Source organism: Oncorhynchus mykiss, chromosome 5 (assembly GCF_057628025.1).
Source record: "Oncorhynchus mykiss isolate SJ-2025 chromosome 5, ASM5762802v1, whole genome shotgun sequence".
In the NCBI taxonomy this organism is placed as follows: domain Eukaryota; kingdom Metazoa; phylum Chordata; class Actinopteri; order Salmoniformes; family Salmonidae; genus Oncorhynchus; species Oncorhynchus mykiss.
The window spans coordinates 57,464,454-57,525,401 of record NC_143026.1 but is presented as its reverse complement, the minus strand read 5'-3'; the positions used below and the strand labels follow the sequence as shown (position 1 = coordinate 57,525,401).

Genomic DNA, 60,948 nt, shown 5'->3' with positions numbered 1-60,948 from the left:
CTCACAGGTAACGCACTCACTAAACAACGTCTCTCCCACTGGATAGTGGAGGTTATTTCTTTGGCCTACACAAGTAAGGGTCTTCAGTCTCCTGCTGGCCTACCGGCCTATTCCACTAGATCAGTGGTTCCAAAACCCCTTCAAACATTCAACCACCAGCTGCATACCCCTTCTAGCAGCAGGATCAGCACATTCTCAAATGTTTTTTTACCATCATTGCAATCCTGCCACACACACACTATACGATGCATTTATTATTAACTTCTTATGGCTGCAGGGGCAGTATTGAGTAGCTTGGATGAAAAGGTGCCCATTGTAAACCGCCAGCTCCCCAGTCTCAGTTGCTAATAAATGCATATTATTATTAGTATTGGATAGAAAACACTCTAAAGTTTCCAAAACTGTCAAAATATTGTCTGTGAGTATAACAGAACTGATATTGCAGGCAAAACCCTGAGGAAAATCAAAACAGGAAGTGGCTTCTATTTTGAAAACTCCATGTTCCATAGCCTCCCTTTGCTCCATTTAAAGGGATATCAACCAGATTCCTTTTCCTATCGCTTCCTCAAGGTGTCAACAGTCTTCAGAGATAGTTTCAGGCTTTTATTTTGAAAAATGAGCCAGAACGATAACATCGCGTCAAGTGGTCACATGAGATTTGCTTGCACAACTGAGTTTGGACAGCCATTGCTTTTCCCTCTCCTACTGAACAAGACATTTGCGGTTGATATATTATTGATTATATATTTTAAAAACAACCTGAGGATTGATTATAAAAAACTTTTGACATGTTTCTGTGGACATTATGGAAACTATTTGGAATTTTCGTCTGCGTTGTCGTGACCGCTCTTTCCTGTGGATTTCTGAACATAACGCGCCAAACAAACGGAGGTATTTTGGATGTAAAAATTATCTTTATGGAACAAAAGGAACATTTGTTGTGTAACTGGGAGTCTTGTGAGTGAAAACATCCGAAGATCATCAAAGGTAAACAATTAATTTGATTGCTTTTCTGATTTTCGTGACCAAGCTACCTGATGCTAAGTGTACTTAATGTTTTGTCGTGCGATCGATAAACTTACACAAACGCTTGGATTGCTTTCGCTGTAAAGCATAATTTCAAAATCTGACACGACAGTTGGATTAACATAAGGCTAAACTGTGTTTTCCTATATTGCACTTGTGATTTCTTGAATATAAATATTTTTAGCAATATTCATTGAATGTAGCGTTATGCTATTCAGTGGTTGTTGATGACAATTAATCCCGTTAATGGGATTGCAGCCATAACAAGTTTTAAACATAAGAATGAGTGAGTGAGTTTTTGTCACAACCCGGCTCGTGGGAAGTGACAAAGAGCTCTTATAGGACCAGGTCACAAATAATCAATAATATATAATAATCAATAATTTTGCTCTTTATTTAGCCATCTTACATATAAAACCTTATTTGTTCATCAAAAATAACTCTGCAACGTTGGGTTGTATTGGAGAGAGTCTGTCTTAAATAATTTTCCGCACACAGTCTGTGCCTGTATTTAGTTATCATGCTAGTGAGGGCCAAGAATACACTCTCACATAGGTAGGTGGTTGCAAAGGGCATCAGTGTCTTAACAGCGCGATTTGCCAAGGCAAGAAACTCAGAGGGCAGCCCTATCCAGAAATCTGTCAGTGGCTTCTGATTAAATTCAAATTTCACAGAACCCCTTGTTATAATTTTGATGATGCTCTCTTGTTCAGATATCTATCGGTAAGTGGACTGGAGGCAGAGCATGAAAGGGATAACAAATCCAGTTGTTTGTGTTGTCCGTTTCGGGAAAGTACCTGCGTAATTGCGCACCCAGCTCTATCACGTTTGACATTGTCCGTAAGCTTAAGCTTAAGCTCATTTGCACACAAAAAAATCATACAATGATGGAAAGACCTGTGGGTTGTCCTTGTTAATGCAGACAAAAAAGACCTCCAACTTCTGAATCATAGCTTCAATGTTGTCCAGCACATTGAATATAGTTGCGGAGAGTCCCTGTAATCCTAGATTCAGATCATTCGGGCGAGAAAAAACATCACCCAGATAGGCCAGTCGTGTGAGAAACTCGTCATCATGCAAGCGGTCAGAGAAGTGAAAATTATGGTCAGTAAAGAAAACTTTGAGCTCGTCTCTCAATTTTAAAAAACGTGTCAATACTTTGCCCCTTGCCCCTTTTGCCCCTTTTTGTATGTTGTAAAAGCGTTACATGGTCGCTGCCCATATGCAGAAAAAAAACAATAATTCAGGGGCCTTGCTTTAACAAAGTTAACCATTTTCACTGTAGTGTCCAAAATGTTTTTCAAGCCGTCAGGCATTCCCTTGGCAGCAAGAGCCTCTCCGTGGATGCTGCATTGTACCCAAGTGGCGTCGGGAGCAACTGCTTGCACGCGCGTTACCACTCCACCTGGTCTCTCTGTCATGGCTTTTGCGTCATCAGTACAGATACCAACACATCTTGACCACCAAAGTCCATTTGATGTCACAAAGCTGTCCAGTACTTTAAAAATATTATCTCAGGTTGCCCTGGTTTCCAGTGGTTTGCAGAAGAGGATGTCTTCCTTAATTGATCCCCCAGAAACGTAACAGACATATACCAGGAGCTGTGCCAGGCCCACCACGTCTGTTGGCTCATCCAGCTGTAACACATAGAATTCACTGGCTTGTATGCGAAGCAGTAATTGTTTCAAAACATCTCCTGCCATGTCGCTGATGTGTTGTGAAACAGTGTTTGATGAAGTCATTGTCTGTACAGTTTTTTGGCCTTTTCCCCCAGCATTGTACCAGCCATATCCGTGGCAGCAGGACGAATTAAGTCCTCCACAATAGTATGGGGCTTGCCTGTCCTAGCCACTCGGTAGCTCACCATATAAGACACTTCTAGCTCCTTATTATTAATGGTATCTGTTGCTTTTATATGTCTTACTACTTGAAAGTTGTCTTTATTCTCGCTCAAAAAGCTCCCGTGGCTTATTTTTCAAGATGTCATGTTTCGTTTCTAAATGTCTGCGCAAGAGTGAAGGTTTCCTGCAAGAGAGTAATGGTTAATGTGATTGGATGTTAATTATTTGGCTAGGCTACCTGTGTTTGACATTGTGTTGTTATATAGCTGAACACTAGATGGTTTAACTTTATTTTTGGCGGTGAAACGAGGCTACTCAGGCGAGAAAGAACCTCACCCAAATGTATAGCCCCGTTGGAAAATATAAATGCACTGTCCACCAAAGAAAGCACTGAGCTAGGCTGAAATGCCTGCATTTTGGTGCTGCCTTAAGAAAGAAAAGAAAAAAAGAGACCATGTTTGTATGCGGCTTTATTAATTAATTATTTTTACATTGTTTACAAACTGATATTTTACAAGTATTATTGCCAAAATCACATGCAAAACAGGCAACCCCCCCCCAAAAAAAATGTTTTGCTAAAAAGAAAATACCAAAAAATGTGTGGCTCTGCCCCACCTGCCCTGAATGACATGTCACCACTGGATATACTTCCTTCATTGACATTTTTGTTTGGCTAAATATGAAGACAAAAGGGAGGAATATGCTCCAGACCACTGCAATACATTGTACTATTGGTAAGTTGGATGTCACCTATATGGGCTTGATTGAGCTGTTTGACTTTTAGCAGGCCATGTGTATGTGTTCTAAGTGAAGTTTTATAGGCATGTGCACTAATTAGTACAATGAAATGTCTTTCTTGCTTTCTTTCCCAACAATGCAGTAACAGTAGTACAAGAAAAATATTTGAAAAAGTTGAACAAAAAACACACAAACAGCAATTAGAAGTACATGAGAAAGTAGGTGAGAAAGTAAATGAGAAAGTAACTTTATACAGGGTGCCAGTTCCAGGGTCAGTGCCAATACCATAATTACAATGTGTGTGTGTGTGTGTGTGTGTACAAAATACAGACAAAGGCATTTCAAGCAGTTATAAATCTTTAATTGTCAAATATAGCATCCTGTTGTTTAAGCATTTTCTAAAAATCCATTTTTTAATGAATAACCTTAACCAGCAGAAATTAAGAATGAAAATGTGTCCTTATGGGGCATGTAATTCTGTAGATATTCTCAATTCAAATGTATTGTCTAATTCATGGTCTTTGTTTTGGATTGAAAAGGCCAGATTTAAAGAAGCTTTTGAACAGACACACAACTTTCACCCCTTTTTAAGGAGCAAATAAACACCAGAAACAACACACAACTGTTTTTTTTTTTTAAATTTTACGGCCAATCATTTTATAACAGCTTCCCTTTCAATCTACCACCTAGTCAGATGAGGCTGGTGGGAGGAGCTAAAAGAGGATGAGCTCATTGTAATGCCTAGAATGGGATCTATGGAACGGAATCAAACATATGGAAATCACGTTTGACTCCGTTCCATTCATTCCATTCATTAGAATGAGCCCATCCCCCCCATAGCTACTCCCCACCAACCTCCTCTGCTTTTAGTATGTTTTCAATATTTATTCCTTCATTCAATGTTTGACAAAAATACAGGTACAATACTTGCACGGGTGTAGGGACCTAATACCAAGGCGGCTTACATTGGGATTGTTGTATCTAATGAGTATTGCTGTTGTCACATGCATGATAGGGCATTTCTGCTGAAAGCAGAACTAGTAAATGTGGTCGGTTTTAGAAAAAAAAATATAGCAAAATTAATATCACCACTATCATAAATGTCCTTTTTTTGCTTTGCTGTTTCAACCAATCAAATTGACACATTTTTTTCACTCTAAAACATAAAAAGACACCAACGAGGGCAAAATAATAATACACATGGCCAGCAATATTGTCTAATATGAGTTTAAAATGAGTGCCATATAATAATATAAATAGGCTAATAATTGTCTTTTGTTACCAATTACCATAGATATTTTATTTCACAAGTTGAAAGAAACACTAAAATGTGTAAAGACATGGACGTTTACAGTTCATAGAATCAACACTCAGGGGATCTGAAGTGTGGACACAAAATGGCACAAACTACATCTAAATTATACCAGACTTGCACGTCCCAATTAAAAAATACATTGTGGCCGAATCCCAAAAGTCATCAGCCAGTCAATCAAGGAGACAAACAAATAATTATAAATGCCTTCAATGCATTTGGTAATATATACATTTCCAAGTTGTTGCATCACTGTCAATAAAGACAAATACAATATGATCATTTGAACCGTACCGTAGCTTCAGTGCTCTGAGCAAAGAGTGGTAGCCTAACTCAATGACATGGGTACAGAGACAAACGGACAAATCATCACTAACTGAAATTCTGCATCCCCCACTGACAAAATGCCACTGTCCTTACATTAAAACTATCTTTCAAACTGCAATATTTGAGTCGTAATATTATGGAATCAAATTCCATGGTCTCAAAAGTCGGCGTGGTACATACATCTTTCAATAACAGAAGACAACAAACAATAATCTTTCAATAGTTCCAGTTACATATGACAAACATTTTTGAAAAAGAAAAACATACACAATTGACAGCTGCATTGTTAGGCTTTTCTCCCCAACCGTTTCAGGTTTGATTGTGAAAGAGCTTGCATAGAGAAAGCTCTGAAGTAGTTACTGCCTCTTTGTATTTTCTGTGTTACTCTTAGGAGACTTGATTGTTCATCTTCTTCTGATTACCATCACTCAAAGTTAGCAGTTAGCTTTCATTTGTCTCTATTGGCAGATACAAGGAAATGACAAAGAGTAGGTGCAGGTGAAACCACAATACAGATAGCCCTCAAACAGTGAAGATTGGAATCCCACACTACCTTGCCAGACAGTGGATAGGTCTTGGTCTTGTCCCCTTAGTCAATTAAACACAAAGGGATGATCTCTGCCTCTGTATTACAGGAGCCTAAGGGGGTTTAAACAACAACAAACATAGCTACCTCCATTTAAATAAATAAAAACAGTACTGTTGGAGTCTACCCGAATCCAGCTGGAAGCTAGCTGACAGTGTAGGGAGAGAGAGAGAACCAGCTGGAAGCTAGCTGACAGTGTAGGGAGAGAGAGAGAACCAGGAAGTGTTTGACCAGATCAAGTGGTCAATGCTCCATGTTGTCTCTCAATGCTACTTTTCCATAATCTTCTCTGTAGCGGTCAGCAGAGAGAGACAGTGGCTACAAGTGGCCATCCTCATAAAAATATGGTAATTTACCAGTTTATTTTATCCAAAACGAAAATGAACAAATATTCTGTGTACAGAATCAAACCCACAACACCAGAGTTGGAAGCAGCGCGCTCCAACCAACTGAGCCACCAGGACCCCATACGAAGTGGGTCACACCTCTGTACTTATAGCGCGAGTGTTGGTATAGAAGTCCGGTGCTGGGTTGCTGCGATGCTGGCCGGTGCTCAGCAGGGAGCCGTGCAGGGAGGGCAGGTCGAGACCCAGCGCTGGGTTCTCATAGTGCGTGGGCATGTAGGTGATGCGCTCGCCACCGTTGCGCATCTCATCGGTGGTGCGGATGTAGAAGGGTGATTCGTAGGGCGAGCAGGTGGGGCAGTAGTTGCGGGGAGGCCCTGAGGCGTGGGGGTCAGTGGGCTCCGGGAAGAGAGGGGTGACGGCCGCCCCATCCACCCCGGGTGCACTGCACGCATTGCAGGCAAAATGAGGCTGCGTGATGGAGCCGGTGTCCCCTTCTGACCCATTCTTCTTACAGCAGTAATACTGACGGAGAGGGGCGGGGAGAGAGAGGTTGTGATTTGTGACAATTAATTAGTGAATAGAGACTGTAGTGAGTCTAAGTAGATCTCTCATACACAGACACACACTGCACACACCTACCTGGAGTCTACAGTAACAGAGCACTGCTATGATAACCAAGAGAATCACCGTGGCGAGAATTCCTCCGGTTATGACAACAGTTCCAGCTGTCATCCGACCAGCTCTCCATCAAACTCTGGAGGCACAGGAAGTGACGTCATCATCACAAGGCCACTGGGCTAACAGAAACCCGGGTTGTTTTCAATAGGACACAATGTAGGGGGAACTGGGAATGTGTGTTCAAATTGGACATATTCAGGTAGGTTTCATTCCTTTTCAAAATATTTTCTGACAACAAAACATGGCCCAGAAGCACTATAACATAGGACATTAATACATTGTTTTAGTGAAAAAAATGGAACTCACGTTCAGCAAAGTGTGCTCTAACACCTGCAAGAGAGAAGACCATGGGCAGTACAATGAACTGCGCAGTTCTGGATGGATTAACCACTTACATTGATCCAAATTACTATATTTACAATTAGGGCTTCAATCATTTTCATGTTCAAAGCAATTTCCTCATAGATGATTAGTATACTGTTATATGCTATGAAATTGTGTGGTCTTCTGACAACTTTCTCACTGCGATGAACTCTGTCTGTTTGGCCTGACAGCTCAAGACATCTAATTTGATACAATAATGTGGGGGAGAATAAGAAGTAGTGAAAGAGTGACCCCTGTAAGTAGGCTACTCACATCAGAAGAGTGTTCGGAGGGCAGGAGAGGAAAGCCCAGGTCACAGGTGGGAGGAGACGCTGGTGGACAGATACACAGCCTCGTCGTTCTCTGACCAAACAAGATAGACAGAATCCAATATCATGTCATTCCATGTAATATGCTCTATGTAAAACATACAATACCAGTCAAAAGTGTGAACAGACGTACTCATTCCGGGGGGGGGGGTTGTAATTTTTTACTAATTTATACACTGTAGAATAATAGTTAAGACATCAAAACTATGAAATAACAGATATGGAATCGTGTAGTAACCAAATAAGTGTTAAACAAATCCAAATATATTTTATATTTTAGATTCTTCAAAGTAGCCACCCTTTGCCTTGATGACAGCGTTGCATACTCTTGGCATTCTCTCAACCAGCTTCGTGAGGAATGCTTTTCCAACAGTCTTGAAGGAGTTCTCACATATGCTGAGCACTTGTTGGCTGCTTTCCATTCACTTTGAGGTCCAACTCATCCCAAACCATCTCAATTGGGTTTAGGTCAGGTGATTGTGGGGCCAGGTCACATGATGCAGCACCGTCACTTTCCTTCTTGGTCATATAGCCCTTACACAGCCTGGAGGTGTGTTTTGGGTCATTGTCCTGTTGAAAAACAAAATATAGCCCCACTAAGCGCAAACCAGATTGGATGGTGTGTCGCTGTAGAATGTTTAACACATTATTGGTTACTACATGATTCCAAATGTGTTATTTCATAGTTTTGATGTCTTCACTATTATTCTACAATGTAGAAAATAGTACAAATAAAGAAAAACTCTTGAATGAGTAGGTGTATTCAAACTTTTGACTGGAAATACATACATACACATACATATATATATATATATATACACATATATACATACATACATACATACATACATACATACATACATACATACATACATACATACATACATACGTTACTGTATCCTGGCTACACTTCCTCTTGAACTACACATCCTTGCCACAAGATGGAGCTACAGAATTAAAAACTGGAGAGGGGAAAAAAGCATCAGCATGCTGGTAATTCCCCCCCCCCCCCCCCCAAAAAAAAAAAATAATATGTTGTTTACATCATTACACAATTTTTGAAAGTGCAAATGCACACATATATACCCTGAAGGTGGTTTAGACCCGAGAGAGGCTGTACATTACTATCTTCTTCTAGAAGTTTCCTGAATTATCTTGACAAATTCAGCCAATTGACCAAATCACATCCCTTAACGATGAGCTTTCACTCTTGAGTAATGCTTTGTCATTTCCTTTAACCAACACTAAACTCAAGTCCAAACAACTCAGATTATTTCTATCATAATGTCATGGTGAACCAGACATCACACACCAAGCATTACTCACACTACAATCCTGAAACAAGGGGGGACTGGATGTAGAATAAAAATAAGGGTGTGTAAACACGCACACACACAAGCCAAGCTAGAATTGCAAACATTAGGACAATGTCTCAACAGCCATGCAGTGTCTATGACCATGGTCTATCTGGCAGGTCTATAATACAGAGTGGGGCTTTAAAAGTGATTTAGTGGTCCGTCTCACGGGTGCATTTCACAGCAGCACTGACTTTTAATCAGAGGGATGAAAGGAGCAGAGATATACCTAGGGATCAACCTATCCATGTGATATCAGGTTGAACGCACACACACACACACACACACAATAGCCTGACAGACTGTCACAGGGGCAAACATAGATCAAACACACAGGCTAATAAAGCAGCACAGCAAAGTGCAGACTAGCACAGTCTGACTGACATACTGCAAGCTGACACACACACAAGTACTTAAAGGCAAGATGAAATGCACAGCCAGGCATGCGGGGACACAGCCCTTCGAAAGGCGAAAATACAGACACACCCATGCGATTTAAAAAATAATAATTATGATACAGAATATTTAAAATTGGCCAAATAATGTATTTTAAAAATATATATTACAGATTGTATTTAAAATGTAGTTACTGAAAATACATTCTGAAATACATTACAGAATTGTAACAATGAAACTTTAGTGCTCTCTGGTATCACGTACATCTATGTCAATATCATTAAGACTGCAGCACTGGCAGTGTACAAGCTTAAAATGGAATCACAGAACAGAAGATAAATTAACTAACTGGCATGACAATCAGCCTCATGGGATGCCACAAAGCCACGCCCCCAACAAGCCACGCCTCCAAATGTTTTAATAGACTGCCGCCACTACAATGTACAAAAATACAAAAGCAACTTCAAGGATTTTATTGAGTTACAGTCAAGGTTGGGTAGGTTACTTTCTAAATGTAATATGTTCCAGTTACTAGTTACCTGTCCAAAATTGTAATCAGTAACGCAACTTTTGGATTACCCAAACTCAGTCGTCATCTGATTACATTCAGTAACTTTTAGATGACTTTCCCCTTAAGAGGCATTAGAAGAAGACAAAAATGGATGTTACCAATTGAACAACGTCTTTTGCAGGATAAATCACTGTTAAAGTTTACGTAGAGGGCCATACATGGATGTTACATTTTTATTTATGGGTGGGTTATGTAGGCTTCTTCTAACCCATCACTTTCTACTACATGTAATAATACCATTAAATGATATCTTTACATTAATATATATCATTTATAAGTCCAAAAATGGATGTAGCAACTACAGATTGCCCCTCATCAAAAGTGTGCGAGTTTGAGCATGTTTCCATTAGTCCTATGGATAAAAAAAAAAATTATCCGCATGAATTAGATTGAGAAATAAAAGCACTACTTGTATTCCATAGGCTGGGCTCTGTACTATGTAGCTGTTGCAAGAGAGCATTTTTTACTGGCTGTCCATTGGTTTCAAAAACAATGATTGATAGGCAGCTTAAACTTCTTGAATTCAACCATTATTGGGTTCAAATTTAGATTTGTGAACAGCCATCCACAACAACCACAATCAATAATGCGCAAATACGTAGCTAAATGAGAGAGCAGCAGTGTGATTCACAGCAAAGCACTATGTAGACATCAATAATAAGTGACATCCGTATCACCGTAGTCTACACCACTGCTGTCATCCTTACCTCCAAGCATTTATTCAAATTGGATCATCTTTGGATGCTGACAGCAGTCGTACCATTGGAAGACATAGCTTGGACTGTAGCCTACAAAAGCATATTCCTGATATTTTCTCGCGATCCATCAAACACATTTGGTGTCTCATCATAGTGGTCTCTGACTTGTGGTCAGACTCGCTCATGTGGCACAAACTTAAACTTGCGCCTTTTTTCAAATGTTGATTTGAATGTCATTGAGAAAACAGAGATGTTTCAAAGATCTGAATTTAAAATGAATCTAGTGTTTCAAAAGTATCTGTAATCGAATTACAATATATTTGCCTGTAATGTAACGGATTACAGTTACCGTTTTTTTTGTAATCCCTTACATGTATTGGATTACATGTAATCCGTTACTCTCCAACCCTGGTTACAGTTCATATAAGGAAGTCAGGTCAATTGAAATAAATTCATTAGGCCCTAATCTATGGATTTCACATGACTAGGCCAGGGTGCAGCCATGGGTGGGTCTGGGAGGGTAAAGCACACCCACTTGGCAGCCAGGCCCACCCAATCAGAATTTGTTTTTCAACACAAAAGGGCTTTATTACAGACAGAAACACTTCTCAGCACCCAACCCCCCTAAAACAATCCCACAGGTGAAGAAGCCGGATGTGGAGATCCTGGGCTGGCATGGTCACATGTGGTCTGCGGTTGTGAGGCCGGTTGGACATACTGCCAAATTCTCTAAAACAACGTTGGAGGCAGCTTATGGTAGAGAAATGAACATTCAATTCTCTGGCAACAGCTCTGGTGGACATTCCTGCAGTCAGTGTGCCAATTGCACACTCCCTCAAAACTTGAGACATCTGCGTCATTGTTTTGTGTGACAAAACTGCACATTTTCGAGCTGACTTTTATTGTCCCCCAGCACCTGTGTAATGATCATGCTGTTTAATCAGATTCCTTGATATGTCACACCCGTCGTGGGCAGACACAAACACACTGTCTGATGAACTCTTAACGGGCCACAGACTAACATGGGGACTTTGACAGACAAGATAGCCTTGCACGGAAGCTGACGTGCATTGCATGGAGCACAAGCTGATGAATGTACTCACACACTGACATAGGCGGAGTATCGAAGACTCCGACCCACAGTGTGACATAAACAACATGTCACACAATCGGACAGACACAGCGTGACACACACACACACACACACACGTACGTTCTCTCACAGCCTGTCACATGTATAACACACACTCGCGCACACATTTTCTCACAACCTATCACACACTCACTTACTGAATCTCTCAAACGCACAATCCAGCTCACGCAAAGTCTGACACACTGCTCATACTTCCACACACGGTCACTCTTCCAGTGTGTGTGTGTGTGTGCGTGCGTGCATGCAGTGAGTGCCAATAGAGGAAGTGTGTCAGCCAGACAGAATTGAGTTTGAGCAGCAGGGCAGATTCGATTAAGGGAGTCAGTCTAATGAGATGTAATTAGGCGGCAGCAGGTGGAAGCTGCGCCGCCACAGCCGAGGTCCTAGGCTCCGTGGGGCGCAACCACTTCCTGTCAGAGGCAGGAACAGGAAGTGCCCAGTCATGTCTGTTTTTGTCCACCTGCATCTTTCTCATAGTCTTTCAAGCTATGAGTCGTTCAGATGGTGATGCAACGTCTTTTTTTGTGTCTGTGTCTAACAGTTGGCTAATTGAAGCAAAAAAAAGTGATGTCAGTCATCTTTTTAATATGCCTCCTTAATATAACTCTATTAAGGATATTCATCCATTTAGTTAGCTCCTATGCATGCCGTCATATCACTTTCTTTCCTTTCAAATAAAAAGAAGACGGGGTACCAGTACCAAGTCGATGTGCAGGGGTACGAGGTAATTGAGGTAGATATGTACATATAGGTAGGGGTAAAGTGACTAGGCAACAGGATAGACAATAAGCAGCAGCAGCGGTGTATGTGGAGTCAAAAGAGAGAGTGCAAAGGGAGGTCAATGCAGATAACCAAACATAGCTACCCGGACTAACTATTTAGCAGTCTTATGGCTCGGGGGTACATTGGTACAAATCAGTGGTGATGAACGACCTCAGACAAGGATATTAGACTATTTGAGAGAGTTTCATGACGCCAGGTTATTGCTGCCCAACCTCACTGAAGGAGACAGGTATGGGTCGTCATTCTGAAACCACTTAGTCATTTAACCACTGCATCAGTATGCAACAATCATTTCCATCTGATTATGTCATCGTTGTCATCTGCAGAGCTAATCCTAGCTAGTTCACCATGTATTTCATGGGACATTGGCGTCCTTTTTGAGATTCAACACACGTGTTTGCACTCACACACACACACACACGAATACAGAGGCACACACACAGGCAATTTCTCTCACACAAACACACAGAAAACAGAGAGAGGGCTGGATGAACAACTCACTCACACCCCTGCTGGGCCCAGATTAGAGAAACAATGCCATGGCCTGTCGCAGCCTTCAATCCCCTTACACTGCCTGAAGAGCCCAAACACTGATAAGACTGCAGTACACAAACGGGCTTCTACACCAAGTCACACCGTCTCTGTCAATGGGCCGAGGACATTTGGGGACACTTTTCTGGAAGGGCCCGCTGTAAGGACTTTACGTGAGCCGTTCCAAGTTACCTCAGATCGGCAGAATGACGTAACATTAAAAGAATGCTAATTTCATTTTATGTCAACAATCTAAACTGGAAAGGGCTCAGTACCCAGGTCTTGGAGAGATGCAGTGTGTTTAGGTTTTTGTTCCAGCCCAGCACGAACACATCTTCAATGTATTCGAGCTAGAACTGCTTTCCAATGTGTTAAAGCTGGGATTGAATAAGTGCCTATGCACACTGCAGCCGTTGAGGAAGAACATGCCAAGGGGTTCATTAGTCCGTATGTGAGACAATTACAGATATGAACATTGAGACGGTTACACGTTTGGAATGCTGTATGTCTGGAGGTCTCTATATTATTGATAATAAGTGAATAAAACCTAGATTGAGTATAATAACGCTACTGTTAGTGTGTGTGTGTGGCACTGTGGTTCGGTCCCTGCCAAACACAGCCCATCATCTTTCTCCCTCTATCGCCACTATGAGTGTGCAGATCGATGAGCTGACACACGCACACGTTTCTGTTGCCATGACACTGGGGAGATGTTTCCTCGACCCTGACCAAACCTATCTTCCTTAAACAGCCCTTCACACACACACGCACAAAAACACCCATCATTGATATGCTCATGCACACACGCGCACACACCCTCCTGTAACTTCGAGTCCCATCATCCTCTTCACCTCCATCACCATCCTCCCGCCCACTCCCACGCCGTCTTTCATCCCGTCAACCTGCTGCTTCTTCATCCAGCACTGTTCCCTAGCTCCCACCTCCACCTCTCCCATGACATCAAGTGTTTTATACTGTTTAAGGCCCAGCGAGCCTTTAAAATAAAGTACTATGAGTAATTCTAATGTTGAGCTCCAACAGCAGTGGTCTCTATTGTTCTTTATAGAGACTATCTGCAGACTGAGTCCCAAATGGCACCCTATTCCCTTTTTAGTGCAGTACTTTCGACCAGGGCCCAAAGGTAGTGCACTATATAAGGAATAGGGTGCCATTTGGGTTGCAAAAATCGAAGCTAACTGTAGAATTGAGTTGGTTAAGACACTGAAGGTTAAGACAACCAACAAGCCAATAAAGGTTCTGATATGTCCCCATCTTTCCCATTCAGCAAGTCATGCTTACACATTGACGGTGGATGGGGTGTGTTCCATTTTGACTCGATTCCAATTTACATCTTTCATACTTACCTTATTCAGTCGTGTAAACTCTCTGCAGATGTGGCTAACTTGTGCGCTCGGGAATAAATTTAATGTATCCACTGAAAACACTCACACTTGCTGGCCAACATATTTTCTGGTGGAGTTTTCATTCAATCGGGTTTTCAGTACATTTATGTTAAGCCATCCCTTTAAATACGGTGTACCTTTTAGTTCAAATTTTGTCTACATAGAATACACAGAGAGAACAGGTCCTTAATATCAGGGATCAATGAAAGAAAGCCATCTAAATATATGCATATTCATCTCCTTTTCAGCACCAATTGGTAGATTTAAAAATACTCCGTTATAGATTATTTCGATTGAGGAAAGTATTTATGAATCCTAAAAAAAAAAAAACTGGTTTGGAGAGCCTTTATGCACGAAAGAAAGAAAATGGTGGTTTGATTCATTCTGAAAATTCTGCATGATGGCACAGCATTTCATTAACTTTACGCTGGGAAAGGTGATATGTTGATATGTTTCAGTTTGCTGCCATGTGACTGGATTCACATTTGTCTCCAGCCATTATAAGGTCAAATGATCTAAAAACAAGTGTCATGTGTATTTCCAATTCCCTTATCCAAACGGATGACTCATTACCTTAAATCTTACCAGTAACTCTTATGCTTAAATTCAAGGTCAGAATAAAAATGCCTCAGTTCAAAGTACAGAAAATGGGAATTACGTTGCATTTTACGCATGCTTAACTCAGGTCAGAATCGGTCCCTACGTGCAAAACCTGATACAGAAAAGCACATCACTTCCAGTTAATACGTGACAAAACATCAGATCCACAAAGGCCTAGTGGCGCTACACTGTCACTGAACACTATCACAGGACAGTGCAGTGGTCATCGACACATACAATCCACAGGAGGTTAGTGGCACCTTCATTGGGGAGGACGAGCTCGGGGTAATGGCTGGAGTGGATAGGTGGAATGGTATCCTGTACATGGTTTCCATATGTTTGATGACATTCCATTCGCTCTGTACCAGCCATTGTTATGAGCCGTCCTCCCCTCAGCAGCCTACACTGATACAATCACATTACCACATACCGAGCCCCATGTGTCGGATACGCTGGGCTACCGGCTCAGATACACTCAGATAAGGGTTCACAGCACAGACTGGGGCGAATGTTCACCTTCTAACAGGACAACGACCCTAAGCACACAACCAAGACAACGCAGGAGTGGCTTCGGAACAAGTCTCTGAATGTCCTTGTGTGGCCCAGCCAGAGCCCGGGCTTGAACGCTATCGAACATCTCTGGAGAGACCTGAAAATAGCTGTGCAGTGACGCTCCCCATCCAATCTGACAGAGCTTGAGAGGATCTGCAGAGAAGAATGTGAGAAACTCCCCAAATACAGGTGTGCCAAGTTTGTAATGACATACCCAAGAAGACCCTAGGCTATAATCGCTGTCAAAAGGTGCTTCAACAAAGTACTGAGTCAAGGGTCTAAATACTTATGTGAATGTAATATTTCTGTTTTTATTTTGTATAAACTTGCCAAAAAAAAATGGAAAAACCTGTTTTTACTTCGTCATTATGGGGTATTGTGTGTAGATTGATGAGGGGGAAAAACGATTTAATCCATTTTAGAATAAGGCTGTAACATAACAAAATGTGAAAAAAGTAATGGGTCTGAATACTTTCCAAATGCACTGTACACTACCACTCTCTCTCACACACTCATACATTACCACTCTCTCTCTCACATTCATGCATTACCTCTCTCTCTCGCTCACACATTACCTCGCTCTCTCACACATACATTACCTCTCTCACAAGAGCACGAACACACACACACACACATGCATGCATGCACACATAGGCACACACCAAACAACCTCTCTCTCTGTTTCTGTCTGTCTCACTGCCTCTCGCTCTCCCCCCAGGGAATATTGCCATATCTTTGACTGTCAGTCAAACCTAACCCCTCTCTGGGCCACCACCATAACTACATCCTTGTGGTTCTTTGTCCTCAGAAGATAGCCTACCAGTCTTCCAACCATAGCACATTAAAGCTAGCCTCAACAACAAACAACGCAATTCTTTCATAACCATAGATCAACTTAATGCTCTGCATACTATTCTTCAATCAATGTTGAATCATTAGCAAAGAAACCTTGGCATCCATCTCTGGGATATAAATGTCTTCATTGCAAATCCATTCTAAGCGACAGAGACTTGTCTTCTTAAAGGCCTCGATTGTTACTTCAAACAGCTGACTGAAACGTGTTACGAACGAGCAGCTTAATTTTTCAGAGCCCAACTAAAATCCACTTACCATGTGGCATCCCCCTAAATCTCTCAGTGGGCGCTGGGAGCACATTATATTGTGGAAGCCTCCAAGCCTTGCCACTGTATTGGATGCCTGAGCTTGATATCTCACGCAAAAAAAAAAAACAACCCAGATGGGATTCATGGTCACAGAGTTAATGTAATTTCTGTAATTCTGTTATCAGGAGCTACAGTTGGCTGTCCTCTTTGCACGTCTTCCCTTGAACTTATTTGTGTTCAAGTATGTTTGGATGGATAGAGAACAGAGAGGGGGAGAGCCGGAGACTCAGTTAAGAAGGGTTAATTCTATCGCGTATTTTATGTCGTCTCACAACGGGCCTACTTGGCAGAACAACATTGTTTCCTTATGACTAACGTTTTAAACGTCATTGTACATTTTTACATTTTACCCCAGAATTCCACCTCAAATCAACCATAGGGTTTTAAGGTTTGCCTGGAGGGAAGCCAGCACCACATTCTCAAACACAACCTATTCACCACATCGTCTCTTCAACACTCTGCCTCTTCATTTAACATTCTTTAAAACGATTAAGTCAATGTCAATGTAAAGACCATGAGGTAACACCACTCACATGAAAACATACTATGGTATACTATGGTATAAATACTATAGTATTCACTGTTGTGTTTTTGTAGACTTTACTGTAGTACTCACTGAAGTCTGCAAAAACACTACAGTGAATATTGAAGTATTTCCTGTAGTATACTGTTGTATTTATAGTTAACTATAATATAAAAAGTGTAGTATATTCGATTTAATGTAGACCGTTTGCAGATTGTATTATACTGTAGTATTTATGTATTTTTTTTGGAGGACATTCCTGTTGTATTTACTAAAGTGTTTTTGTTTTATGATCTTCCACATATTAAATGGAGGCTTTCTCCTTCAGGAAACCTACTGGAGAAATACTAAAAGAGCACATTTTTTCCCATAACCTGTACATAGGCAGTTAAAAAAGGGTAGTGTTTTTTGGACATTACTGTAGTATTTATTACAGTGGGTTTTTTTTGTATTTTTTTTTGGGGGGGGGGGGGGGGATAATGCTGTAGTATTTACTGTAATATTCTACATCATACCACAACATTCTACAGTAAGTACTACACATGATTGAAGGATACTACAGTGTATCCTGTATTCTATAGAATTGTATAGTAAGTACTTTAATATTCTACAGTAAACTGTAGTATTTTTCGGGTGGGCAGGCTATACTACTGTTGTTATAGGTTTTTCTGGTAGTCTACAAGTAAACCAGGGATTCAATGCTAACACCAGGAGACAGGGAAGCAAACACTACCAATTGATTAGGTTCCAGCTTGGGATACACACACACACACACACACAAACTCCCGCATCATGCGCAAGTGCACACATACACTGCTTAAGATAGGAGCTGCAAAAACCCATCTGACATTGACTGAGCTGAGCTTACAGGACAAAAATGTAATTGGCAGCTAACCACAAGTAAAGGTAGCGGGGCATTGGCTAACATTTCAGTTCAATTACTTGATTTTCTCCTGGTCATTTAGGTGCAGAGTGTAATGAAGGATTTCCCTCCATCCTTGATAAAAGCATTGGGTGAATGATGACTACTGTACAGATTCATCTCATTGGGATATAGTCTAGATGGTCCTCCACAATCCTAGGGTTCCTCTGTGTAGAGAAAGAGCATCTGTTTCCATCTCCATCCCGCTCCCAGGCCATTTCAAGCTCCAAGGGCCTCATTTATAACCGTTGTTTAAATGCTACACTAAATATCTGCATGCACCGTTTCTTCTAATAAATCAGACCTGACGTAAAAGTGTGCGCGCGTTAACGAGGATTATAACTCCGTCTGAATAACGCCCATCATTCACCTTTTATAGTGACAATAACACCCTTATTTGCTGTATACTTTGGAAGTATTGGAATTAGACTGACATAGTAATTCTAAAAGGAAATATCAATGGGGAACTTGATCAAATATCTTCGGTGTTGGCAGAATATTTTTTTTTTTCAGGGACATTTGATGTGGCTGACGATTTCAATTGCACATTGTAAATTGTTCTCGACCTGTAAACAGATTGAATTCGCCAATGTTTTGCATTTACTTTCTCCCGAACCGAAATATGCTGCACTGACCGCGAATTTCTGAAACGTCTACTCAGAAAACATTCAAACTAAAGTAGGCCTACTTAGTGGTAGCCTACACACTTCGGTGTAAAATATAAACTGTGTTCACCTGTTCAATTATACGGTATGTTATAAACGCGCTCCCTTTGGATGAATTGAGCAACAACAAAAAAATGAAATTATAATAGCCTATCTAACAGGCCCAATTAAAAGCGATGCGCATGGTAATATGAACGCATCATGGCCAGAAAAGTTGCAATGGTAATGATATACTGTATGTATTATGTTTATAAATTAAACATTGTCTAGGCTACTCGAGAAATTTGGCATTACAATATTCAAACGTAGCCTTCAAATGTCAATGGAAAACGTGAACTGTCTGGTGTACTGTTAAACTGCGCTTCGGATCGCTTGGATAAATATTTTAAAATACCGGTAGTTTAGGTGTAGACCTTACGGTGAAATGCTTACTTACAAGCCCTTAACCGACAATGCACTTCAATAAATATAGTTAAGAAAATATTTATTAAATAACTAAAGTATATATTTTTTTGAAGCAACAATAAAATTACAATAACGAGGTTATATACATGGTCAATGTGCCGGGGTACAGGTTAGTCAAGGTAATTTGTACATGTAGGCAGGGGTAAAGGGAATATGCATAGATAATTAACAGCGAGTAACAGAAGTGGGGGGGGTGGGTTAATGTAAATAGTCCAGGTGGCCATTTTATTATTGTTCAGCAGTTTTATGGCTTGGGTGTAGAGCTGTTAAGGAGCCTTTTCGACCTAGCTACAGTATTAACTACTGTGGGTCCAATTAAATGATGAGATGAGATGTTGTATCCCTATAGGCTATTTCACGAAGATGTAACCATCATGGTCAGAATTTATTCTACAGTGATCATGGAAATACAATAAATACTGTAAATTGGAAACATAAAATAATTCGATTTTCACCCTTCTCACTCACAAATGATTGCACCTTGTTATATTTAGATACCTTTTTTTTATATGACTAAGTCATCATACACTGAGTGTGCAAAACAAAACATCTCTTTCCATGACAGACTGACCAGGTGAATCCAGGTGAAAGCTATGATCCCTTATTGATGTCACTTGTTAAATCCACTTCAATCAGTGTACATGAAGGAGAGGAGGCAGGTTAAATAAGGATCTTTAAGCCTTGAGACAATGGAGACATGGATTGTGTATGTGTCCCATTCAGAGGGTGAATGGGCAAGACAAAAAGGTTGAAGTACCTTTGAGCGGGGTATGGTATTGGGTGCCAGGTGCCAGGTGCACCGGTTTGTCTCAAGAACTGCAACGCTGCTGGGTTTCACGCTCAACAGTTTCCTGTGTGTATTAACAATGGTCCACCATCCAACTGACATCCAGCCAACTTGACACAGCTGTGGGAAGCATTGGAGTCAAAGTGGGCCAGAATCCCTGTGGAACGCTTTCGACACCATGTGGAATCCATACCTCGAATTGAGGCTGTTCTGCGGGCAAAAAGATGTTCATGTTTTGTACACTGGGTGTATATTCCCCATTTCCCCAAGTCTACTAGGCTACTATTGCCTTCTTGCAATGCAATTCTTCAACCACTAGAAACTGTGTGTACGCATGGTCTAAAGTTTGCGGGAGGACAAGCACATTCTCATGTCAAATTCAGTTTATATAAATGCCAACTTTTACGTGGTAACTATCGAGCACATGTTTGGGGGCATATTTTGTGTGTAGGCAACATTTATAAATGAAGCCACAGCTGAGGCTGTATGTGGCAATTTGACTAAGAATGAGAGTGATGGAGTATTGCATCCCCTGACCTCAACCAAATTGAGATGGTTTGGGATGAGTCAGACCGCAGAGAGAAGGAAAAGCAGCCAACAGTGCTCAGCATATGTGGGAACTCCTTCAAGACTGTTGGAAAAGCATTCCATCACTCGTTTAGATAATGCCAAGAGTGTGCAAAGCTGTCATCAAGGCAAATGGTTGCTTTTTGGTTACTACATGATTCCATATGTGTTATTTCATAGTTTTGATGTCTTCACTATTATTCTAAAATGTAGAAAATAGTCAAAATAAAGAAAAACCTTTGAATGAGTTGGTGTTCTAAAACATTTGACTGGTAGTGTATATACAGTTTACTTTAGATGTTTAGGAACGCATTTTAAGAAAAACAAGTGCAATTTAACAATAAATTGAATACCTGACTTCCCACCAAAATCCCTGAACATACTGTTTTATGTGCTATAATTCTGTCATTATCTAATGGATTGGAATATATTCATACATTGTCCAACTGTTGCATTTATTTAAATTGTTTTTAAAACCTTTTAACAATTTTGATAGCCAATGCTACTGTAATAGTATTGGTATTCTGTTAGTATTCTCAGACCATGTTACAGTAATGCTGATGGGAGATGCCCCAATTATTACATGACGGCAACCATCCCAGAATAGGTTTAAATGTTGTTCTGCCCTGCTGGCTTTGACTTTCTTCTGCATGTCTCATCTGCCTGTCTCTCTCGCTCTCTCACTTCAAGGACAGCCGACTAGCCGAGCAGACGGCTTCAGATGTCAGGCCTAGCACAGGCAGTACAGCAGCGAAGCAGTGCTCAGCCTTTATTCAGCACACGCCTTAGAGCATCCTAATTCACATTTGTTTACTCAAAGAGCCCCGAAGAAGAGGACTGGTTCGAGGGCTTAACTCAATGAGGTTCCATGAGATGGGAATGCTTATAGGACACATCCTGGCTAGTCGAGATTTTCTCCACACAAGTGTGCAGTTCTCTAAATCAGCCCCACATCTTCAAAATATTGAATGACTAATGTGTGAGAAAACTCCTTCAATGCCAAGGTTGCACGTGTACCATCTAGGGACCAGAACTAGCCCCTTGCTTTGCAGCATAGGGGAGAGTGGGATAAGTTGAGCCAAGTTGAAACCATACACAAAATGTATAATTTGACCAACTATTTAGGAAGAGGTCATCATTTCATGAAGTCTGTGAAAGAAGAAACCACATGGAAAAGTGGTAGGCAAGTAAGGTCCAACGTTTGGAATGGTGTTCTTCGGCTTGCAAGCCTCCCCTTTTTCCTCCAAACATAACGATGGTCATTATGGCCAAACAGTTCAATTTTGGTTTCATCAGACCAGAGGACATTTCACCAAAAAGTATGATCTTTGTCCCCATGTGTAGTTGCAAACAGTAGTCTAACTTTTTTATAGCGGTTTTGGAGCAGTGGCTTCTTCCTTGCTGAGCGGCCTTTCAGATTATGTTGATATAGGACTCGTTTTACTGTGGATTTAGATAATTTTGTACCTGTTTCCTCCAGCATCTTCACAGGGTCCTTTGCTGTTGTTCTGGGAATGATTTGCACTTTTCGCACCAAAGTACGTTCATCTCTAGGAGACAGAACGCGTCTCCTTCCTGAGCGGTATGACGGCTGTGTGGTCCCAGGTTGTTTATACATGCGTACTATTGTTTGTACAGATGAATGTGGTGCCTTTAGGCATTTTGAAATTGCTCCCAAGGATGAACCAGACTTGTGGAGGTCTACAATTTATTTTCTGAGGTCTTAGCTGATTTCTTTTGATTTTCCCATGATGTCAAGCAAAGAGGCACTGCGGTAGGCAGGTAGGCTGCGGAAGGTAGGCCTTGAAATACATCCACAGGTACACCCCCAATTGATCAAATTATGTCAATTAGCCTATCAGAAGCTTCTAAAGCTGTGACATAATTTTCAGGAATTTTCCAAGCTGTTTAAAGGCACAGTCAACTTAGTGTATGTAAACTTCTGACCCACTGGAATTGTGATACAGCGTATTATAAGTGAAATAATCTGTCTGTAAACAATTGTTGGAAAAATGACTTGTGTCATGCACAACAGTAGATGTCCTAACCGACTTGCCAGAACTATAGTTTGTTATCAAGAAATTTGTGGAGTGGTTGAAAAACCAGTTTTAAGGACTCCAACCTAAGTTTGTATGTAAACCTCCGACTTCAACTGTACATTAGTTGGGTTCTCTATAAGCTTCAATATTAGGTCCTAAACATAGCATGAAAGTGCATCCTTGTAGTTGTGTGGGCTAATATAGTCAAACTGTTTGCCCTGGGGTAAGTTGAGCCAATGGCAAAGTGAGCAAATTGTCGTGTAACAACAGGGCCGGGCCTATGTTAAAAATGTTTTAAAAAATACAAAGTGTGTCGTTAGGTGTTACGCCTGTGTTAAAATATTCTTCAAATTATTCAAAGACAAATCGATTGTGATTGTGTTGAATTGTGTTTGGGAAATGAAGATAGGCATGGTTTAAAAAGATAGTGGGAATATTTCCTTCAGTACAGTACATGTGTAGGTGGCTTAACTTACGAGGTATGAGGTAAGTTGAGCTGGGGGCAGGGTAAGTTGTGCCAAGAGATCACTTTTTTTGGACAAGCTATGTTTTCAAAACTGTAATGTTGACATGAATTATTTCCAGGGATATACAACACCCTGAAATATATGTTGATATCTATGTTAGACAGATTACTATATTTCACTTGATGGAGTGACGCGGAATGGAAAACATTTCTCAACTCACCCCACTCTCCCCGATTGGTGTCAGAAGTGGGATGGCGTTACAATGGGGAGGTATATGAACTAGAGGGAGTGTTCTGAAAAAGGGGACAGTGTAGCAACCAAAATGACTAAGTTAGAACATTACAACCCTACCAACAGCCTGGGCATTTGATACAAATGAATCGTTTGGTGGATTACATTGATATAGCGCTTCACTCGTTCTCAAATCACATATGATTACATGTGGATAACTCGCCTCTACTCCACTACCACGAATGTGGAGTCAGCACCTACAGTACATGGGTGCACAAATAGGCAGCTGTTCTGCACCCAAACACTCACAAGACATCAGCTATGTGGAAAGCAGGGGGTTGCAAGTTTGAAACCGGCTAAGGACAAACAAACGTTGCATTAGATCGTAGGAGTTGTTTCTGAAAAAGGCTTCAATGGTCCAAAGTAAAAACAGCAACAGAACTGGAGTGTAGCTGATGAGTCACGTCACCCTAGATAAACCCCCTGCAAAGTGCTATTTTAGCAGAAAAGAGCAACTCCCAAGTACAGTAGCACTGTTCCAAGAGCCATGCAGGTTCCAGTGAGGTGCTGTGCCAGGGATCTGCCTCCAGGTTGCCTCCAACTCTGGCCTCACAGGCTTCATTCGCCTTGGCAGTGTTTCAATGCTCTGCTGCTCCACTCACACTGCGCATCACCCCAAGCACTCGGCTGAGCAGCACGGTACGTTCACCAACCCAAAAAAGCTGCTGTGCAAACAGAAAACCCCACAAAAGTGCTTTCCCTTGGGTAAAATCTACCTCCTCACCCCGAATGCAGAACTGCAACAGCTAGCTATGATTGATCGTTAAATATTCTATATGGTTTTATATCTTATAGAGATGGGCCAAACCTTTGGTGCACTTTGCATGCCGTAGCAGTGTTTGAATAGACAGAGCAGAACTGATTTGCAGTCGTCCTCTCTTTCCATTCGCCTCTGCCTTCAAGCAGACCTCCAGCTATAACCTTGTTATAATTGTCACTTTTTGTTCAATTACATTAGAACTGGTGGAGAAACATGGTTTCATCATGGTCTTTGGGTGTCGAATGCTCCCACTCAGCTCTCCAGGTTTCTCGTTCTCTCCTCTGTTAGATAATCACATGAATATTTTGATAGAGCCTAACTTTGCACTTGGAAACACCTGGATCCTGCAAATGTTAAAAACATGGCTTTTCAATCATTTAAATATAATTTCTGCAACAATATTTTTCCATCGCAGGGTAGTTGTAACCAAGTATTCGAGCTGAAATGCTCCCCTCCATTTCCCTGAAAAAAAGCACTCATCTCTTCATATTCTCAGAGAGAATACATCTATGGCGCCGTCAGGAGGTGGCTTGGAAACGTGACCAAAATGCAAGGTGAGAGGGTGAAATATTTTCAATGCCAAGTATGGGAGAGAGCCGATACCAAACCAGAAGGGGATAACATCAAGTTTTTTTTAAAATGTAGCATTAAATTGACAACTGAAAGCAGCAACTAATAAATTATTTTCCACTCTTTGGTTTCTGAGTCTGATAAAAGGTGGTGCATATCAGTGTGCATGTTAGTTCAGCTAGCTGGTCAATGAAGCCCTCTCCCGAGGTGTCAAGAGGGTCCTCCTCTAGTGAATGAGACATTTTAACTCGCCTGCCTTTTCACTTGAAGTGCTGTATGTGTTTTTAATCATCACCGAGATCTCAAAACTTAAAATGCAAGAGATATTTCTTGATATGAGCGACATTACGCTTTTAGGACAAAGACAGCTTATGTCACACATTTGTAGAGTGGTGGCAGTGATTCATCCTCATATGAGGAGTAGAATGTTACCTTAAATCTCAGTGTTCAAACATGATAGTTATTAAGATCTGATTGCTGGTCGCCTCACTACCTTTCTAAATTTCAGAGTTTCTACATGGATAAATACTGCGGCATTAAGTTCTTGCTTGAACTTTAAACACTGATTGGTAGCGTAGCGGAAAACGCTCAGCGACGCAGTGTGTCGTATAAGACGGGTAAATGAACCCTCACTCAAGACATGGGCTCTCAGCTCCATCAACAGAAGCCTCTGGGCTTGCACTGTAAGACCAGTATCACGTGGCATATCCTCTCTCTGTTGTGGATATGGTCTCTTGGTCTCATATCCTGTCAGCCAAGTATGGACAACAAGGCAGAGTCCCATGGGAAATCAGTCTATTGCAGAATTGCCTCTGCTGGAGGTGAAAGAATCAGGGAGAGATGGCAAGATAGTCAGAGACCTTATCAATCGTGTTCTTATCGAGTTGTCTTTTTCCCCTCCCATGGGTCAGTGGGCTCAACATCCGGACCTGGACCATTACCGATTCATTTGGCTGTGTGTGTGTGTGTGTGTGTGTGTGCGCGCGCGCATAACCAATTTCCTCTTCAGTATAACAGTCATGGAAGCAGCAATTTGTCCCCAAAATACACAAATGTTTTTCATTTTAGGGGGGAGAGAATACGGGGTCAGTGCTGTTACGCTATCCCATCATACGATGGTCCACAGAAATAGTTAAGTGGAGTGTGAGGTGAAAAGGGAAATGGTAGCCTACACATAGGATCAGTGTTTGACTTGGGCAGGAGCTCACCTGAGCGGAGTACCAGCACCTCCTATTTTCTACTGCTTGAGGTCCTGTAACACTTATAGAATATTAGCTCAAAAGTACTGTGAAGCTCCTGCACCTCAATATAAACAGTACTGGCACCCAAAATTAATACTAGCTCCTATTTCAGTCCAAGTCAAGCACTGCATGGGCTGTTTACACTGGCACCCCAATTCTGATCTTTCCCCACTAATTGGTCTCTTGACCAATCCCGTCAGATCTTTTCACATCAGATATTTTTCAGAGTAGACCTGATTGGTAGAGATATGTATAAATATTACTGAAAAAAATATCAGATTTGTGCTGCCTGTGTGATGGGTTTAGTTTCTTGTCATATATATTCTACAATCAGTTGATTTTATGCGCCCCGGGCTCCATTAACCACTACTGATACCCATGACAGGCACATTTCACGTTCAAATAGCTGCAGGAATAGACTCAAGAGAACCACATTATAACCTAATATTTGATCCAGCCCTGTGGCACACATTGAAGTTACATTTTCTCCCCATCGCCGCATGAATCATTTTCATAATCTCTATAATAATAATCTTCATATATTCTAAAGACCTGTCAAGTCAATAAACAAAAGCAATCCCAGACACGTCCATAAACAATGCTGTCCTACCTGAATCGAACGTCTGGATTTATTTGACCAAGTAGGAATGTTGTTCAGGTTTTCCTGAACGGATAGAATAATTGAACGAGGTTGTGTCGTTCCGCGTCGCCCGATAATTGAGTCCCACATCACAAAACAGGCTATACTTACTTGTCGGGCACTGTACGTGTCACATTGTTCGTTTCCTCAACTTGCAGTATTCCTCTTGAGTTTTACCACTATAAAAGCCACCCCAACTGTTATTGCATTTCCGAGAAGATGAGAAGGAAAGGGCACTGGAATAGGCTACGGATTGCGGCGGACGTTCATCCAATGAGTAGCCTGCCCGCGCGGTGCCTCTGGAAGGACGCAACAGTCTTGGTGCTTGATAGTCATTTCAATAGAGGTCAGAGTACAATAATAGCCACTATCATCCGGTGAGGTATCGTCACGGTTATGTAGCCCACTCGCGAGAAGGATCAGGCAGAAATGCACCCGCTCAGTCTTGTAGTGAAAAACAAAATAATGAATGCGCATCAAATTATTGTTTGGAAAGAAGGATGGAACTTACAATATTGCGCCCCTTTTGTCATGCATGAGAACCTTGTCTTCTCTGCGCAAAAAAACCCTCAGTAATCCAGTAGGTGGGAATCCAAATCAAATGAACGAGGTGTGGATGAGTGAATGGTTAGGTTGGGGAGGGTGAGATTGAATGTGCAATGCCACTTAAAGTAGACACCTAGGTGCAAGTAAAAGAAGAATCGTCACGAATTGAAGGGGCAAATTTGAGTCGCTGCACTAGTAGCCATGTGGTTTTGTTTAAATGATGTACCTGGTCACAGTTGTTTCAAAATGTAGCTACCACATAACTGCTAGTATTGGTGCCATGCCCATCGGAGACAAAATATGCAGGTATGTCATTGCGAGATAATTGCAATTAATTTCGGGAATGCAGTACTTTTCAGCTATAAATGAAAGAAATGCCAGTAATGTTAATTACAAAAAGAGGCTTCCCATGATTGATTTGCCATCAATCACCTGCACGAATTAGGCTAATCCAGGCTACTCAATCAAAAATAAAGGCACAGCAAACATTGACAGAGATATCAACCCTCCTCTTTATTTGAAACCGGAGATGGTGGTGTGATTAAGAGACTGTGGGGGCAGCTGTCCAAGGTCCTGAAGAGCCCACCAATGAATGATGCCCGTGGACAGCATTTCACTTTCAGTGTAAGCAACATGCAGCCATAGAGTAGATATAGGCCTTACCAGCGAGAATTGCAAGATACACAACCAATTGATAGGCAAATTATGCATATGCACCAGTGCCCAACTACCTTTAGATTGAGTGGATGGGAAACCATAATGGTCAACCATGTCCAATCAAGAGTTAAACTCCCCTACACACTCTCTGATGACATCCGATTTCCAGTCCAATGTCCCTTCTATTCCCCATTATAATAATTTCATAGTTCACTAAACACGGCCCTGAAGATGGCAGATGTGCACAGAAGTCCTGATGAGGTTTGGAATGGATCCATGCTGGAGGTTGCCACTTACAGGCTACATTCCCCTGAGCTAAACCATAATAGGCCACAAAATCTACAGTGCATGTGGCCGATATCGAAAGAGGTAGATCTAGGGTGACACTTTATTTGGAGAGTCCCCTTATAGATGGTTTATAGATGTTAAAATCAGATTTGCAGTTAATAGTTAGAAACGCTATAGACCATTTGTGGGGGCCTCTCAAAACAGTGTGAACAGATATACTATACAGATTTCCAATTGCTTAAAAAAAATGTGAATACCTTTTCATAGTATTCAAAGTGTGCCACCATACTGGAGTTGAGGGAAGAAAAGGTGACACATGAGAAGTATAGATTCCAGCATTTCGATAGAAATACCATGGGAAGGGACGTAGTGTGGAGGGCATTGTTGAAGCATGTGACCGAGAAGTTTGGGTGCTTTTTGGACAGAGTGTAATGATCAGTAGAGATGCTTGGACCAAGTGTGAAACGAGATCTGTGTTTAAAGTGCTGGGTCAGTCCATTCCACCCAGACGTTCTGAGAGCTGTGACCTTACAGGAACATAGACAGGCGTCCCAAATTGCACCCTGTTTCATAGCTCACTACTTTTGACCAGAGCGCTACGGATCAAAAGCAGTGCACTAAATAGGGAATAGGGTGCCATTTGGGACACACCAGAGACTCGGCATCAGCTCGTCTGTCTAATGGTTATTAATGGTGGTGATTTTGCCCATTGACAATAATAAGGCCCAAGCGTAAAGGCTAAGCATTTTGTTTCAATCAACCTTCCATACAGGCACCCATTACACTAATGACTACACACAAGCAAGCAGTTAGTGTAAGTTCTATCCAGACTCTCCCCATTAACAGCAATTGGTGATTCAATGAAATGGAGGGATTAAAACAGAGGAATGTAAAATGGTCATTCACTGCAGGACAACTCTTATAGCATTGATCTCCATGTGACCCTAATACAATTGCCTAATGGATGTTTGAGGAACCAGTGTGACCTTGTGTTGGTACGTTAATCATATTATAAACCAACTAACATTTACTACTAACAACTAAGAGAATACATTTTTTATCTTCTCTTGCTTTTGGCCTTTTAAATTGGGGGATACTTATGGCAACTGTTAACAGGCTACCATTGTTGTTTGTTCCTCATTCATAGCCAACAACCATGGAGCCGGACCGTATCCATGGTGACCAGCAGCTTCCTGGTGAATGCGAGGTCTGTGGCGGTCAGATCGGAGCTAATATCATTTCCTGGGCTGCTGGGTCTTAGGTGCTGCTTATCTGCCCCCCCCCCCCCCCCCCCCCCCCCCCCAACTGTGCTTTCTCAGTCAAAGGGAGGGGCATATTGCTTCCCTCAGTCTTACATCAATCACTGTGTTATACAGTTCATAGAGTGGAGAACTGGACAGCTGCTATTCATTGGGTGAAAGGGTGTCGCTTTGTAAGGCCTGGCCAGCTGAGAAATATCTTCATGTTTTGGTGTGTGTGAAAGAGGGAGTGTGAAAGAGTAGATCAGAGAGAGAGAGGTGGCCAGAGAGAAAGAAAGAGGGAGTTCATCTTTGCAACAAAATTGGCACGACATCTCCAATACAAATTACAGACCTATCCTCCTGAGGGATATTTGATGAGGGATTGTTGGGGTATATCTGGCAATAAGAATGATGTTGATCATTATTATTCAAAATCTCCCTCACTCACCGACTGCACATGGAGATGAAAGTTGGTGTATATTCAACATGCAGACAGTATTAGAGGAACACATGTCCCCGGGGACAGCGGAGGTGTGTGGGAGATGATTGATCATGACTCAGCATTGTACCGGCTCTCTGTAAGCGTATCCATCATGTGACCTGCTGCATGCGTCCCAAACGCCACTCGATTCCCTATTTGGTACACTTCTTTTGAACAGAGGGACCTGGTCAAAAGAAGGGCAATAAATAGGGAATAGGGTGCCATTTGGGATGTAACCACTTGTCTCCGCTACGCACTTCGCCTGCTAAACAACACTCACTAGCCTGAGTCCTCACTCACTAGCACTGCAGGTCCAGTACACATTGCCAGCAATAGATAGAGAAGAGTACACTGATCTCATTACAGGGAACATTCATTGCCAGTATAACCAACTTTTTGGGAATAAATGGGAATAAATAACAGTCTTTAATAATTATGTACCCAAGAGTAAAACAGGATAACTTTTAATTCACCCGCCAGCGGGGCACATTTTCCTTCGGGTCCCCGCTACTACATTCAGGGTGGCAGCTTGAAGACCCTGACCCTTGGCACACTCCCCATCTACAAGATGATTGTGCAACTGCTGACAGAGTTGCGCTGTGCATCTGCATATCTATTACATGTGGCCCTCGTAAATAACCTGTAATGGAACTGTCATCTCACTAGTGCCATCACACATTAACTCCGCCTCAACGCCAAAAGAGCAGCAGACGAGAGCTGTGTTTGACTACGGTAAACTGTGTTTGAGTACTGCAGATTGTGGCGGCACACTGGTATCCAGTGCACGTCTGATCTAATTAGGAGTGGATTGCCATCTCGAACCTGGTGGTTAAAAACCTATTCTCGAGAATTCTTGGGTCCGTACCCAAAAACACAATACACATCTATTTGTGGCCAACTACACCCCATCCCTGTGGCCAAACCCCTCCATCGGCACGCCGCCCTCTTCCCCCAACCCCACCCCTTGACCACGTTACATAAACCACCAAGTCTTCATTGGCCACTTATTCAGCTACGTTATATATGTGGGGTTACCCATCCCAGCACTCATGTACAGGGGTTTTTCCTCTTTGATGAGGTTGCTAGAGCGTTTAAGTTACTAGTGAAAAGAGACTAAATGCTTGTTACCAGTGTGAAGAAAATACTATTGCTAACACTATAATGTCTATAGAACTTGGATGATCAACCCTCATGCAATGGTTAACCAAATCAAATCATTTTTTTTTGTCACATACACGTGTTTAGCAGATGTTATTGCGGGTGTAGCAAAATGCTTGTGTTTCTAGCTCCAACAGTGCAGTAATATTAAACAGTAATATCTAACAATTTCACAACAATACACACAAATCTCAAGTAAAGGAATGGAATTAATCATATATTTATATTGGGCGAGCAATGTCAGAGCAGCATAGACAGATACATTATAATAGTATAGAATACAATACAATATATACATATGAGATGAGTAATACAAAATGTAAACATTATTAAGGTGGCCACTGATTCCAAGTCTATGTATATAGGGCAGCAGCCTCTATTGTGCTAGTGATGGTCATTTAACAGCATTTAACAGTCTGACTGCCTTGAGATAGAAGCTGTTTTTCAGTCTCTCGGTCCCAGCTTTGAATGCACCTGTACTGACCTCGCCTTCTGGGTGATAGCGGGGTGAACAGGCAGTGGCTCGGGTGGTTATTGTCCTTGATGATCTTTTTGGCCTTCCTGTGACATCGGGTGCTGTAGGTGTCCTGGAGGGCAGATAGTTTGCCCCCGGTGATGCTTTGGGCTGACCGCATCACCCTCTGGAGAGCCCTGCGGTTGCGGGCGGTGCAGTTGCCAGCGTTAGTCGGTATGCGAAACCAAATATGCCCGGGGGGGGGGGGAATGAATGAGCTCACATTATGGAAATGAAAAGCTCACTTTGCTTCCAATTAATTCATTCCTCCAATGTAATTTATTGGAGATAATACTTTCAAAGCAGAATCAAAATAAGAATGCTCCTCATTTTCACATTTTGCTCTGCAGCCCGCTGTGCCTCTCAAACGCAAACATAAATGCTCAAATAACCTGGTGCTCAGAGCCCCTCTTGAATGTGGAGTTTATTATTGGTGCTGGCGGAGTTGGACTGTAGCCATTAGAATTCAGCAGCAGAGACGGATGCAGCGGCAGCAGAAGACCCCAGCAGTGCATATAAGGGGGAGTACAGGGGAGCACAAACACAGCTAATGACTGTGTGTGTGTGTGTGTGTGTGTAATTGCTTACCATATGTTTGCATATCGGTCCATATGCACTGAGCTAGGTTTCTTGGGGTAACAATGTGATTAGGAAGTTGGGATGGCATTTGCGACTAGATCATACAACGGTTTGGACTTAACACATAGGCCTACTTTAGATTGTGTATCCGCCCTTCATCTCAGATATCTTCCTCATTCCTTTTTTTGTGTGACTTGAAAATTATTACATGCGACAAACGTGGTCAGATGATGGTGCCTGCCGTTGTTCTTGGTCTGCAGTGTTACATTTGAATCACTAAAGAGACCCTCGGTAGACTCGTCGACCTGTGACTCGTCAGACTGTGAAGCAAATGATAAAGCAGTGTTTCTTAACTTATTTTTATACCCGGGAATAGGGTTGGACATTTGAAATTATTTCACTATTTGAATAATATATTTTTGGGGATATTTGGATATCTAGCGTGACTCAGGAGAGAGCCGGTGCGCTGCGTTCTGCTTGTTTCAGCAGAAGGTGGGGGGCAATAAGGGCCTTCTTTGCAATCAAAAGGAACATAAAACTCAACATCCCAATTAGGGTCTGGCTAAAAATACTTCAATCAGTTATCGAACCCATTGCCCTCTATGGTTGTGAGGTCTGGGATCAACTCCCCAACCAAGAACTCGCAAAATGAGGCAAACACCCAATTGAGACATATAGTGGAAATGACAAGCTTATTTTATAATACTTTTATTGCATCAAATGGTTGTTTTATGCGATAGAATAGAGGGTTCGTATAACTCTCTTGTGTCTGTGTGAACTGAAATTGGGCCTCTGGGAGATAACGCTGACAGGAGATTTACGATGCAGAGCATGAGTTAATGTTTCTGTTCTAAACGGTACCAGGGAGACATGGCTCCTTGTGACCCATTCCATACATCTGTTGTGTGTTATGTAGACTGAAGGAGGATGCACTTTGCTATAAAATACTGTGCTTCAAACCAGCTGGTTGAGTTCTCAGTGATCACCTCCAGCGGTGATTAACAACCAGCTCCATTACTGCAGTAAACCAGCTGGTTGAGTTCTCAGTGATCACCTCCAGCGGTGATTAACAACCAGCTCCATTACTGCAGTAAACCAGCTGGTTGAGTTCTCAGTGATCACCTCCAGGGGTGATTAACAACCAGCTCCATTACTGCAGTAAACCAGCTGGTTGAGTTCTCAGTGATCACCTCCAGCGGTGATTAACAACCAGCTCCATTACTGCAGTAAACCAGCTGGTTGAGTTCTCAGTGATCACGTCCAGGGGTGATTAACAACCAGCTCCATTACTGCAGTAAACCAGCTGGTTGAGTTCTCAGTGATCACCTCCAGGGGTGATTAACAACCAGCTCCATTACTGCAGTAGTTAAATAATAAAGTTTGATTGTTTTGAAGAAATCTAAAAGTCTCTCCTTTTGATTACAATAATTCCACCACAGACACTGCGTGCAGAACTCTGTTAAAATATACTTTGCGTACAACGCAAAACCTCAAACAATGAATGCAGAGCAGAATTAGGACTGTTAGATATCAAAATCCAGAATCCAGCAAAGAGATGTTAAATTCTACAACCATGCCCACACATTCCACCACAAAGCCCTCACCTACAGAGAGAGGATCCTAGAGTGTCCTCAGCCAGCTGGTTCTGGGGCTCTGTTCACAAACACAAACAGACCCCTCAGAGTCCCAGGACAGAAACCCATTTAGACCCAACCAAATTATGAGAAAGCAAAAAGATAACTATTTGACACACTGGAAATAATCAACCAAAAAACAGAATAAATTGGAATGCTATCTGGCTCTAGACAGAGAGTACACAGTGGCAGAATACCTGACCACTGTGACTGACCCAAAATTAAGAAAAATCACATGAAGACTCAATGAGAATAGCCTGCTATTGAGAGAGGCCGCCATAGTCTGTCTTCTCTTGAGAGCCATGTCTGCCTATGTGCACACTGCCCACAAAATGAGGTGGAAATGGGTCTGCACTTCCTAAACTCCTGCAAAATGTATGACCATATTAGAGAAAAATATTTCCCTCAGATTAGACCCACAAAGAATTCGAAAACAAATTACATTTTTTATAAACTCCCCCTCCTATTAGGTGAAATACCACAGTGTGCCATCAAGGCAGCAAGATTTGTGACCTGTTGCCACAAGAAAATGGCAACCAGTGAAGAACAAACACGTTGTAAATACAACCCATATATGTTTTTTTTATTTTCCTTTCATACTTTAACTATTTGCACATTGTTACAATACAGCACATAGATACATTTCAAATGTCATATTATGGCTATCTATACATTAGAACGTTTTGTGAGCGTAATGTTTACTGTTCATTTCTGATTTGTTTATCTACTTCACTTGCTTTGGCAATGTAAACATATGTTTGCCAATAATGCCATGCCAATAATGCCCTTTGGATTGAATTGAGTGAGAAAGTAGTCAAAGCGACTCGAGCTAATTAGACAAACGTGTTGCTGCCATAGGTTATCATCATACCATCTGGCAGTGCCTGTCTTCACTGTATCAAATCGTTGTAAAGAAGCTAGCTAAAGTAGCAAGGCTAAATGAGGCCATTTTGCTGCGCTCCCCGTCCATGTCACCAACAACTCCATTCATATTGAACTACAGCACACGTTTGTTGATCATTGTAGCCTACTCTTTCTCATTTAGCCAACTTCATTCCGTAATTTTAATTCTATTTCGCATTCATTTGAGATTTCCCACCTCACATGGAGCCTCTGACTGTAGCGCCGCTGTGATTGACTGACAATAACAACAAGCTACACATGTTAAACGGATATGTAGGCTAGGCCACTTTTGTGTGGTGCGCACTCATAAAAACTGTTATAAAACTGTTGTTTTATTAACATTTGGAAAGTAATGGTCTATTCTTGTAGGCTATGTAGCAATGTCACATAGATAATCAAATACTAATGTTCGTTCAAATAGTCAAATATTTGTCCTTGAGGACCACTTCCATTAAAGTTAACACTTAAGAACTGAATAAAATTGGTGTCAGCTCACCATCTGTGGCCAAGGACCAGTTAGCAACATCTCTGGCCGGTGTTGGTCCCCGCACTGCTATACACAGTGCTGGATTAAGGCACGCGCTGTCAACAGCGCTTTACAGGCATTTCTAATTTGGTGGGAATTGCATACCAGTTTCTCCATAAAACAAAGTAGACTATAGCAACCCCAGATTCACACAGCAAGACAAAAAAGGTTGTTCAAAGTGGAATGAAGGCGGGATTGACATTGATTAGCAATTGAGTGTGGGAATTAATTTCCTGATTCTCGTTTTGTTCAAATTCATTTGCCGCAAATCTGTGAGTGACATTGGCTGGTTGTTCGAGATTGCGTAGATTGAAAATGCACCAGCCGTAATGCGCATGATGCGCTGTTCCACATTGTCAAATGAGGGTTTGTAAGGTCATGAAAAGGTCATTGTTAATACAATTCATGAAGGCACACTTTAAAATAATATCAATCACTTACAAACCTACATATCAGCTATTATCGTAATAGCCTTCAGTGCGTGTCTGTGTGCGCTGTTGCTGGTGTAGCGGGAGCGACATTTCAGCTGCAGGCATAAACTAATGTCAGACAAAATACTAACTAGATAGTCAATTCAAAACATAACGTGTAGCTTGTTATTTCGCTAGTTAACGATAGCCAACTAAGCATTAATGTCGCTGTCGCCTTTCCACGGGTACTGTAGATAGCCTAAATAAATCCGCACCGTTGGAAAACTGTGATTCCCCTCTATTAAACAGTAGCCATGTTAAACATTGTCGCAATTACAAATATTCTAAGGATAGCCTAATTGACAAATAACTTGCTGTGCATAGACCTCCCCTGAAACATTAATATTTGAGCCTTATATAAAAAATAAAAATAAATCTAGTTAGATACCTTGCTTTGAAGTAGCCTACCTAATCCATTTGATCTCTGATTCATTGATTGAGGAAATCATTTTATAAAGACAAAAGTATTTGGTTGTAATGTTACAATATTTCACATCAAGGGTGGCAACCATCCTCCAGGATAGCTACTGGGTGTGCAGGCTTTTGTTCCAGCCCTGGTCTAACCACATTGTAGGCTAAACATCAGCTGCTCAACAGGACCGTGATTAGCAGATTTGCCTGTTTCAGATCAAAAGCCAAGCCTTCACACCCAGGATCTCTCCAGGTGGAGGGTTGACCACATGTTAACAACATGTGACCAACAGTGCAGTTCTACTTTGTGGGAGGTTAAGTGCCTTGATCAAGGGCACAACAGCAGGAGATGGTAGGCCTACATGGGATCAGACACAACAGCTTTTCAGTGTCAATAATGCTTACTTTTTCCATGTAGGCTATAATAAGAGTCATTAGAATTTAGTTAGAAGTCATTGAGAAGTCATGGGAAATGTGAATAAACCCTTAACAGTGAATAATCGGAGTTCTCTATAGAATAATGTAATTTGTCAATTTCGGGGGAACTAGTTTAATGGACCGTCAAGCACTGGCTATACAGCATTATAACATGATGCTAGTCTGGGCATATTGCTGCACGTTTCAAGGGCTAATCTTGTTTCTGTGTATTCCACCACCCTTTGAGCTGCAATGGGGCATAATCCTGAAGGCAGCCTACGTTCTACCTGCTAAGGCCTTCTAAATGACCAGGTCTCTTCCGGGACCGCTGGAGCAGGGCTCATTAACACTCAGTTGGTAGAGCATGGCGCTTGCCATGCCAGGATTGTGGGTTCGATTCCCATAGGGGACCAGTACGAAAAAGTCAAAGAAAATGTATGCACTCTCTACTGTAAGTCGCTCTGGATAAGTGTACATGAAGGAACCGTTTTAAGAGGCTAATGGATTCCAATGCCTCGCCGTTGATTCCAAAATGGAGGACGGAAGAGGTCGTGGCAGGGGCAGCACCTCGGTAGAAGAAGACATGCTGTTTGGATCATTTCCCCCGTGTCCTCTGACAGTGATCGTTTTGACAGGGGGAACATTTTTAGATGCAGCGGTGCAGAGGAGTGAGCGGGTGGTGGTTCCTGATGAGGCAGAGAGTAGTTTAGTCATAGTGGAAACACGTCGTCAACTTGGCTCACTCACGGCTTGATGCGGACGAGAGTTTTGGCGCTCCACCACCTGTTGTTTTATTTATTGTTTTCCCGTAATTATTCCAGGATGATTCACCCTCTCCCTGAGTACACCTCGCCACGGTGTAGGCCCGCTGTAATGCATTATTGGAAGTGATGCGCCTCAGAGTGCAGGAAGACCGGAGAGAGCATAAATAAAAGAGGGGAACGAGTGAGTAAAGGGATGAATCAGTGGGTCATGGTTGGGGAGTTAGTAGTTCTGTCAGACGTGATGGACGCTCAGGGTGAAGTCAGCCTTGGCCTGAGGGCAGGGGAGCCAGTGAGATCACAGTGTGTGACTCTTCCTTTTTACATCCTGACCACCTCTTCACGCTTATGTTGAGTACTTTGGGTCTACATCATTTGGCACAAACAGGAGAAAAGTTTTTGAAATTGTAAACAACAAGGTATGGTCTATGCGACAGGTTGCTGTCCACGGTACTTCCTCTATTTCAAAAGGTTTTCTGTCATTTGTGTGTGATTTTACCCCAATGTGTGGCCATATTTGGTTGGCCAGCACCTGGGTCACATTTAATAAGCATTTTACAACCAGTTTGAACCTGACAATGGAAAGAGGGAACACAGTAGACCAAAAGGTCAAATAAAGATTCTACAAAACAAAATTCCACAAAACAAGCTTTCTGATTATTTTAGATATCGAGGAAGGAGCGATCGACTGTGCACACATTCCTCATAGTGTTAGCGAAAACATATGCAATTGTTTTAAGATGGTCATACCAAGGATCATTTAGCTACAGTATATATCATTTAGCTATATATCATTTAGCAATATAATATAATATAACATATATATAAACAATTATTTGATGAATTTGGCTTTACTGCTATTACCCCATAGAAACACATTGAATAACAGTTTAATACATGGAAAAACAGTCAAAAACTGTTTGGATGCTACAGATGTTTTTTTGGGATGTCTCATGGTCTGACAAAACATGTAAAAAAACATGTCTCTATCGTAAACATTTTGATCGGTATGTTTGCATTATGCTAATTATATTTCAATGCACGATTTCCCGTGAAAGTCAGAGGTATGCATGCTTTGCTTAAGCATCTCAAGATAAGACGTGTCCCAAAATTCATATGACAGCTAGACATAGAAGTAACACTGCTGCTGAACGATGGCACGTTCTGTGTGAAGCTCAGCGTGCTCGTTGTACTTCATGGCCTGTTCGGGTCTTTTGTTCACAGCTCAATCGAAAGCACTGCACTGTAACAGTGTATCAATATCAAGCCTAATGCAATTAGGAAACACAATTGGGTCAAATAGCTATGGTAACAGGTCTAATTGAATCGGTGTCAGTTTCTCAGTGCAGGGCCATCCGCTAGTGGGGATGCAGGATCGAAATCAATATGCTCTGCTTGCGTCAATGGCACAGGCTAATTTCATTGCATTTTTCTAGCATCATTAGCGCTCAGGCTAACCCCTGTGTGTTGCGTGTGTGTGTGCGGGGGTGGGAGCATGTTAAATGGTTACTGCATCGTGTGTGTGTATGCAATGGTTAGTTCACTGCATGTGTGTGTGTGTGTGTGTGTATAATGGTTAGTTTACTGCGTGTGTGTGTGTGTGTGATATGTTAAGTGTACCGTATGGAGCACTCTGGGTCTGCATCAGTCCAGGGTTTTTGGAGGCTCGGTATTTTCAATTTGGGGGTCATGAGGGACACAGGGGTCACTTTACTTCCACCATATACATGGCTGCTTCAACCCACTAGGACCTGCACCAGGTGGAGGAGGGGGCGGATGAAATGTCTGAGGGAGAGAAAGGGTAGGAATGTTTATTCATGCATTAACTGGGACTTTGAAAAGCGCCAAATCATCGGAACGGAACTGGCTAACCCGAATCCATATCTCAGGCACTAACAATGTAATTACACAACATACAGTATTGAGAGTACCTTTAGAAGAATGTGAAAACAAAACAAAAGCCAATGAATGGAAATGAAAATGAAAAGCTAATCTCAATGCCTATTTATGTTTTGTTTTGTTCCTCTCACAGGGATTTGGCACAAACAAGCTTATTTCATTCCAGTCTTTTGGTTAATGAGTTCACTTAATGAGAACATCGGTGGGAGAGGAATTGTTCTTCCAATTAACAAACAATTAAGTGTGTGTTGCCTCGGGGATTTCTGGGAGGATGTGCAGGGGCAGAGGTCTAATGCGTGACAAACAACACGACAACAGGAGGTGAGACTGCATTCTGCAATTGCTTTCCAATGAAATTAGTTCTAACCAGCTGCTTAGTGTGAGCAAAAGGCAAGTTGCCAGATGACGACTCAAACAACTGGACCTCAGGTAGAATATAGTAAATTCTAGTAGGGACTTTGGTAATTTAGTTATGTTTTAGGTCAGGTTTTATTCCCATGTAAACAAAAATACATAAAAAATGTCACTTTTCAATCTGGCAACAAATTTTTTAAATTGTACATTCTGGCAACCAAAACGTCTGGCCTCTGTCCTTACCTTAGCGGTGTCTCCATGGTTACCCAGGTTTGATTTGGGATGTACCACCTCTGGGGTGGAGGTGGTGGTGGGGTTGGGTGTCCAGCCCTGGTTCCAGTCACTACAGCACAGCAATGGGTTCTTACTCTGCAGAGCTGCAAACGGGATTGCCTTCTGGCCCCCCTGGAGAAACACGACCACAAAACATTCGACAATTCCTTTTTTAACCCCAGTAGCATTATACATTAGCCTGGTTCCGGGTCTGTTTGTCTGGGGGGGGGGGTGAAAGGTCATACCTGCCGGGAGGTCAGGCAGCTCCTCCAATTGTTTGGCTTTTTTCCCGCCCACAAGGTTAGAGGTCTAAAAATATGGATTACTCAACTACTGCACTTTATATGCAAATCCTTGTTCCCTCCTTTCTTTGACAAAGTGACTGATATAACCCATTGGGATAGGTATAGGCAAGTATACCATTATCAGGCTTTCCCCGCTGTGTAAGAAGGTGATCACTTTTTGGAAAGGAGGAAGGAAGGACAAATTCCAACAGGGCCGCTAATTTATGTCACATCATTTTTGACAAATACAATCATTCTCTCCCTGCACATCATGAGACTGTGGACTTTTAATATATTTTAACTGCAGTGGGCTAAATCAGGGTCACACGGAGTGTTTCATGGTAGTCTTAACCAAATTCTTGGTAGTCTTCAACAAAAATATACACCTCACACACTTGCTCATGCACTTAAAAGAAAAAAGACACCTGTACCATGTCAGATAATAGTTGAAACGTATTAAATACTGAGTTTACCTCCCAGCATTACACTTTATATACATCCCAGAAGACTGAAATATAGCAAAACCGTTTGACATAGAAACGGCAGATTTTTTGGCTTTAAAAAAAAAAAAAAAACGTGTATCAATTAGGAAAGATATGAATAATATTCCACCAATGAGGCCACTAGAGGGCAATTTTTTTTTTCGAACAATTGTGAAAATCAAAATAGATCTAAAGCTGAAAACGCCTCCAAATATTTTAATTGATAAGGATTCCCATTGGCTGATGCCCATGGCAAACCGCTTGTCTTACTGGGGTCCGACACAAAACAAAAAAGTAATTACAGACAAAATACTTCACGGTTGACATGCACTTGAAACACTGCAAACTTAAATGCATGACAACAAAACCCATGTCTGTTAATAACCAGCCTCCAGCCAAGCCCCAGACCTCTACACAGTACAGTGTCCATAAGGGGAGGATGATGCTCTCCCTCCTTCTCCCCCCCCCCCCTCTCTCTCTCTCTGTGGGTGGGGAGGGAGTGTGGCAGTAATTCACTTAGGGAGGAGCTGGAGAGCTAAAGCTGGAGCGGGGCCGCTGCTACCATCTCTGGGGCTGCTCTGCCTGAGCCTCCTCTACTCTGATAAGGACTGTTATGTGGACAGTGTTGGAGGAAGAGGAGGAGAGAATGCTATAGTTATTGAGAGAGAGGGGGATAGATGGAGAGTTGTCTGTGTGTTTGTGTGTGTGTCAGTCTGTGTGTGTGTGTGTGTGTGTGTGTGTGTGTGTGTGTGTGTGTGTGTGTGTGTGTGTGTGTGTGTGTGTGTGTGTGTGTGTGTGCTTGAGAGAGAGACGAGTTGTTCTGTACCGCGTGTGAGTGGGAAGGGGAGCTCTTAGGCTGGGGTTGGATGATGGCGTGGTGGGGAGTGGTGCTGGTGGTGGCGTCGGGGCAAGGCTCCAGGGTGGGGTCTTCGTCCTCTATTTCCATCCCCTCGTCGAACACGCCTTCGCCCAGAAGCCTTCGCCCAGGGGCATGATGGATGGGCATGATGGATGTTCATGACCATCATCCAGTGGTTGCCCTCGTCGCCCGCCACTGTCCACGGGGTAAAGTGTGTCGCTTGGGGCGCCCACGGAAGCTCAGGAAGCCGCTCTGGACCACTGGCAGCTCCTTCCTAAACTCCCCTGAGGGTCAACCGAGGGTCGAAAAAGGTCAGAGCAACAGGGAAATGGACAGCGATTGCGGCACAATCTGAAAGAAGAGCTACTTTGCAATTTGAAAGACGCTCAATGATTAGGATTATTTATTAGCCATTCGTTAGGATGCAGGCATTCGCACGGGAAAGTGATTATTTGTCTGTGTAAAAGGAAACAGGGGACATGGAACGTAAATCCTTCATGACCTTGTATTCTGCAGGGAGATCATGGCTGGATATTCACTCGCTGTTTTGAGCTACAACCTATAGGGGGATCTCCATGTGTTAGAAAGTCTTAGTCTTTCTGAATGATAGACTTGGCTCTTGGGTGAGGTTGGAGACTGAGTGGACTGACCTGGTGGAGCTTGGGCTTCAGTCGTGGACTGACCGTGCCCGCAAGCCCATTCTCCAGAATACGCTGCCTAAGCTCCTCCTCCACCTGCACAGGCCAATCAAAGCAGGCAATACATGACAAGAGGGAGGGGCTACATTACATTTGTTACCATTCTTTCCTACAGCTATTCAGAAGTTCTTTCGATTCGCGTCTCTAAAAATCGTGACATAATTTGCTCTCCAAAGCTTCGTAAACACAGACACCAATTACAGCATTTGTATGTTTTGTCTATGTTATAGACCTGAATGTTACATTGGAGTGCTTTGCACACAATCAAAAACAAGCTCAAAGGGGGAAACTATTTATACGTTGTTGAAAACACATCACAGAGGTAAAGGCAGCAGCACACACATCCTGATGACACGCTTCTGAAACGGTTGTCTGTTCTGGCTGGGCTCAGGCTCAGATTGGCTCCATTGGCTCTGAGCCCTGGTGCCTCTCTATGCCGTCAGGGATTGCAGCCTCGGGGAGTGGTGCCACATGATTCTGAGTACTGGACACTATGGTGGGGTTTTCTACCGGGACTGGATTTCATACACGGACAGGTCAATACAGAAAAACATTTCCGTCATGACAAGGGAGAGATGACTAGTTTGAATATAATGCACCTATGATGAAGAGACTACTCCGACTCTACCATTCAATATTACACTCGACATTTTACTGAAAATAGCCTGATGAAATTGTGAACCAAAACACTTCAGAGGTAGTCGCAAAGTGTTCGCCACGGGTGCGTTTGATGGGCATGTGCTTTGCAGGATGCTTTGAATGGATACATGCAATGCGCAGTGTACTTGAGTAGAAATTCAATCAATTCAATTCTACAATCTGCCAACCAACCTGAGTTTGTCTGTTTGTCTGTCATCGGCCTTACTACTGGAACCGTTGGGAATGTCTACTTCGGTGAGAAGAGTCGTTTTTTTGGTCCGGTCCTCATCAGTGGCGCCACCTCCACCCGCCTGAGGGACAGCAGGGAGCCCATCTGGCTCTGTGTGACCGCCACCAGGCCGTTGGCCGCTGCCAGCATCTCGGCGGTGGAGTAGAAGCCGTAGTTGGTAACACGTAAAGGGAAGTCATAGCGGAGGGCAAAGGCGGTCTCCAGCTCAGACAGGCCCACGGCCCCTTGGGAGAGCAGCTGGCGGAGTTGGGCAGGCAGGGCCGGGGGAGTGTGGCCGAGCCAGGGCAGGATCATGGGGCTGTGCTGCTGGTAGCATGGGGAGAAGAAGCCCACACCAACACGCCAGGGCCTTGTTGGCGTTGTGCTGGCTGGCCACCAACTCCACGATGCCTCTGGTGGGGTCGTCCGCCACCACTGCAGAATGGGGAGAGAGAGATAGGTTGGTCTGCTGAGTTTAGAAGGGAACGGAACGGAATTGACATCTGTGTTGTACAACGATCTCTGTGCTCAGCTTCTCAGACTCCTCATACTGCATACTACACTCAAGGAAGAACCAAAAATGTTAACTCCATAAACATGAAAACAATCACATGATATGTGCCAAAACATTATAACATTATAATTATAAGCCAAAGATGGGACTCCTGCTCAGTATTACTCATCCTTCAACACCAAGTTTCAATCTCCCAGACAGTCAATGTACACCACGTCAGGCATCTCCCGGATCAGGTCCAGCACTTTGCGGAAGCCAAGGGTCCTCAGGGGAACAGGGTGGCCCAGAATGTTGACGTAGTCCCGACTCAGCTGATCTGGGGTCAGGCCCTGCTTGGCTGAGATGAGCAGGGAGCGCACATCATTCTTTAGGCACGAGAGCAGCTGCTCCTGGGTCATTCTGTCAACTGTCGGACAGAGAGCGGGGGAGGGAGAGAGAGAGAGAGGAGGGTATGAGAGTAAATAAGTGGGGAGTGGGGTGTCCCATTTAAAAGTAACCAATGCATTTTCTCAACAATGACACTTGGAAATGTGCAAAGAATCCACCCCCACTGTCCACCATTGGACCCAGAGCCATCTAAATATATGGCTCGAACTGTACCTAATTAGGCCTACAACAGGTGCAATTTGACTTAGAGAAAAAAACGGAATAATGCATCTGAACAACCCACTGGGCACACACTGGTTGAATCAACGTTGTTTCCAGGTCATTTCAAAGAAATGAACTATAGCAGCAGCATAGCACCTCTCTCCATTAAATGTAGGCGGTTGACGTCAACAACCCTAATCAAATATTCCAAAAAAATATTCAAATAACGAGATGTATCCACCAATCCAGAGAGAGGAATAGGCGAGAGCTTAATAGCCCGCCGTTCCCGCTCTGTGGACAACAAATCCCAGTGTTAGGGTGGAGACATAGGTCTCTCACCATTATATCCAAAATCTCTGACAGGAGCTAGCTACATTCGTCTGAGGCGAAGCTAATCGTTGCACAAGTCATACAGTTGTTAAGATAGCTAGCTGCTTAGGCACCTATTTATTTTGTCTTCAAAACCCATTTGGCTTGTTCACATCCAATTACTAGTCTCAAAGCATGTTTTGTTCAAAAACTATGCAACAGAAAGAAAAAGAGAATGGCTTTTACACACTTCAGTCAGACCCATTTTCTCGTAAAAGACAGCCACTGCACGCGCAAGCATGGCGACAGAATACGCATCTTTGTCTGTGAATTGATTATAAACTGGGTGGTTCGAGCCCTGAATGCTGACTGGCTGAAATCCGTGATATATCAGACCGTAAACCATGGATATGACAAGACATTTATATTTACTGTTCTAATTATACCACAACCCCTCGTGCCTTATTGCTTAATGGACCCTCTTCTGGCCAGGGAAGTTACTGGAAGTGATCAAAAGTGATTACACACAATTACAACAATTGATACGAAAATTTATAAAATTATTATAATACAACAATTAATACAAACCCATAAAATGGTGTGAGATTCCTTAAAAGCTTTTGCAATAATAATAAATAGTATTTAATAATAATTTAATAAACATCTGAAATGCAGACTATTCAGTCATCTTCTAATTATATCTAATAATGTCTAATCAACTGAAATACTTTGTTTCTTGCAGGCCTAGCCAGCCCTTATGAGAAAAACTGCAGCAAGGAAAATGTAGGTCAAATGGTTCATTTACAGTCTAATTAAATTGTGTCTGGGAGGATGTGTGTCTTTCCTGTACAGAAAAATATGGGGAAACTGACTGATCAGCTTTTTGGAAAAGAGACAAACATCTGAGTCTGCACATTCCCAACAGTGACTCCCCAAGCACACAGATCTACAAGGTTGTCTTATTTCCAATGACAATCCTCACATATTCATCTCACATTACTGGCTATGATGTCAACAGGACAAAAACGACAACTTATATTTCAAATGCCTTTCCAAAAGATGACAGTTTTTCTATCTATGTCATGTTAATAGGGTTTCAAGTTATAGGCCTACACTGTGTGTGTGTGTGTGTGTGTGTGTGTGTGTGTGTGTGTGTGTGTGCATGCGAGAGCCGGCGCCAGTAGGGAGGAAGGATAAACAGCAAAAGACAGCGGCTGAGGAAGAGAAGGGCAGTTGAAACCACCACTAGCTTTGGGTTGGATGCTTCTTCTCATCACAGAGATTCCAAGAGGGATGGAGAAACGTCCGGAGTCAGCTTCCCCTCGCCGCACTCCGCGAGCAGGGAGGGTGGCTAAAAGAGAACATTCTAGGTCTCCGACTTCCAGGGGCCGCCATCACAAGGGCACCAAGACAGTGAGGCTCCCTGAGGAACATGAGAAGAGAGAGGGGCCAAAAAGGGATACCCGGGAGGCAGAGACCAACGGAGAGGCGGATAAAGAGATAGACAGGCCAGTCAAGTCCACGTCTACTGTTGTGGATGTGGATAATGTGAGAGAGAAAGAGAGGGGAGAGGAGAATGAGGAGTTCATGGCGCTACTAGAGAGTGAATGGCAGGAGGAAGGTAAAACATGTTTCTAAACATCAATATTTAGACCCCTATTCGCAAAGCATCGTAGAGTAGGAATACGGGTCTAGGAACAGTTTTACCTTTTCAGTCATAATGAATAAGAGAGAGGGGGGGGGGGGGCTCTCCTACTCTGAGACTCTTTTGAATATGGGACCTGGTCTTTGATTTTAAATGATGATATCTTTGATATTTGTCATCACCAGGCGTGAAGCCGAGGAGTCTTGGAGTGTGTGAGTGGCTACTCATGGTGTTGGCTCTAACCCTGGTCATTCTGTTCTTTCCCATCTCCATCTGGTTCTGTGTGAAGGTAAGGACGTTCTACCTCCATTACATAGACAACACAGAACGAAAGGGGATGCCTAGTCAGTTGCACAACTGAATTTGTTTTCAGCATTTAACCCAACCCCTCTGAATCAGAGAGGTGCGGGGGGCTGCCTTAATTGACATCCATGTCATCGGTGCCTGGGGAGCAGTTGTTGTTGAGGGTTAACTGCCTTGATCAAGGGCAGAATGGTTCAGGGATTCGAACCAGTGACCTTTTGGTTACTGGCCCAACTCTCTTAATCGCTAGGCTACCTGCCACTCACATGACACAGTATAACAACGTGATGATGACTGTGTAAAAAATGTTCAAGCAATATTGCAGAGTTGGACATCACTCACCAAATGGTAGATTTCTATAGTGTAGAATGAAGGCACAGTATCTGGTGAATGACGACATTTACAAGGATTCAGCACCCCCATTTTTTTTGGTAAGAATAGTATCAACTTTGGAGTGAAAATGTGTGATCTGTTATGTTTCATTGAACGACACAGTGGGCTGTCTGTCTGTGTGTTATTCCGTTATGGCAAAGTCTTGATTGACAGCTCGTCACTATGTTGACTGACAGGTTGTGAGGGAGCATGAAAGAGCTGTGATCTTCAGACTGGGTCACCTACTGCGAGGGAGACCCAGGGGACCAGGTTTGTGCTTGTTATTGTATTACTTGAGGACTCGTTCGATGAGTCATTCATAGTGTTTAAAGCGTAATGGGATTGTCTTAGGGACACACATAGGGGGTTACTCATAAAATGGTATGACAGGAAAATGTCACGTCTGGCACGTTTTTTCAAACATGAAAGAATTGTCTTGGGCTAGGTACGAGGCATGCATCAAACAATCTCAGAATTTCTGAAATGGATTTGAAAAGGCAATTAGTAACATTTTACACAGCGCAAGTCCTGTGAACAAGCCCTGTAGCCCACATGCTTATCAAACTGTGCGTGTCCATGACACCGTGTGTAAAAAAATATCCTCCAATCTCTCTCTACTGTATGTCCATTCGGGACCAAGGTCTACTTTTCTACCTCCCACTACTCGATGTTTTCCAGAAAGTGGACATCCGTCTAAAAATGCTCAAGGTCCCAGCTCACACGGTAAGGTAACTCCTCTGACAGCCTACAGAAAAAACTACAATCTACATCAAATATTCCCCCCAAAATTCCTCTGAGCATGAATCTTTTACTGCTGCAATGTGTGTATTTCTTCCTGTGTGTGTGTGTGTGTGTGTGTGTGTGTGTGTGTGTGTGTGTGTGTGTGTGTGTGTGTGTGTGTGTGTGTGTGTGTGTGTGTGTGTGTGTGTGTGTGCGTGTGTGCGTGCGTGCGTGCGTGCATGCGTGCGTGTGTGTCCAGGTGGTGACCAAGGATCTGGTGAGCACGGAGCTGAGCGCGGTGTGTTACTACCGTATAGAGAATGTGGCTCTGTGCAGCACGGCCCTGTCGGGTGTGAGTGCCGTGCTGCAGGCCCTGGTACAGGTGGCAGACAGAGATGTTCTTGCCCACCACAACTTCACCCACATCCTGCTGGACAGGAAGAGAATCGCCCAGGAGATCCAGGTACCTAACCTGTTGTACAGTCTTTGTAATGGTCTGTATATTGACAAGATCTGGGTTCAAATGCTATTTGAATTTGTCTTTGCTCTAACCTAGAATGCCAAATGGGTAGGGTTTGGACTATCTAATTGTTCCATTAAGTCAGGCAAGCTCAATCAAGCACAGACAAAGTATTTTAAATGATTTCCAATATTATTTGAACCCAGGTGGGATATTGATATTTGATATTGACAATGGTTATTTGTGGAATTTGGTATTGAGCGGCGTAAAATCACATGGATTGTCCAGGAATTTTTGTGAGTGAATGGATGGTGGAGTATGAATCATTCTGCTCTTTACATCTCAATCTACAGGTGGCTATCGATTCTGTAGCTTGTCAGTGGGGGATCAAGGTGGAGAGAGCAGAAATGTAAGACTTTCATCGGTGGCTCATTTACATACAGGCATTTGTAACATTTCCGAAACAAGACGAGGCAACGAGTGTCGTAAGCGAATGTTTAAAGAACACGGTACATGTTGGAATGGTCAACTTGTGTCTTCACCTGCTGACGTGTGTGTGTGCTTTTCACTGTGTTCATTTCAGAGAGGATCTTTCTCTCCCCATTGAGCTGCAGCAAAGTCTAGCGGCAGAGGCTGAGGCTAAGAGACAAGCCCAAATCAAGGTATGTCATCAGTTTTTTTGGTGTGTATGTGTACAATGGGAAAGGGGGGATATCTAGTCAGTTGTACAACTGAATGTATTCAACTGAAATGTGTCTTCTGTATTTAACCCATTCAAGCCTACACACACACACACACACACACACACACATATATGTGTGTGCGTGTGCGTTGGCAGGAACGCATGTCAGAAGGGAGGTAGGATAAACAGCAAAAGCGAAACAACAAGCGTTGCCAACTTGGGACCCTTGACCTCTAACCCTAGGCTCCCCTCCTCCCTGTTCTGTAGGTGATTGCAGCAGAGGGAGAGAGGGCAGCCTGCGAGGCTCTGAAGGCATCTCTGGACTCCCTCTCTGGTTCCCCGGCCGCCATCCACCTCCGTCTCCTCCAGCTGCTACACACCCTCCGCACCGAACGCCCAGCACTGGTCCTCACCCTCCCCTCGGACCTCCTCACCCTGCCCTGTGACCCCTCACCCTTAACCTTACCCGCCCCAGCTCCAAACCTGGCTCCAGCCAGTCCCATCCCAAAAGGGGGAGAAACCAAAGAGGAGCGGAAGACTGACTCGCCGATGATGTAGTAGACAGAGAGAAAGGGAAGCATCTTAATTCGGGTGCCTCTCAATTGTCTGAAGTGGCTGCACTGGTCTAAAGAGCTGTGTGGTGGGTACCAGGGAACCTGATTCTGCCACTCCAGTTCTTTCCTATCAGTGCTGATGAAGTGAAGGAAGCAGAGGAGGCCACTTGAGATTATTGATATGCACCCCTCATATCAGATTGAAGAAGTGTGTAAATCTTATTCTGTGATTGTTTAGTTTTTTCCTCTGTAAAGTAATGTTAGTCAGTATAGAGATGAGTGTTTTTATTGTATCATTTATACAATAAACTGATGACACACTCCACCTAAATTTAGACAGTGTGAGGGTAAATAGGGTCCATAATAAATCAATAATAATGATAATAATATTGTTTAAAAAAAGGAACCATACAGCATGTTTCACACCATTTAAATGTTTGTATTCTTTTTCAACCTTTAACTTGGCAAGTCAGTTAAGAACAAATTGTGACAAATTCTTACCAGCAAGCCTGTAGGACATGATTGCTTAACAAATAGCATGCAAATGACAGAACAACAACAAAAAATACAAATGATTAAATACTGTTGAATGCCCAGACATGTGCTCCCCAGACTTCACTGTGCATTCATTTGTCAAATACAGGGGAGCCGAGTTCCCATTACCTCTAAAACTACTGTACTGTTTTCAAGGTTCAGTGTTTCTTGGGCTTGGTGTGTTTGGGGCTAGTCTCAGGCCTCTGACTCACTGTTTTGGGTTCAGGGGTGGACACATTTGACTTAAAAAAAACACTGCCACAGACTTCTTGCTCACTGCAATGCAAATTGTATAGATGAGTGTCCAAATCCCAAATCCAACAGTGTTGACCTACAGATGTAGGATCTTAATTTGATCAGCCTGCTGCAGGAGAACCTTCCTGCAAAGCAGGAGATTTAAAACGTGTAGTGTATTTGAGGTTTAAAAAGGCTGAAGTTTGTCATTTCCACGTTGAAATTCAAGACATAATTTCCCCTTGTGTCAAATGTATCAACCCTACAAAAATGTCCAGTAATTATAATCCACATAATAATCCACATTTCCTGTTGCTGCAGGATTATTTGCCCCCTGTTAGCGAACTAGCTCAAATTAAGATCCTACAATCCTATGGTATTGACCTAGCACTGAGGTGTGTCTCGGTGTTGACCTACCTTTGGCCTCCAGGCAGGGCCTGCCCTGTAGCAGTCTCTACAGATCCTGGATCTTCTCCAGCGCCGCCTGGAGGGCCTCCTCTGGCTTTAGGGCCCGCTCCTCTGCACTCTGGGCCTGGGCCTCAACCCCACTGACACACACACACAACTGACGAACACAATTAAGTATACAGTTGTGTACATTATAGTTGCGGAAAAGGCTTTTGTGAAAAACTATTACGAGTGCAAGTGAAGCACTTTACAAGAGACAACCAAATGTGTGTGTGTGTTTTTAATGTAATACTCCAGTAATAATCCTTCGATGGGAGATACAGAGTGCTGAGGGAGTGTGAGCCCTCAATAAAGACCAATAACTTACAGTAACTTGTGCTGCAGAATCCCCACTGTAGCCAGGGCATCAAAGGCTCTGCTGTGTGTGGATGAGCCACCATGACTCCAGTCTGCCAGAGGCCAAACAAAGAAGATTTGGACGGAATGCATGTCTTGCTACATCAATGTTTTCACAATGAAACAAGGCACACAGGACCCCATCCAGCTGAATAGTATCCTGCCCCGAGGGTTTGCTCAATGATGTTACCATCATGGCCTATCAGCTTGATAATAGAGCTGGCTAGTGAGCACTCCATGGGTCCTCCGCCTCCACCTGCTGGTCAACAATAGGTATTGCAGACAAATTCCAAAACTGCAGTCGATGATCCACAACCTACACTTTTATATTTTTTTTTTACATTTTATTTAACCTTTATTTAACAAGACACTACATGACCAAAAGTATGTGGACGCCTGCTCATTGAACATCTCATTCCAAAATCATGGGTATTAATGCTGAGTTGGTCCCCCCTTTGCTGCCGCAACAGCCTCAACTCTTCGGGGGAGGCTTTCCACTAGATGTTGGGCGATTAGGCCTGGCTTGCAGTCGGCATTCCAAATCATACCAAAGGTGTTCGATGAGGTTGAGGTCAGGACCCTGTGCAGGCCAGGCAGAAATTTGACAAACTGACTTGTTGAATAGGTGGCATCCTATGACGGTGCCACGTTGAAAGTCACTGAGCTCTTCAGTAAGGCCATTCTACTGCCAACGTTTGTCTGTGGAGGTTGCATGGCTGTGTGCTCGATTTTATGCACCTGACAGCAACGGGCGTGGCTGAAATAACCGAATCCACTAATTTGAAGGGTGTCCACATACTTTTGTATGTATAGTGTACTTCTGGCTCTGGACTTCATTCATTTTGAATGAAAATAAGTGAAGGGTGAAGTTGCCCCTAGGCCTAGACCTTGAGTCAGTTTAGCATTTCCCAATTAATGATTACGGTTAGGAGAAGCTGATCCTAGATCTGCACCTAGGGGAAATCTCACCGCAGAGCTGGAAGATGCAAATGACTAGCATGAATAATAATAATCATTATTAGAATTAGTACAGTAATAATAATAATCATTAATATTAATAATAATAATAATTATTATTATTTGTTGAGCACCTCTCAGATACTGAACATGGTTAGTTTTGTTGCAAATCTTTTTAGTATTCTTTGGAAAATTGGTCACCATGTGACTGACCTCAGTTAATTGGTCACCATGTGACTGACCTCAGTTAATTGGTCACCATGTGACTGCCCTCAGTTAATTGGTCACCATGTGACTGCCCTCAGTTAATTGGTCACCATGTGACTGCCCTCAGTTAATTGGTCACCATGTGACTGCCCTCAGTTAATTGGTCACCATATGACTGCCCTCAGTTAATTGGTCACCATATGACTGCCCTCAGTTAATTGGTCACCATGTGACTGCCCTCAGTTAATTGGTCACCATGTGACTGCCCTCAGTTAATTGGTCACCATGTGACTGCCCTCAGTTAATTGGTCACCATGTAAACTCAGTTAATTGGATCTGCACCTCATCTCTCATTTTGCACCTCATCTTCTTCAAAAGCCTCTAGTGGATACACTGCTACACTGCAGCTAGGTTCATCTAGTGATATCATTATTCTGTATATCACATCAACCAAAAACCTGTGATGCTTCAAATGTTCAAATGACACCCCCACTGGTTGCAAGCTGGTTGAATCCACGTCATTTCAACAAAATAATTATAGTATATATTATTTCCTGATGATTTGAAAGAATTCATCAATTGTGAAATGAAAATGTTTAACCTAAATACAATGTAAAAAAAATCACTGAATTTGCGTCAGTGCCTAGTGGGATGGTATTTTCATTTTGGGTGGCTAACTGCAAGGTAGAGAGGGACCACAGTAAAAGGATTATCACAGGCTCACTAGAGATCATATGCTGGGCAATGGGGGATGCAGTTCAGTGTGACGCACAGCTCCACGGAACTGCCCTTCACGTCAGACAACAGGATCTGACAGGACTCCGTCCAATCGCCACACTCCCTCTGAGCAGCATAAACACGCACGCACGCACGCACGCACGCACGCACGCACGCACACACACACACACACACACACACACACACACACACACACACACACACACACACACACACACACACACACACACACACACACACACACACACACACACACACACACACACACACACACACACACAGAGAGAGCTTAGCGTTCACATCCTTGAGTGCAAAACACTGATAATGGTAGGACCCCTGTTAGCATGCTGTACATAGAAAGTCTGGGTGCGGGACGTATGTGCCGGAGGCGGAGGCCTTATTGACCAACTCCAGGAACTGGTTCAGTAGCTTTACATGGCGGCATATTTGGAGAAGTTGTTCAGTTTCTGGGAGAGGTTCTTGGCGCCAGGGAAAACCTCCATGATGACGGTGGTGTGGGGTCCCGCCGGCAGGAGGGCTCGCTCCCGGTCGTCACAGTGGTCCGGCACTATCTGGGGGAGCAGGTTCACCATCCAGCGAGTCAGAGCCGCGTGGATGGAGTTCACCTGGAAACCCAGGGGCGTGGACATTATGTAAGGGAGATAATTAGTCTGTGTCCCAAATGGCGCCCTATTCCCCTTTGTACTACCTTTGACCAGGGGCCCAATCTTCCGTTGATTCATCCCTCCTGTAGAATTCATTGCTTTACCTTGATGTCCTGTTTATAAAGTATGAGTTGCCTCGGCGATAGAAAATAAGGAACAATATGGTTGAGTTCAGGTAGGTCTGGAACAATATGGTTGAGTTCAGGTAGGTCAGGAACAATATGGTTGAGTTCAGGTAGGTCTGGAACTACATGGTTGGGTTCAGGTAGGTCAGGAACAACATGGTTGAGTTCAGGTAGGTCTGGAACAATATGGGGTTGAGTTCAGGTAGGTCTGGAACAATATGGTTGAGTTCAGGTAGGTCTGGAACAATATGGGGTTGAGTTCAGGTAGGTCTGGAACTACATGGTTGGGTTCAGGTAGGTCAGGAACAACATGGTTGAGTTCAGGTAGGTCTGGAACAATATGGGGTTGAGTTCAGGTAGGTCTGGAACAATATGGTTGAGTTCAGGTAGGTCTGGAACAATATGGGGTTGAATTCAGGTAGGTCTGGAACAACATGGTTGAGTTCAGGTAGGTCTGGAACAACATGGTTGAGTTCAGGTAGGTCTGGAACAACATGGTTGAGTTCAGGTAGGTCAGGAACAATATGGTTGAGTTCAGGTAGGTCTGGAACAACATGGTTGGTTTCAGGTAGGTCTGGAACAACATGGTTGGTTTCAGGTAGGTATGGAACAGTAGTGTGTGTCTAGTGTGTGAATGGTTGCGTGTAAAAGTTAAGTCCCTAAGCACTGATCTAAAGTCAGGCTGGGAAGAGGCCTGGAATACAGCCAAGCCATCTATTGATATTAGAACTGCTGGGAGTACGTCTGTGTGTGCTACTTTAGAGGCCCACTGACAAAACAGTTCCTGCCTCACTCTCCTCTTGTTCCTCTGATCTGATCTCGTAGAATTCACCGGTCTTTTCCAACTCAGGTGTTTGACAACAGCTGATAAGAGAGATACGTTGACACGCTGCACCAGAATGAATGAATGGCGAGAGTCAACACAACGGAGCATTAGACGACTCATTCTGACTGCTGTATCAACAATAAAGAAAAACCCTTGAATGAGTAGGTGTCCAAATGTTTGACTGGTTATGTCTATATCACCGTGTAGTGGGCCTACAATTACAGTCCTCAAACGTGAATTGCCATTAAATCTAGAAACAATGGAGATGTATACTACTCCGCTTTGTTATGCATTGAGCTATAAATGTGCATGCTGAGCATGTTGAATTAGGTATAAACTGGGTGGTTCGAGCCCTGAATGCTGATTGGCTGACAGCTGTGGTATATCAGACCGTATACCACAGGTATTATACCACAAGTATGACAAAACATGTATTTTTAGTGCTGCAATTACACTGGTAACCAGTTTCTAATAGCAATAAGGCACCTCAGGGGTTTGTGGTACATGGCCAATATACCACGGCTAAGGGTTGTCCAGGCGTTGCGTAGTGCCTAGGAACAGCCCTTAGCCGTGGTATATTGGCCATATACCACATCTCCTCAGGACTTATTGCTAAAGTATAACATTTAAGGAACTCCAAGACAAGTTAAAAAATGGTATTTCGTGAACTTCAATGGAATATTATGTTAAGCCTAAAAGAAATATGCTATGAACTTCAGAAAAACTAACACGTTTGTAAATTGCGGAACATTGTAATGTTTGGTGCAACCTTCGGGAATATCACAAGAACATTCTTGCAACATCCCAGGCAATTCTGGGAACTTTCAAAGGAACCCATTTTCATTTGCAGGGTAGATATTGATTGCTTTACACTTAACACCCCCACCAAACTTGAAGGTCCTATCCACAAGATGACAATCCACAATGGGTCTAGAGGGTCTCGGGTAACAATAGGTTGTGCGTCGTTCCATATCCACCTGGGGATCGAAGGATCCAGCTTTGAGAGTTGGCATTAATCCCAGTGCTTTAAATGTATTTCAGGAACAGTACAAGGTAAGTACGGTATGACAATTTACCTCATCCATCAACAATGTTTCAGCACCAACTGTAAATGGGTATTTAACAGAACTGGTCATCAACGCGGCATGATATCAAATGAAAGAGAAGACCAAAAAAAACACCTGAAACATCCGACATTTCACGTTTAATAAATATTTACATGGAAAGATGATGATAAACAACAGGCTACAGATTAAAACATGCCAGTCGTCCAGTGGTTTTAAAAGGCAAGAGGTAGGGCTGAAAATGTTAAACCTACAGAATACAGTAACAGTTAGCCTTCTTTACAAAACACAATTACAGTTAAAACCATACCTGGAAAACAAATCAAACTGTCACATACCGAACATGGAATCAGGCTCACTGGCATGACAAACATACTTGACTTTTCTACGGTCAGAATCTTACAGCGTGAACAGATGTTAACCCTGATGTCCATTGTTCAAATTACACACAATCCTTCAATGTTAGAGGTGATGTTTCATACGATATGTGATAGTAAGTTCAAATAACAACAAAATGAAGATAATGACAGATACATGATAGAACCCGCTCCTCTTTTCCACCCTCTCTGTCTGCCCTCCCTGCCAGCCAGACCCAGAGTCCCTACTGCTAACATTCACAGCAAAGGTGATTCCTCCGATTCAATCCATCAGGGACCGGTGAGAATAAAAAGGACAAGCTCTCGACCAATTTCGTTTAACACCGGCTGCTTTTGTGCCTAGCGAACTAGTGGTGATTGCAATTATTAATACTAGTGCCTGCTGCTGCTGTTATTTTATTATCTTGGAGATGAAAAGAGAAAGTGAAACGGTGGGGAACGAAGAGGGAGAAAGGAGGGTTTCCCTTCTGAAGACGCCACTGCACTGCGTTGTGGCCTGGCCTGGATCGTTGTCCTGAGCTAATATGGCTCCCCCTGCTCCTTCATTCGCCTCCCGCTTTGCGGAACCGATTTACTTGAGGATTTTGTGGTAGGGGTAGAGGGTGAGGGAAGAGGTGAACGTGCGGATGTCGTTGATGAGCGTGGCGTCGGCCAGCATGGGCGAGGCGGGCAGGAAGGTCAGCTTGGACACTTCTCCGTAGGAGGAGGTTTTAAGGGCCTGGTCTTGGTCCACTTCGCCCCCTGCGGGGTTCGGGCCGCAGCTGCTCTGGCCTGCCTGGTCATTCTCCTCTTCTCCGAAGCCTACCACCTGACAAACAGAGACAGGGAGAGAAAGCGAGATTACAGTACGCTCTGGAATAGCAGAAAGAAGGATAGTGCCAATGACTGTATATATTAAATGGACAAAGCGAATGAGATCCCTCTCCATTCATTCCATGGGGAATGCTCAACGCACTCCCTCTCCCTTGCACACACACACACAGTCAAAGCGGGCAGACTTACGTGCACGCTGAGTTTCTTGCTGGTGGTGTCCCTGTGCTCCATGAACCAGGACACCAGCTCTGCTTTGGTGATGAGCTTCAGAGCCTCAATCTGCAGCACAGCGGGACAGGATGAGTTAGTGCATGAATAAACATTCCTACCCATTCTCTCCCCCAGACGTTTGAGCCGCCCCCTCCTCCACCTAGTGCGGGCCATAGTGAAGCAAGCCTGGCATGTACACTAAATATACAAAAAGTATGTGGACACCCCTTCAAATTAGTGGATGTGGCTATTTCAGCCACCCTTATTGCTGACAGGTGTATAAATAAAATAAAACCATTTTTTAAATCGAGCTCACAGCCATGCAATCTCCACTGATAAACATTGGCAGTAGAATGGCCTTACTGAAAAGCTCAGTGACTTTCAACGTGCCACCGTCATAGGATTCCACCTTTCCAACAAGTGAGCACTGCTAGAGCTGCCCGGTCAACTGTAAGTGCGGTCATGGTGAAATGGAAACGTCTAGGAGCAACAACGGCTCAGCCGCAAAGTGGTAGGCCACACAAGCTCACAGGTCGGGACCGCCGAGTGCTGAAGCACGTAAAAATCAACTGTCCAATAGTCATAGTGAGTGTTGCAACCGTGCTTCAGCACTCACTGCCTCTGTAAGCAACGTCAGCACAATAACTGTCAGAAGCTTGATGAAATGGGTTTCCATGGCTGAGCAGCCACAAACAAGCCTAAGATCACCATGCGCAATACCAAGCATTGGCTGGAGTTGTGTAAAGCTCACCGCCATTGGACTCTGGAGCAGTGGAAACATGTTTTCTGGAGTGATGAATCACGCTTCACCATCTGGCAATCCAACAGACAAATCTGGGTTTGGTGGATGCCAGGAAAACGCTACCTGCCCGAGTGTACAGTGCCAACGGTAAAGTTTGGTGGAGGAGGAATAATGGTCTCGGGCTGTTTTTCATGGTTCGGGCTAGGCCATTTAGTTCCAGTGAAGGGAAATCTTAATGTTACAGCCTACAATGACATTATAGACAATTCTGTGATTCCAACTTTATGGCAACAGTTTAGCAAAGGCCCTTTCTTGTTTCAGCATGGCAATGCCCCCATGCACAAAGCGATGGTCCATACAGAAATGGTTTGTCAAGATCAGTGTGGAAGAACTTGACTGGCCTGCACAGAGCCCTTACCTCAACCCCATCAAACACCTTTGGGATTAATTGGAATGCCGAATTGCGAGCCAGGCCTAATCGCCCAACATCAGTGCCCGACCTCACCAATGCTTGTGGCTGAATGGAACCAAGTGCCCGCAGCAAATGTTCCAACATTGAATGGAAAGCTTTCCCAGAATAGTGGAGGCTGTTATAGCAGAAAATGGGGGACCAACTCCATATTAATGCCCATGATTTTGGAACGAGATGTTCGACGAGCAGGTGTCCACATACTTTTGGTCATGTATTGTATATGAGGGAGGGGTAGGGCCCCCAGAGGAGAGCCACACCTGATGTCGACATTATGACAGAGTTGGAGTAAACCATGCGGCCGTGACCGTGTACAGTCTTACCTCTCTGTTGAGTCGGTCGAAGACGTACTGCTGGGTGACCACCTCGAACCAGTTGCGGTCCACCTCCTCCCCCAGGTGCGTGTCCTCACACTCTTTGAGCTTGATGAGAGCGGTCACCTGGGTCTTGAAGGCCTCGTCCGTGAGGTTGGTCATCTTCTCCCCGAAGCTCACCAGGAACTCCTCGATCTTGGTCTCCACGTAGTCCGTGCTGGGAGGGAGAGAAACGGACACCGGGTGCGTCAGACTGCCTCTTATTTGTATTAAAAAAACCGAAAGGGGGTGGCATCTCTCAAAAAGAGAGTTATTTTCAAAATCTTGCCCTTGTAATCTTTCAATAACCTTCTCAGGCTTATGTGAAGCATATTGTACTGCTACTGTGTAATACACTTCTATATTCAACAATGCTAACCATCTGACCTGAACATGACGCTACCATCCTTCTCCTCTGAACTGCCCCTGACAAAACATCAGCAGCGGTCACTGACCCTGACGCACAACTACAAGTTGGGTTTCCTTATGCATGTCGAATATTCCAATACGTCACACACAAAATGAAATAATCGTATCGCAAAAACATTTTGATCAAGTGTAGCGTAAGAGATATACAGTGCTGGTGACTCACTTGAACTTGGTGGCCTGCGTTTCCACGGTGATGGAGAAGCCCAGGACTCCCGAAGTGTTTCTGCATGTGGGGTACACCTGATAGCTGATGGATACAAGGTCAGAGTTCAAATCAGTCAACACTGCTCTGTTAAGTAGTGGTTATTAAGTAGTAGTTACTTATTAGATATTATTACACATTAGTTCTTTATTCTTTTAGTTATGAGGGGGGGGACGGGACTAACCCAAGAGTCTCCTTTGTCCTGAGGAAATCAAAGCAAGGCTCCTCCATGTGCATCTGGGAACAGAGCAGCAAAGATAGCACTTCATTAAAGGGACAATTTTGGATTTTGGCAAATCAGTTGAACTCGTGGATAACATGTTTATGTCTCCGCATGAGGTTTGAAAGAAGTTGTTAACTAGCGTAACAGCTAGCATACCATAGACTTCCAGTCATAGCGTAAACGCTAGTTAGCATTGGCTCTCGAAACTACCTCTTACTACCTTCATACAGGATGCAGACATAAAAATGGTATCGGTGAGTTCATCTGACTCTGAGGAAGTAGATAAAGGGCGTAGCAAAATCCTGAAGTATCCCTTTAACCCATAACACCACTCACTGACTCAGGGCTCTATTTTCAAAAACCTAACGCAATGGTAAATCGAATCGCTGGCGGCAGCACTATAGGTCTGGAGGTGTGTCCGAAATATTAGTATTTATTTTCACAGCTCGAATTATGAGCTCAATAGTTGGCAGTGGTGCGAAAGGGCTAGGTTTTGATGAATAAACAAACTGTAGGTATGACAAAAACTTGGCCACATACTGGCCAATCGAAGCGTTCCATGGATTAATACTGCACTGCATGCATTTGCCTCAAGTTCTGTATGTTATTGACGGTCTTTGCATTGTCATCAACTCCAATTTGGCTGGGGGCACAGACTATTCTCATCCTGGTCCATTGTGGATTGATACTACAGTTTATTAAACTGCATAGGCTACAGTAAAGAATAGCCTAATAGCAACAGAAAAAATATAAAACAGTACTTGCTCAACGCCTATGTTTGGATTGTCGGCAGTCAGGTCAACATTGTAATTGGCTGTAGTATAGCCTAGCCTACACGTCTTTATGCATCGCACTTCTCCCAAAATAAATCAAATACTAGGCTCTCGTAAATTCTATTGTACGTGTGAAACACGTTCTCAATAAGCAAAATATAGCCTGTCGTTGATACTTAAATTATTAAGTAAGTCAGGAGGGAGGAGTGCATCTTTGGTAACCCGAGGGGATCTCTGGGATAGATACTTGAACAAATGAAATGAAGTACGCAGGTAGGATGTGCAGCGTCTTTTCAATTCAAGGCACTCTGACGAATAGACCATTTAAACACCTTTTAGGGATAGGATACTTTGCAAGGCCAGGATAAAAAAAGACAAGACACATTGCTGTTGAAGCAGCCTTATTAGTCTAGGCCTAGGTTAACGGTAAACTACGGAGGGCTTGAAATGAAACGGAAGACAAGCATCTGTTTTTTTAAAACAACAATATTTCCAAATAGGATGGGCTGCAGGACATTGTCACTTTTTCTCTTGTATTTAAGGACACATCTCAAATATTGCCACCCCTCCCACCTCGGCGCAAGCGAAATTGCAAACTAACATGCGTTTGACACTTGCGCATCTTTGGCGCCAGCCGAAAATAGAACCCTTAGTATTCCAGTCAAGCCTTGTTAGCTACGACACTTACCACCAGTAACTCCATCAGCGTGTGTTCTCTCAGGTTCTTCAGGCCTGACTGGACAAGGACAGAAAAATACAGGTTATTTATCGACCTCAAAAGACCACAGACACAGACCGAACTGTAATGTTGAGCGAATGTTGGTTGAAGGTCGGGGGGAAATGTTGGGCGAAGGTTGGCCGACCGTTGGCTGAACGTTAGGTACCTGGTAGTAGACTGTAACTTCAGAGTTGGCATCTCCTTTGTTGAGGGACTTGACTTTGCACAGGTGAGGCTTCTGAGGAAGCTCCACCACTCTGAAGAGCACAGGGACCTCCACGGACAGACGCTTGAACTGCAGTTTGCTGTAGAGCGCAGAAGATTATTGCATTTACATGTTATTCAT

The 60,948-nt window shown here is 43.1% G+C and overlaps 3 protein-coding genes, 1 non-coding gene and 1 pseudogene across 6 annotated transcripts in view; 1 reads left to right on the top strand and 4 right to left on the bottom strand.

The window, feature by feature from the left end:
• Positions 1-3,324: 3,324 nt before the first annotated feature.
• Positions 3,325-27,311, bottom strand: LOC110524084 (protein FAM163A). The gene is made up of 5 exons (XM_021603404.3): positions 26,801-27,311; positions 7,492-7,581; positions 7,162-7,185; positions 6,817-6,931; positions 3,325-6,699 (listed from the first exon to the last, which is right to left on the bottom strand). The coding sequence occupies exons 4-5, from the start codon at positions 6,907-6,909 to the stop codon at positions 6,310-6,312; spliced, it is 483 nt and encodes a 160-aa protein (XP_021459079.1). The 5' UTR covers positions 6,910-6,931; positions 7,162-7,185; positions 7,492-7,581; positions 26,801-27,311; the 3' UTR covers positions 3,325-6,309.
• Positions 17,586-17,638, bottom strand: LOC149983522 (U7 small nuclear RNA). The gene has a single exon (XR_016496460.1). It is a non-coding gene; the product is annotated as a U7 small nuclear RNA (small nuclear RNA).
• A 14,280-nt stretch (positions 27,312-41,591) lies between the features above and the next one.
• Positions 41,592-43,904, bottom strand: LOC149983521 (tudor domain-containing protein 5-like; annotated as a pseudogene).
• Positions 43,905-45,557: 1,653 nt separating this feature from the next.
• On the top strand, positions 45,558-49,737 carry nphs2 (NPHS2 stomatin family member, podocin). Its single transcript, XM_021603403.3, has 8 exons — positions 45,558-46,024; positions 46,234-46,337; positions 46,921-46,993; positions 47,364-47,446; positions 47,703-47,906; positions 48,257-48,312; positions 48,487-48,565; positions 48,853-49,737. Exons 1-8 carry the CDS (start codon positions 45,664-45,666, stop codon positions 49,141-49,143), a joined length of 1,251 nt encoding a protein of 416 aa, XP_021459078.3. The 5' UTR covers positions 45,558-45,663; the 3' UTR covers positions 49,144-49,737.
• Positions 49,738-55,420: 5,683 nt separating this feature from the next.
• The window catches only part of LOC110524082 (nardilysin), a 15,592-nt gene continuing 10,064 nt past the window's right edge, over positions 55,421-60,948 (bottom strand). For all 3 annotated transcript variants that reach the window (XM_036977894.2, XM_021603400.3, XM_036977896.2), the window contains exons 23-29: positions 60,769-60,907; positions 60,573-60,620; positions 59,073-59,125; positions 58,850-58,933; positions 58,228-58,435; positions 56,673-56,762; positions 55,421-56,478 (exon numbers count right to left, since the gene is read on the bottom strand). In XM_036977894.2, the coding sequence (XP_036833789.2) occupies positions 56,242-56,478; positions 56,673-56,762; positions 58,228-58,435; positions 58,850-58,933; positions 59,073-59,125; positions 60,573-60,620; positions 60,769-60,907 (859 nt within the window). In that variant the 3' untranslated portion in view covers positions 55,421-56,241. The remainder of the gene's footprint in view (positions 56,479-56,672; positions 56,763-58,227; positions 58,436-58,849; positions 58,934-59,072; positions 59,126-60,572; positions 60,621-60,768; positions 60,908-60,948) is intronic.

Excerpts from the sequence above, each read along its gene's own strand:
- LOC110524084 (XM_021603404.3), bottom strand. The coding sequence starts at position 6,909 with ATGACAGCTGGAACTGTTGTCATAACCGGAGGAATTCTCGCCACGGTG. Across the intron at positions 6,700-6,816 it reads TCTGTTACTGTAGACTCCAG|TATTACTGCTGTAAGAAGAA; the intron begins GTAGGTGTGTGC and ends CCTCTCCGTCAG.
- nphs2 (XM_021603403.3), top strand. The coding sequence starts at position 45,664 with ATGCTTCTTCTCATCACAGAGATTCCAAGAGGGATGGAGAAACGTCCG. Across the intron at positions 46,025-46,233 it reads GAGTGAATGGCAGGAGGAAG|GCGTGAAGCCGAGGAGTCTT; the intron begins GTAAAACATGTT and ends TGTCATCACCAG. Across the intron at positions 48,566-48,852 it reads AGAGACAAGCCCAAATCAAG|GTGATTGCAGCAGAGGGAGA; the intron begins GTATGTCATCAG and ends CCTGTTCTGTAG.